This window comes from Dromiciops gliroides, chromosome 1, assembly GCF_019393635.1.
Source record: "Dromiciops gliroides isolate mDroGli1 chromosome 1, mDroGli1.pri, whole genome shotgun sequence".
NCBI classification, from domain to species: Eukaryota; Metazoa; Chordata; class Mammalia; order Microbiotheria; family Microbiotheriidae; genus Dromiciops; species Dromiciops gliroides.
The window spans coordinates 88380158-88452246 of record NC_057861.1 but is presented as its reverse complement, the minus strand read 5'-3'; positions in this window follow the sequence as shown (position 1 = coordinate 88452246).

Here is a 72089-nt window from a genome sequence, read left to right as displayed (position 1 = left end):
AACTTGAAATTTCAGGTATTCTCATCAGTTGGGAAATGTATGAACAAATCATGGTGTATGGTTATGATAGAACACTAATGTGCTATAAGAAATGATGACTTCAAAGATCTGAGAAAGGCACAGAAAGACTTGCATGAAATGATGAAGACCAAAGGGAGCAGAACCAAGAGAACATTGTATATCGTAACAGTAATACTATTTTTGGAACAATTTTGAATAACTGTCATTTTGACTATGATAAATACACTAACTAAAAAATGAAGGACATATGAAGAAGGATAATATCTATATCCAGAGAACTGATAAAAAGAAGTACATATAGAATAATTTACATACACACATGTGTGCATGTGTATTATATGCATGTATGCACCTATACATATATGCACTGCAAACATATGCACATATACATGTTTATTTGTGTCTAATGGTAGCCATCTCAGTGGGAAGAAAGGAAAAAACAAATTTACATAACTGTTATGTACTTAGAGGGAATAGAAATTTATACATGTTATATTTCACGTGAAATAATTTTTTATTGTACTGAGTTATGGAAATGTGTGTTTTATTCCATAAGTTAAATTTTTTTAATAAAAAAATAAAAGTTAGGATTTGGACTTTTAGCTCATTCTATTCTCCATCTGTAGCACGCTTGCTGCCTTTAACTCCTGAGAATAAAATGTCCCCATATCAAACAAGATTCCCCTATATCTTATACCCATTGGTGTCCCCTTTCCCTCCCTTTTTCCAGAATCCTTTTGTGGATTGTCTTTCTCCATTTGATTGTAAGCTCCTTGAAGGCAGGGACTTTCTTATCATTATTTTTATCCCCAGCACTTAGCACAGTACCTGGCACATAATAAGTACTTAATAAGTGTTTATTAATTGAAATGAAAAGAGAATATTGGTAAATCCTTGAAATATTACTGATGGCACAGTAAGTTTGCTGCAATTCACCAAGTAATTTAGTAAGAGTCAGGAGCATTAAAACTATTCATACCCATTGACTAGGTCAATCTCCTTGGGAAATAACCGAAGTAAAAAAAAAAAAAAAAGAATTGTATAAAGATATTTATGACAGTGCAAAATTGACATCAACCTATTTGCTCTTTCCTAGGGAATTGGCTAAGGAAAGGATAATAGATTGACAGGATGGAATCTTATAGAAATACAAATGTCAACAAGCCTGAGAACTATGCTGGTACATAGGGAATATTCACAATAGAGTCAAAATGGTAGGAGTAGAAAGAGTACTCGTCTTTGGTTAAGATGATCTGGGTTTGAGACTGACTCTATGTGTTATTAGCCATGTGACTTTGGGGCAAGTCACTCAACCTCTTAATGAACCTCTTAGAGTATCAGCTTCCACTTCTATAGAAATAGGGATGATAGTCAACTAGTCAGGAAACATACCTCATATATGTCATTCACTGTTATAGACACCAGAAAAATTCTTTTAACAAATGAAGCAGATCCTGCCCTCAAGGAGTTTCCATTTCATCAGAGACGTTGTACATGTTGTGATATATACATGCATGTGTTCATATACACATACAAATGTATGCATACAAATGTATGTATATATATGCACATAAATGTATATACAAAATAAATACATGGAAGGAATGGGGGGGTCAAGAAATTTTTCAAGGAGAAAGGGGAATACATCATTCTAAGAGGTAGAGGAGGTTCAGAAGGAGAACATTCTATACCTGGGAGACACCCAGTATTAAGAGAATTGATAAGGGAATTGGAGTGTTTTGTTCAAGAAAGTTAGTTCAGTAGTTCATGAAGAGGAATAATATATAATATGGTTCAAAAGGTGGATTGAACCACGTTTTGATGGCCTTTAAAAGGCAAACAAAGGAATTTATTTGATACTAGATGCATCAAGGAGCTATTGGAAGCAGGAGAACAATATGATCAAGTCTGATTCTACATGATATGAGCATCTGCTTCATAGGGTTATTAGGAGGCAAAAATTTTGAAAACAGCAAAGCACATTAGAAATGTTGATTACATTTATAGGAAGGAGGGAAAAAAGAACAGATTATTTATACAGTGGTTGTAGCTATGGAAAAATACATAGTTTGAAGCATAACAGACTTGGAGAAGAGTCAGTTTGATTCTCTTACCATATGAAGAAATTTAAAGAAACTAAAGATATTTAGCCTGACAGAAGACTTAATATAGTAGAGAAGGTTAGACATGATACCAGTCTTCAAATAATTGAATGTCTGCCATGATAAAGAAAGAATAGTTTCATTTTGCATGGTTCAAGAGAGTCTAACTTTGAATAATTAGTGGAAATTAAAAGGAGAAAGATTTCAATTAAAAGTAAAGTAAGACCTTCCTAACAATGAGAGTTATCAAAAATTGGAATGGACTGTCTTCTTAGGGAGTGAGTTCTGTGTTATTAGACATTTCCAAGTAGAGATTAGAAGACCATTTGTGAAAGGTGACACTGAAGTGATATCTCCTAATACTGGAATATGAGGTTGAACCAGAGACCCCCTAAGGTCCCTTCTAACTAAAGGATTATATAACTATCTCTGATGTGTAAGTACATTAGAAGAGATACGGATTGAGCTCAATACCTTAAAGGTTGAGGTTCATCTGAGCTTCATTCCTCCCCTGGAAGGACATTTATGTTCATTTAAAAAAGAAAAAGTTCATTCATTCAGGAAACATTTACTAAGTACCTCCTTTGAAGAATGTCTAGTCCTGGATCCCGATAGGTATACATAGAAAAATAGGATAAGATTTCTTTCCTCTTTGGCAGTTCCCTTTGGCTAGGTGATTGGCAGACATAAATTCAATTTGTTGTTACAGTTGACCTTTTCTACAAACTAAAATCTTGATGTTTCACTTTTAAGAATGTTATCATGATGCTCCATGGGATCTTAGAATTTGAAAAGTGCTGCAGAGGTCATCTAGTCCAGTTTCCCCCTCAAATCAATAATCCCTCTCGTAGTACCCCTAATGGTCATCTCTGCTCTGTTTGAATACCTCCAGTGACAAGGAACTCACTACCTAATGTGTTATTCTATTCCATTTTGGGAGAGCTCATATTATTAGAAGACTATGTGCCGTGTGAAAAAGAAAATCCAACTTGATTTATTTTTATATAACCTTGATGATATTCTATCCCATCAGCACTTCATTTTTATTGAAATGGCCTGCTCTCAGCCAGGATCTATTTATATGAATTAGTTTTCCACACTGGGCTTGTGCTGGTGCTAATAATGTCCCCTTGTAAACTTATGTTTGCACCTCTCTGAGAACCTTTGGATAGAATTATAGCAGTGATACTTATCTGTATGGGAAGGAGCACAATGTACTGTTATTGGGAGAAGTGCTATAGTAGAATGCAGAGACTTAACTGCGAATCAGAAGAATTGTGTTTGAATCCCAGGTCTATCATTTTTTTTAACTGTATGACATTGGGCAAATTACTTTGTAGTAGCTTGGTAGCTAAGTAGTCCAGGGGATAGAGTACTAGGCCAGAAATCAAGTGGACCTGAGTTCAAATCTGACCTCAGACACCTAATATCTGTGTAACCCTGGACAAGTCACTTAACCTCTTCATGCCTCAGTTTCCTCAACTGTAAAATCGAAATAACAATAGCAACAACCTCCTAGGGTAGTTGTGAAGATTAAAGGAGAGACTATAAAGCATTTAGCACCAAGGTTTTCACATAGTAGGCACTTAATAAATGTGAATTCCCTTCCCTCTCTTGACCTCAGTTTTATCATCTGTCAAATGTTGATAATAATCTCTGTCAGTTTGCCTCCCCTCTGCTCCCAGTCAGGGTTATTGTGAAGATCAAATAAGATATTTCAGAGAGCACTTTGTAAAACATAAAGGACTATACAAATAGAAGGGATTATTATTTGTATTATTTCTGGTTTCAGCCTATGATTTATGATAGCTTCCAAATATAGCATTTTGTGTTTTATAGTCTAACACTTTATGTCTAAGGCCTCTTGCAGCTGTAACATTCTTTGTTCTTTATTATGATGTTCTATTTTCTAAGGCCTCTTTCACATCTAACATTTTATGCTCTCACATTCCATGTCATATGGTCTCTTTTAGAGTTAGCATTCAAGGTTTGGTTTTATTATTCTTTATTTAAAGCTACCTCCCAGTTCTAACAGTGAATTTGAAAGTCTCTTCTAAGCCTAAGTGATCTTTTACACTAATAAGTGAGATTCTTATCTTTTAGGCAGCTAGGTGACACAATGGATAGAATGCGAGAAGGCATGAATTTGATTGTGCCTCAGACACCTAATAGCTTTGTGATCCTTAACTCAGCCTCAATTTTCTCAACTGTAAAATGGGGATAAATATAGTACCCTACCTTGCAAAAGTTGTTTGAGTACTCTTTCCACCTGTCAAGTCAATAAGCATGTATTAAGTGCCTATTTTGTGCCAGATTGGAGACACAAAGACAAAAAAACCAGTCCCTGCTCTCAAAGAGCTCATAATCTAATTACTGTCATTTCTCTTCCTAACTATTGATCAGGTATAATAGTGTTTTGTTTTTATCCAGAAGGTAATGGTGATATAGACACAATAATATTCCATGCCCTCAAAAAATACATGCAATTCAAGCAAGGTAATACATTTATGAAACTAAAGAAATACAAGATAACTTGAAGAGGAAGAGAACACATAACCAGGGGATTCAGAAAGGCTTCCCATAGGATGTGGCATGTAAACTGAAATTTGAAGGAAGCTAAGGATTCTGGGAAGAAGAAAGTGAAAAGGGCATGCATTGTAGGAATGGGGAGTAGTCTGTTCACAATGGTGGAGGGAAGAGATGGAATGGTGAGGTTGGAGGAAGCAAGAAGAATAACTTGGTTAATATGAAGAACTTGTCCTTGAAAGGAAATAAGGTAGGTAGGCAGGTTGCATTCTGACTGTGAATAGGGTTTTTCAAAATTTCTATTTTTAAAATTAGTTTAGATTGAGGTCTTGCATTTTAATCAGCATAGTTAACCCAATTATCACTTGCCCCCTCCAGGAGATCCAGAAAAAGAAGAAAAAACAGCCCAACTGATCAATACGTTGAAAAAGTCTGAAAATATGTGCAGTGAACAACACTTGGGGATCATCCACCCCTTCAAAAGGGCAATGTGGGGATATCTTCTCACATCTTCATTTGAATCATGCTCGGTATTTACCATTTTGAAGTATGTACTTTTTAATGGCCGTTCTCTCTATTATATTGTTGTAGTCGTTGTGTATGTTTTCTTTGCTCTTCATACTTTACTCTGCATCAGTTCATATATATCTTTCCACACTTCTCTCATTCATCACACACATAGTTTCTTATAACACACTTCAATTTACTTAACCATTTTCAAAATAATGAATAGCTATATTGTTTTGAATTCTGGGCCATAAAAAAAAGTCACTGCTATAAATATTTTGTATTTGTGTGAATATGGGGCCTTTTTTTCTTATCTTTGGCCATTACTTTCTTACCTACTAGAGGAATCTCTGCATCAAAGGGTAGGGACATTTTAGTTGCTTCATTTGTATAATCTCAAAATGCCTTCCATAATGCCTGTACCAATTTGCAGCTTCACCAACAGTACATCAGTGTGCCTATTTTCTCACAATACTCCTGTATTGGCTGTTGACATCTTTCGTCATCTTTGACAAATTAGAGGATGAGAAGTGTAATCTCATATATGTTTTGAGTTATATATCTCTTAATAATAGGAATTAGGAGCATTCTTTAATGTAGTTATTAATATTTTGTAATTTATGGAAAGGGTTTCAAATGTGAAGTCAAGGAGTTTGTATTTTACTCTAGATACAATGGTACAACACTGAAGCTTCATGAGTAGATATCAATTGCTATGATCAACCCTGTGTTGTAGTAAGTTTATTTTGGTAGCTATGTGGAGTGTGAATTAAAGACAGAAGAGACTAAAAGCACCAAGACCAATTAGGAGGCTAATGTTCTATTCCAGGCAAGAGGTGAAAAGAGCCTAACCTTTGACGGTGGCCATGTAAGTGGAGTTAATTTTGTAGAAATAGAATTTACCTATTATGGATATTTATTAGACATAGAAGTGAGGAAGCAGAAGACTCTGTATTGCTGAACCTGAATCCCTGGAAGGCCAATGGTACCCTTGACAGAAATGGGCAAATTTGGAGGAAGAGTAGATAGAATAGAGTTAATGGGAGGGAGGAAGTTTTGTTTGGGATATTTTGGGTTTGTGATGCCTATGTGAAATCCGAGTAGAGATTGTTTCGTAAGTAGCTGGTGATGTGGAACTGAAGCACGGGAGAGAAATAAAGGTTTAATTTGGAGTTGTAGGAGTTAAATACATAGAAACTGATAGGAACTGATAACATCAATGAGAGAAATAGAGAAGGTCCAGGAGAAGCATAGTTAGGGGGAATGATATGGATGATGACCCAGCAAAGGATATTGAGAAGTCTAAAACAGCTGTGTGGCCTTCAGTGAATCCTGTCATTATTTAAGCCAGCAATCTATAAAGTGAAGGCTCGGGGGGGGGGGGGTCATCATGGAATGGAGGGGTGGTGTAGCCTGACACCTAGATGTGTGTAATCAGACAAATCACATTCTAGTCTCACCGTGGTGGGTAGCCAATCATGGTCTTGTCTCCAGCATAACCACGTCCCTTAACATTCTCCTACTCTTTTAACTTCCTTATGTAGTTCAAGCTTACAACCTGAAACCTTGTTATCTGGATTTTATCCCCACCTAGTAGCTGTAAACTAAACATACCACTACCTTTAACAGTTCAAAACTACCAAAGGCAGGCAATGGGGATGGAGGATCTCTCTCTCTCTCCTTCTCTCTCCTCATATACACATATATACACATTATAAATATATGCAAAATGTACATTTTACATATATATATATATATATATACATATGTGTGTGTGTGTGTAGACAAATAAATTACAATATATTTTCCCTCAAACCCACCTCTTATCCAAATTTCCCTATTACTTTTGGAGACAATCATTCTTTGGGTTCATGTGTGATTTCACAACTTTAATGTCATCTTTAGCTCTTCACTTTCACCCCTTTTGCACCTTTCCAGCTAACCAGCTGCCTAATATTGTTATTTCTTTTTTTCTTTCTTTTTTTTTTGCAGGGCAATGAGGTTAAGTGACTTGCCCATGGTCACACAGCTAGTAAGTACCCAGTGTCTGAAGACAGATTTGAACTCAGGTCCTCCTGAATCCAGGGCCAGTGCTTTTATCCACTGCACCACCTAGCTGCCCCCAATATTGTTATTTCTATCTCCACATCTCTCCAGCCAATTTTACTTTTATCAAATGAGATAATATTTGTGAATACTGGCACATAGTAGATTCTATATAAATACTCATTTCCTACTATTGTGATAAAAGAAATGAGCAGCAGGCAGATTTCAGAAAAACCGGGAAAGACTTTTATGAACTAATGCTGAGTGAAGAAAGCAAAACCAGGAGAACATTATAGCAGTAACAGCAATATTGTGTCATGATCAACAGTGAGAGACCATGCTCTTCTCACGAATACAATGATCCAAAGCAATTCCAAATGAAGAAGAGAAATACTATCCACATCCAGAGTAAGAACTATGGAGTCTGAATGCAGATTGATGAATACCATTTTCACTTGTTTTTTTTCTCTTTTTCTCTCATAGTTTTCCCTTTTTATTCTGATTTTTCTTTCTTGGGGGTGGGGGGAGAGGGAGAAAAATTTGGAACTCAAAATCTTGTGCAAAATGAATGTTGAAAGCTATCTTTACATGTAATTGGGAAAAAATAAAATACTATTAAGTGAAAAAAAATGCTTATTCCCTTCCACTTCCCTTCCCTATTCCAGTAGCCACCACTCGGGTTCTCATTCCTTCTTACCTAAAATAATGGAGTAGCCACTTAGCTGGCCTCTCTGCATCAGTCTCAAATCTCTCCCCTTTACACCCTCCACATATAGAATGATGTGATAATAGCTAACTGGAACCATCACTGTGAGGCCCTATGCTGATTGACATCTCTACAAGTGACATTGGTAGAAACAAGGACACAGATTTAGCCCTTTTTCCCTGTACATGCCATGATTTCATCAATAAGGGCAGCTAGGTGGTGCAGTGGATAAAGCACAAGCCCAATATTCAGGAGGACCCGAGTTCAAATCTGGCCTCAGATAGTTGGCACTTACTAACTGTGTGACCCTGGGCAAGTCACTTAACCCTCATTGCCACTCAAAAGAAAAAAAAAATTTCATCACTCTTTCTCCTTACACAGAATTCCTATAAATATCATTACCTACCTTAGTCCATGTCCCTGGCTCCATCCTATGTCTTCCTTCCCTTCTGTTTGTAGGCAGTACCCTCCCCTGAGTCACACCTAGCCTGGGGCCATTTTCCCAAGTCAAAACTGAAGAATTAAAATATATCACATCTCAGGGTACGGAAAGCACTTCCAGAGCTCTCTCAGTGGGTGTGTCAGCACCACAAGACCTTCCTTGGAACCAACAAAAGGAGCAATTAGACAGTCATTTGAAGACTAATTGGGGATCTTAAATAAACATGGGCCCAGGGCCAGAGACTCATTAAGTTCTTAGCATCCAAACTCTAGGGACAGAGACTCTCCTAAGTGAAGGGAAATGTTTCATAACACTCCAACACCAAGAATGAAATCCTCTTCCCTACCAACTGGCAGAGTGTAGGGTGGCTTACACACTGTGACATTAAGGACTTACTGCCTTAAACTACTCCATTGCCTACGTTAGCAGACATCTACTCCAGGTGATTTCTTTTAAAGATAGGGAAAGTTAGGTCTAGAGAAATGACAATAATCAACTAAGTCACACAGAATCCAGATCTCTTCTCTTTTAGAATAGTGTCCCTCTCCAGCTCCATCTCACTAATGCTGGGAATAAAAACATCATTGGAATTTATTAGAGTAATTTATGTACCTGCCAGAGCAGATAGGTGGTGCAGTGGATAAAGCACTGGGCCTAAAGTCAAGAAAACTCATCTTTATGAGTTTAAATCTGGCCTCAGGTACTAGCTGTGTGACTCTAGACAAATCACTTAACCTTGTTTGCCTCAGTTTCCTCAGCCGTCAATTGAGCTGGTGAAGGAAAAGGAAACCACTCTAATCTCTTTGCCACGAAAATCCCAAATGGGGTCATGAAGAGTCAGACATGAGTGAAACAATTCTTCAGACAAAGAACTAGAGAGGCAGCAGGTGTGATGGGAAAAGGATTTAACTAAGAGTTAGGAGACCAGAATTTGCCATTATCCTGATATATATTAAATTGGGTAAGTAATTTTTTCTCTCTGAGCATCTGTTTTCTCATCTATAAAATAAAGGTGGTTCTTAAACTGTCTTCCACATATAACATTTTGGAATCTATCACTTGTGTTGTAGCGTTCCTTCTAGTATCATCATTTGCTGTTTTAGGGTCAATTCCGGCTGTGACATTATAAATTCTAGTATTCTATGTTCTAAGGTTCTCTTCAGCTTTAATTGTCTAAGTGATTTGGGGAAATCTCTCTCTCTCTCTCTCTCTCTCTCTCTCTCTCTCTCTCTCTCTCTCTCTCTCTCTCTCTCTCTCTCTTTCTCTTTCTCTGCCTTGGGAAAGAGCCCAGGGAGAATCTTATTCACCAATAGATCCACAAACTGGAGATTAAGTAAACTGAATCTCCAAATTGAAAAGAAGAGAAATAGATGAGTGTCCTAATAAAGTCTGCTCCCAGTAGTAGTTTTAGCCACCTAGAATGCAGCTGTACTTTTCCAGTTTTCAAGACTCATTTCAAGTACACAAGGAATAAGGTGCATTCTTTGGCATTTAACTGGACCAGTGGGGTATTGTTCTGTCCTACAAAGAAAACTGATTACAGGATTTGCCTTTAGTCTCTCCACTTTGTTGTATCACCTGCTTATTCAACCAGGCTGTTAGCACTCCTATTCTGGCTTGTGGTTCTTGCAGATAGTCTCCTGGAAAGCCTCAACCCAGAGGAAAGAACAAAGTTGGCATTTTAGTGACACATTGTTTCTAAAACAGTATGGCTTTTGTCTCTGTACCATTCACACACTTTGTGCTATAATGTTCCCTTCAGCTCTAACATTTTAGGATTCTATAAGGTGTGAAAAAATGATTAATAATAGGGTCACCTTCTTTTGAACATGGTGCAGTGGAGAGAGCTATGGACTTAGAGTTAGGAAGAGCTCAGTTTGAAATCTACCTCAGGAGCTGCATGACCATTAATAAGTTCCTTAACTGTGCTCAGTCTCAGTTCTCTCACACGTTAAATGGGGATAATCATAGCATTCTACCTTACAGGATCAAATGAGATGATATATGTAAAGCACCTTGCAAACCTTAAAGTGCTGTATAAAGGCTTGTTGTTATTGTTGTTATTATTGTTATTATTATTAATTGTTGCTGTTATTAATCAAAAGCATCTGTCACCCCTCTTTCCATCCTGGTTTCCCCCTTTGGTAACAAAGCAAGCCTTTGATGACTTAGGAAAAAGCATCACATATTCTGTAGGTAGTACTAACTCACCTGAAGAGCTGACAGCCCTTGCTTGGATCTCCGGGCAATCATTCCTGGTGATGAGGGCCTCCCGAGTATGAGCTGGTGACAGAGGGGATGACTGTGTAAACCAGAGAATTGCTTTGGCTCTGGGGTCTGTTGGGTGCAGGAAGGTTGCTCGTTGTATAAATAATGGGAGGATTAGGGTCAGGGTTTAGCAAAGCTTAGAGAGATGGAAGGCTCAATGCCAAGAAGGCAAGGCCCTAAATCAGCTTTACTTTCAGTGTCCTTAAGTTCTCTCTTTCTCTCTCTCCCTCCCTCTCTCTCTCTCTCTCTCTCTCTCTCTCTCTCTCTCTCTCTCTCTCTCTCTCTCTCTCTCTCTCTCTCTCTCTCTCTCTCTCTCTCTCTCTCTCTCTCTCTCTCTCTTTCCATCTTTGCCTCTTTTTCTCTGGTTCTCTCTGATTATTACTAATTCCTTCACAACATCCACTCATCTAATTCACATGTATTGAATACCTTATTAAATTAAGAGCCCTAAACTATGCACTGGGTGACTTAACTACAGGAGAGCTTGGGCACCAGAGGTGCTGAGCTCAAATCTTGACTATGCTTCTTACCACTTCTGTGACATTAGGCAGATCATTGTTTACCTCACATCATCTCAATTCTCAAAATGAAGGGTGGGAGTGAGAGCACTAAGTATCTTGGAAGTATCTTCCATTTCTTAATCCTTTGATCCTAGGATTTTGCAATCTTTCAAAACAAACTATCAACTACAAAAACTTCTGGAATAAACTTTAGGATTTCAACTTTATTTTTTTTTTGTGAGGCAAATGGGGTTAAGTGACTTGTCCAGGGTCACACAGCTAGTAAGTGTCAAGTGTCTGAGGCGGGATTTGAACTCAGATCCTCCTGAATCCAGGGCCAGTGCTCTATCCACTGCGCCACCTGGCTGTCCCAATTTCAACCCTTTTTAAAAATGGAGAATAGGCTTGTTGCCCTATTTGGTATAAGCTTAATTCATTATTTATTTAACATACATTCTTCCCTATATCTCTCCTCTTCCTCCTTGCCTTATAACAAGGGATTTTTAAAGAAAAAAAGGGGAGGGGACGATAGGGGGGCAATCAGTAAAATTGATCAAGACAATAAAAAACTTTGAGAATGTATGTGTGCCCTACTCCACAGATATGCAATGCTTCTCTTTGTTACTGAGTTGTGGGAAATATCCTTCAATATCTCTCCTTTGGAGCCAAGCTTGTTCTTTATAATTTTGCAATATTCATTTCTATGTGCAAAGTACCCTACCCTCAAAAACCTCACATTCCAATGGGAGAAGTCAATACATAAAATATAAATTGCAAGTCAGATGGAAGTGTCCCATGGTTTAAAGGGTGTGGTGGCAAAGCAGGTGGAAATGTATCTTCTTTCATATAATTTCTATGGATTAAATAATTTAAGATTTTGATGTTAAACCATTTGAAACTGCCATGGACTTTGCTGTTGAGAACTTATTTCTCTGGTTTTCAGTAGCTATGGCTCCTGAGGAGGATGAGGCTATAGCTGGTTTATTTATTTTTGTTTTGATCTTTTTTAATTTTAATTTTCTCAATTACATGTAAAGATATTTTTTGAGCTCCAAATTTTTCTCCTACCCTCCCTTCCCTCCCCACTCCCAAAGCCAGTAACCAATTTGATATAGGTTATACATTACAATCATGTTAAACATATTTCCATATTAATCAGAAGAAAAGAAAAGAAAAAATGCAAGAAAAACCAAACAAGAACAATAACAAAAAAGCACCAACAAAAGTGAATACTATGCTTCAATCTGCATTCAGACTCCATAGATTTTTTTCTGAATGTGGAGAGCATTTTCTACCATAAGTCTTTTTGGCATTGCTGAGAAGAAACAAGTCCATCAGAGTTGATCATTACAAAATGTTGTTGATATTGTATACAATGTTCGCTTGGTTTTGCTGATTTCACTCAGGATCAATTCATGTAAGTCTTTCCACGTTTTTCTGAAATCCATCTGTTTATCAATTCTTATAGCACAATAGTATTCCATTACATTCATATACCACAACTTGTTCCCTAGTTGATGGGCATCCCCTCAATTTCCAATTCCTTGCTAAACCAAATAGAACAGCTATGAATATTTTTGAAAGTGTGGATCCTTTTCCCTTTTTCATTATCTCTTTGGGATACAGACCTCATAGTGGTATTGTTGGGTCAAAGGGTATGCACAGTTTTAAAGTTGTGCATGATTCCAAATGGCTCTCCACAATGGTTTGATCAATTCACAGCTCCACCAACAGTACATTAGTGTTCCAATTTTCCCACATCTTCTCCAACATTTATCATTCTCCTTTTTTATCATATTAGCCAATTGGATAGGTGTGAGGTGGTACCTCAGAGTAGTATTAATTTTCATTTCTCTTATCAGTAGTGATTGAGAACATTTTTTCATATGGCTGTAGATAGTTTTAATTTCATCATCTAAAAACTTCATGTTCATATCCTTTGACCATTTCTCAATTGGGGAATGACTTGTTTTCTTTTATATTTGATTCAGTTCTGTATATATTTTGGATATGAGGCCTCTGTCTGAAACACTGTCTGTAAAAATTCTCAGTTTTCTGTTTTCCTTCTAATCTTGTTTGCATTGGGCTTGTTTGTGCAAAAAAATTAATTTAATGTAGTAAAAATTATCCACTCTGCATTTCATAGTGATCTCTAGCTCTTCTTTGGTCATAAATTTTTTCCCTCTTCAGAGTTCTGCCAAGTATTCCTTCCTTTTCTAATTTACCTATGGTATCACCCTTTATGTCTAGATCTTGTATCCATTTTTACTTTACTTTGGTATATGGTATAAGATATTGGTCTATGCCTAGTTTCTGCCATCCTATTTTCCAGTTTTCCCAGCAGTTTTTGTCAAATACTGAGTTTTTATCCTAGAGGCTAGGGTCTTTGGGCTTATCAAAAAGGAAATTGCTATATTCATTTACTGTACAGCCAGTTTAGAAGTAGTTGCTAGGTCCTCTGTCCACAACTTTTGCTTCCCTGGCTGAGGGAGAGGGGCTAGAAGCAGGACCACTGGTCTGGACTGCACTTCAGGTCCCAGGGCTTTGAAGTTCTGAGTATTGGGCTATTTCCACTAGGGTTAAAGAGCTAGTAATCAAAATAGTTGGGATTGTATTACCTGCCTGGATCATGCCATTTCCTTTCTCCCTGTCTGTATGCCTTATTGGTTAAGGTAAGTAGCCTTTCCTCTCCTGTCAGTGATATTTGGTAGGAATGATGTGCCCTTCTCCACAAGGTTTACATTCTTGAATGATAACTAGAAGCAGGACTAGTGGTCTGGAAATCAAAGAAAAGGAATTTGAGAAATATTTACAAATATTTTTGAAATAAAAATATAGAATTTTGATGAAAGTAAACCATCACAAATAATACGATCAACATTTCTATAACACTTTAAGATTTATTTATAAAGCATTTTTCTCACAAAACCTCTGCAAGTAGTTAGTCAGTTCTGTCACAAGAGTCACAACCTTTCAATAATTTGTCTCAGCCTTGCCACAGGTGTAGAGAGTTAAGCAAACACCCCCATGCTTATATGTTTTACACAAAGGATGAGCACCCTGGCCTTCTTTATCTCAACTCCAGTTTTTAGATACTATAGAAGTATTGTTATTTACTTATTCAAACTCACAAAACAATTAATTGTCAGGACCTAAGCACCCCCCCCCCGCCCCCAAACTCCCCCTGCCCTGCCCTCAAGACTTGAACCTAAGTCTTTTAAGTTCAAAATACAGATTTTTTTTCATTATACTAAAACATACCTTCTATGCCATGTTGTCCTTTCTCATCAGTAAATAAATCAACAAGCATATATTAAGCACCTACTAAGGGCTGAGGATTGTAGAAACAAAGACAAAAGTGGAACAGTCTTTGTCCCCAAAGCTATCTAACCAATGGGTTACATATATAGGTATTGATAAAGTAAATGCAAGATAATTTTGGGGCAAAAGAAAGGTACTAGAAGCTGAGGGGTTGGTAAGATCAAGAAGTGCTTTGTGGAGAAGGTAAAACATGAGTTAAACCTTGAATAAAAAGGCTCACTTGATGGGACTAGGACTGAGACAGCAATATTATTATAGAGATTAGTGTATAGCCTGAATATGGTGCCTGTTAAAATAGAATCAGGTTCAAATTTCATGGTGGCCCCATGAGACGACAGAGATCTTGGTTTACTGGAGGTGCCTTCTACTTGAAGTTTATCCTTCACCTATAGAGCCTAGGATGATTTAGGGCCTACCAGCCAGAGTTCCCTTGGAAGGGTTCCCACAGTAGAAGAGTGATGCATAGAGAGGATTAGGTAGCAGGGGTAAATGATTTGATTCCTGTGTAATGGAGCAAGGATTCCAACTATAGAAATCAGCATGGTGTCTATTATTTTCCAACGGAACTCCTAGGCATAGACCTACTTTGCCTGTTGGGTATCATAGTCTAATGACCAATCTGGCATTAGAAAAGAGTGTTGTATTTAGAGTCAGAAGTCCTGGTTTTTGTCTCAAAACTGGCTTTATGATGTTACCAGGTACATAAGTTCTGTGCCCTTCCCTTTCCTCATTTATCAAAAAGGAATGTGCAGGTCCTGCTCTCTCTATCTTACAAGGTTGTGAGAATCAGTGAGATGAGATAGATAAGGCTTTTTGTAGTCAGAAAGTAAAAAGGGAAGGATTATGTAAAAAGGGTATCTAGGTGGTAAGGTAGATAGAGCACAAGTCCTAACATCAGGAAGACTCATCTGCCTGAGTTCAAATCTGACTTCATACACTTCCTAGCTGTGTGACCCAGGGCAAATCACTTAACCCTGTTTACCTCAGTCACCTCATCTGTAAAATTAGCTGGATAAAGAAATGGCAAACCATTCCAGTATCTTTGCCAAGAAATCCTAAAATGGGGTCACAATAAGTGAAACAAAACTGAAATTAATGAACAACAAACCTTAAAACAGCAATAATGATATTTGAAGTAAATACAGACTATTTTAAGGAAAGCACAATGTAAACTTTAAAGTACTCAAAAAAGGTAAATTATTTTTGTGTGTGGAGACCACCCCTGCCCTGCCTTCACATAAGGTCAGAATAATTTTCGTAGACCTGGGTTACTGTCCAAGATCATTGTGGGTGTTGAAAAAAAATGTACTCATCCCAAGTCAAGCAACAGACTGAATTTAGGGAGTGGAAGCTTAAGGCAGAAGTTATGGAGTCCAAAAGATAGACCTATCCTAAGCCAGAAGACTTCTGCTGTCTGGGAACATCTGTGAGTGAGATTCACAAAAGAACTGAAATAATCCCTAGGGTTACAGAGTTTTCTGATAGACCCGTCCCCTTCAGGGAAGAGACTATATAGCTGATGGTAGCAGCAGAGCTCTGTAGAGGAGCATCGAAAAGTGTACTGACGGGAAATGCTTGCAGATAATGGCTCAAGGGAGGATTGACATGAGGTAATACAGTGGAAAAAAAAATAGCCCAGTAGAGAGCACCAGCAACTTGCCATGAAGTGAAGAAAACTCTAAGCACTGAGAGAAGCAGAGTAGGATTTCTGCTGAGATACTGTTCCAGGAGAATGTCTTGCCCTTGCTATACATGCTTTCTCTCACTAATGATATATGAATCTGTGGGAATCTATAATCCTGGGTGTTTGAGGTGATTTTATTATTTATCTTACTGAGCTATTTAATTAAGTGTCTTTTGCTTTGAACTGTGGAGAATCTGGTAATGTTAATATTGAACTACCAGTGGGGGCTTATAAGTTGTGGTTTTGAATAGATGCTGGCCCAAAGCATGACATTGAATTGGGGTTAGGTTTCAGAAGGTTGATGTTTGAAGGGGAGTCTGGGCTGTGATTATATATGCAATTAGGACAAAACCCCATCTTCCCTTACCAAGAAGGATTGCCTATATCTTACATTTTTTGAATTTTTTTTCTCTTTCAAGGCAGCCTCTTATGAATATTTTAATTTGATTTGACTTGGATAACAATGAAGGGGCAAATCAAAATGAAGGTTTCTTAGAAGTAGGCAGTTCAAATTAAGCTGGGTGGTTGAAGGTGGGGGAAGGAGGGGGAGAAAAAGAACCCTAGGCAATATAGAACAACTTGCAGGCAACGGTGAGCTCTGAGAGTCTATAAGTACAGACGTTTAGGGCAGAGCCAAGATGGCAGAGGAAATGCAGTAAACTCCCAAACTCATGACATGATCGCTCCAAAAACATCCAAATAATGCCATAGGAAAATCCCCGGAGCAGCAAAACTCACAGAAGAATGTGCTGAAATCATCTTCTAACCAAGAATGACTTGGAAGGTCGGAAGGAGGAAGCTGCTGTGCTGATACAGGAGTTGAGCCCAACCCCAAAGTCACCCTGACAGAGATCCAGTCCCAGGAAGGCCTCACCAGAAAAGCAGACCCCCAGAGCCTCTGAATCAGCTGAAGCACCAATGTTGTCTGGAACTAAGCTCACAGTCTGGTGAGTGGGCTGAGCCCTGGGCAGGGGAGAGACTACAGGGGCCTATGCTGGTGCTAAGGCAGAACTTGGATTTTACACCCTTGCTGAGAACCAGGAGGTAGGCTGGAGTAGCAGTGGCCCAGGTGGGGGAGGGGCACAGGCTTGTCAGAGCTAACAACCACAACACACAAAGCTGGTTGATTGGCAAGTTGGTCTGGGGTCATCTAGGACCAGGAAACAGGCCAGGAGAGGGAAGAACCTGATTCTCCTTAAATCATACCACCTGGGACTTCTGAAGCTTGGGATACTGCAGCCTGGAAACAGTGCCCTACTTTAAGAAGCTAAAAGTCTAGTAAAAGAAAGGCAAGATGAGCCAACAGAGAAAGGTGAGGACCATAGAAAGTTTCTTCAGTAACAAGGAAGACCAAGGGGCACCCTCAGAGGAAGATGTCAACATCAGGGCTCCTATATCTAAAGCTTCCAAGAAAAATATGAATGGGTCTCAGGCCATAGAGGTGCTCAAAAAGGACTTTGAAGATAAAGTTAGAGAGGTAAAGGAAAACATGGAAAGAGAAATGAGGGTGATGCAGGAAAGACATGAGAAAAAAGTCAACAGCTTGAAAAGTCAAATGGAAAAGGGGATAAAAAAGCTGTCTGAAGAAAATAATTGCCTAAGAATTAGGATAGAACAAATGGAAGCTAGTGACTTTATGAGAAACCAAGACACAATAAAGCAAATCCAAATGAATAAAAAATAGAGGGCAATGTGAAATATCTTCTGGGAAAAACTGCTGACCTGGAAAATAGTTCCAGGAGAGATAATTTGAAAATTATTTATCTACCTGAAAACCATGATCAAGGAAAGAGCTTAGACAACAGCTTCAAAGATATTCTCAGGAAAAATTGCTCCGAAATTCTAGAAGAAGAAGCTAAAATAGAAATTGAAAGAGTCCACCAATCACCTCCAGAAAGAGATCCCAAAAGGAAAACTCCTAGGAATATTATAGCCAAATTCCAGACCTCTCAGGTCAAGGAGAAAATATTGCAAGCTGGCAAAAAGAAAGAATTCAAGTACTGTGGAGCCCTAGTCAGGATAGCACAAGATCTAGCAGCTTCTTCATTAAAGGACTGGAGGGCATGGAATAGGATATTCTAAAGGGCAAAGGAAATGGGATTACAACCAAGAATCACGTACCCAGCAAAACTCATCATTATTTTTCAGCAGAAAAAAATGGGACTTTAATGAAAAAGAAGACTTTCAGATATTTGTGATGAAAAGACCTGAACTGAATGGCAAATTTGACTTTCAAATACAAGACCCTAGAGAACCATACAAAATTGGAGCTGGGGGACATACCTGGGGTTGTACAGTGGGTGACTGAGGATGGGTTTTGGCTGGGATCCCCCTGGGTCCACGTGGGGTGCTTTGTCCATTGTGTCACTTAGCTAGGTGATGACATCTTTAGGGTTAAATTGAGGGGTGAAGGGAATGCACTGGGGGAGGGGGAAGGGCAGAAGTGAAATCCTACATGAAAGTAACAGGAAAAGGCTTATGGAGTAGGGGAAGAGATGGGAGAGAAGCAGGGCAGTAAATGAATTTTACACTCATCAGAAAAAGCTCAATGACCTTAAACTCATCAGAGCTGTCTCGAGGAGGGACTAACAGACACACCCATCTGGGTGTAGTAATCTGTTTTATCTGGGCAGTAAATGAGCCTAACACTCATTAGAATTGGCTAAAAGAACTCAATCTCATTCGAATTGGCTCAAGGAGGGAATGATGTACACACTCAATTGGGTGGAGTAATCTGTTTAATCTGGGCAGTAAATGAGCCTAATACTCATCAAAATTGGCCCAAAGACCTCAATCTAATTAGAATTGTCTTAAGGAGGGAATGATGTGCACACTCAATTGGGTGGAGGTAATCTCTCTAACCCTGCAGGAAAATAGGAGGGGAAAGGGATAAAGAGAGAGGGGCAAAAGAAGGAAGGGCAGAGTGGGGGAGGGGACAGACAGAAGCAAATCCCTTTTGAAGAGTGATAGGATGAAAGAAGATGGATAATAGAATAAATTATCATGGGGAAGGGAATAGGATGGAATAGTAATCATGAAAAAAAGAAAAGGGGGAAAAATTGTATAAAAATATTTATAGCAACTCTTGGTGGAGGTTAAGAATTGAGAATCAAGGGAATAATAATAATAAAAAAGAAGTAAGCAGTTGAGGCTCAAGAGATGAGGGGTTCTTTAGTATCAAATATAACATCCTCCATTTGGTATTTAAAGTTCTTTGTAAGTTTACTCCTTCCTACTTTTTCAGTTTTTTTTGTTCTTTACTCCTCAGCTCTTATCCAGTTACAGTGGTCTTGCTGTTGTTGAAACACAATACTCCATCTACTATATGTCTTTTTCCTGACCATCTCCTATGCCTGAAATGCTCTCCTTTTTCTTAGGTTCCCTGGCTTCCTTGAAGATTTAGGATGTCTTGGATGGTCCCAAGGGCTGCTAGAACCTTCCTCTTTCAGATCGCTTTCCATTTAATCTATATATATTTTATATGTACCTAGTTATTTCTATTTTGTGCCCCCAATTAGAATGTGAGCTCTTTCAAACAAGGGACTATATTTATTGCCTTTCATTGCATCTGCAGTACTGAGTACAATGACTGGCACATAATAAGCACTTAACAGATGTTTGTGACTTACTATGGTTCTGAACAAAGTAGGTACTTAAATGTGTTTTGTTTTTTTAATTTCAATCCTTTAACTCTAGATCTCTATAAATGTCCAAGGAGAAGACTTGGACCTTTTTGATAGAGCTGTTTGACCTTAGCCAAATGGTTTTAATCTCTCTCAGCCTCAGTTTTTTCATCTATAGAATGGGGATACTGATCCCTGTCCTGTACATGACTATCAAAGTGATCAAATGAAATATTAGATATGATGCCTTGGTGAGTACTACATGAACAAACTATGTGTTTTATTCATAGATGCAAAGAGGCCCTTGTCTATCTGTATGTATTAATTAAGACTCTCCTTCCGAAGTACAAATTTGGCTTCATACAGTTGTATGACCTTGGGCATGTCATTTAACCCTTTATGCCTCAGTTTCCTCATCTATAAAATGAGCAGGAGAAGGAAATGGCAAAACTACCCTAGGATCTCTGCCAAGAAAATCCCAAATGGGGTCATAATGAGTTGGATATGACTGACCAACTTAAACAAAATTATGCACAAGGCACTGTCCTAAGCACTAGGAATATAAAAAAGGTAAAAACAGTCCCTACCTTTAAGGAGCTCACATTTCTTTCTTTCTTTTTAGTGTAAATAAGAATTTTATTTTTTAAATTTATGTATATCATTTTTTCAAAGGCTGCTAAGTTAAAAATATTTAGTATTTTAATTTTATGCAATTACATGTAAAAAACAATTTTCACATTCATTATTAAAGCTGAGTTCCAAATTCTTTCCCTCCCCCCCAACATTGAGAAGGCCAGAAATTTGATATAGGTTATACATATGTAGTCATGCAAAACATTGCTGTATTAGTCATGTTGTGAAAGAAAAATTATGCTTCAATCTCTTTCAGACATCATCAGTTCTTTCTTTTTTTTTTTTTTTTTTTTAGTGAGGCAATTGGGGTTAAGTGACTTGCCCAGGGTCACACAGCTAGTAAGTGTTAAGTGTCTGAGGCCGCATTTGAACTCAGGTCCTCCTGACTCCAGGGCTGGTGCTCTATCCACTGCGCCACCTAGCTGCCCCTAGACATCATCAGTTCTAACTCTGGGGATGGTTAACATCTTTCATCATAAGTCTTTAAGAGTTGTCTTGGATCATTGTATTGCTGAGAATAGCTAAGTCATTCACAGATGATCATCTTACATATTGTTGTTAGTTTACACACAGTACATTTCACTTTGTATCAGCTCATGTAAGTCTTTCCAGGTCTTTTTGACATCATCCTTCTCATAATTTCTTATAGCACAATAGTATTCCATAACAGTCACATGCCACAGTTTGTTTAGCCATTCCCCAATTGATGGGTACCCTTTCAAAGTCTAATTCTTTGCCATCAGAAAAGACCTGATATAAACATTTTTGAACATATATGTCCTTTTACTTTTTGTGTTTGTTTGTTAAAATCTCTTTTTGGATACAGACCTTGTAGTGATATTTCTAGGTCACAGGGTATGCATAATTTTATAGCCCTTTAGGCATAGTTCCCGAATAGGTTTACAGAATAGTTGAATCAGTTCACAACTCTACCAAGAGTGCATTAATGTCTTATTTTTCCCACATCCCCAAGGAGCTTATATTCTAATGGAGGATAGTACATGGAAACAATTATGTGCATATAAAATATACAGAGTGTAAATGCCTACCCCAAATTTTTAATTAAGTGCCTACTGGATACAGAGCTTGAAGTTTATATAAGAAGAAAATTTCTGTCATTGTAGAATCTCAGATGAATATAATACATTTTTCCATATCACAGTCCTAGTCAAATACTTGAAAACAAATATTATTACTTACTTTAGTCTTTTCTACCTCATGTTCCATTAATGCTATCAACTAACACTTGCAAGATTCTCATTTTGGTTATCCTCCTCTGGACATGTGCTGGACTACTTTTTCATTGTCTTTCATAAAATATGATGCCTAGAACTAATTACAATGTTCCAAATGTGTTTTTACTTGGACAGAAGAAAGCAGGATTATCATGTCTTTAATTCTGAAAGAATTGTCATGTGGCAGTGGGGGGAAAGCATGTAAGAATACACCTCTATCAAAGCAAACTAAGGATGCATTAGCTTACTAAAAAACCCAGATCATTTTTATTTGAAATATTATCTGGCTGGATTTCTGGGGCAGAGGTAAGATGACAGAGGAAAGGCAGTAAGCTCTTGGAATTTTGTCTGGCTCTAACTTTCCTTTATCTACTTTTGCTGGTGCTATTTTGCACCCTAAAATGGGAATTTGCATTTAAAACATTTTCAATTCCACTTTATTTCTTCTCTTTTTCTTTCCTATCTTTCCTTCCCTTCTTTTCCCCTTCCCTTCCCTCTCCTTTTTCCCTCTCTTCCATATCCTGACCTCCCCTCCCCTCTCCTCTTCTCCCCTCTCCTCTCCTCTCTTCTCCTCTCCTCTCCTCTCCTCTCCTCTCCTCTCCTCTCCTCTCCTCTCCTCTCCTCTCCTCTCCTCTCCTCTCCTCTCCTCTCCTCTCCTCTCCTCTCCTCTCCTCTCCTCTCCTCTCCTCTCCTCTCCTCTCCTCTCCTCTCCTCTCCTCTCCTCCCCTCTCCCCTCTCATATTTCCCCTATGTTGTTTTTGTAGCTGTCTTACCAGTCACTATAGCATTTGTTCTTTGTCACAAATCACAGTGTTAGAGTTATAGGGAACCACTGTCTTTATTTCTCCTATTCCTCAAGCCAAAGGTATAGATGATGGTTCACAGAAAAGGAAAATAGAACTTAAGAGCTGGAAAGGAACTTGGAGACTACTTAGTCAAATTTCCTCATTTTGCAAAGGAAGAAGTAAGCCCAGAGAGTTTGAGTGACTTACCCAAGGTCACAGAGTTAATTAATGGATCCAGGAATAGGAGACAAAATTGCCTTTCTTCTAGCCTAGTGCTGATTCTCAGATAGTTAGGAAAACCAGTTTGCACAAATTAATTCACCATCTTGTATCTATAATGGGAATGATGGAATCATTGTCAAATTTACAAAAAAACCATGAAGCTTCAAGAGGGGAAGAGGAGACAGGAAACACATAGAATGAGAGAATTGACATATCAGAAGATCTCTGAGAGAGTTTAAAAAGATAAATTTTAGCTTGGATAAAAAAGAAAGTCCAAAGTTTTAAATAATCATAAGCATGGATACAGAAGGGAGGCAGTATGACTAAACAAGCGTTTATGTGAAAAGGACCTGGGGGAATGAAGTGGCCTGCCAGCTCACTGTGAGTCAACAGTGTAATGTGGCAGCTGAAATGCTCTTGAGATCTCAGGCTGCTTTCATATAACCCTGGTGTCCAGAGAATGGGAATTGTTGGCCTCAGGATACGCTCCCCTGACCAACCCACATCTGTAGCATTTTGTTCACTCCTAAGCTTTGCCTATTGGCCAGGGCTTTATTGAACTGGGCATGGCAGCCAATAATTCAATCAAGAAGAAATTATTAAGCACCTACCAAGTGCCAGGGACAATGCTAGAGTGCTAGGGATATAAAGACAGAAAAAAAAATGGTTCCTTCCCTAGAAGAGTCTCTATTTTATCAGGGAAGACAACATATACATCTATGCATATCAAATATTTACAAAATAAATACAAGGACTTTTTTTTTCTTTTGGAGGAGCACTAGAAACTATAGGGATGAGAAAAATCTTTACGTAGAAGGTGATGCTATAGCTGAAGTTTTGAAGGAAGATAGGGATTTGGAGAAGGGAAGGGAAGGAGGGAGTGTGTTCTGGAGACTAGGGCTAGCTAATACAGAGGTATAGACTGTGTATTAGGAATGACACGTAAGGAGTCAGGAATACCTGAGTTCAAATCCAGCCTCAGACACTTAACATTTACTAGTTGTGTGACCCCACACAGCTTAACCCCAATTGCCTCACTAAAAATAAATAAATAAATATTTTTTTTAAAAAAAGGAATGAAATGAAGACTGATTTAGAGATAGAGATAGATCGATTGATAGATAAGATAGATCATAGATAGATAAACATATAGATAGATACATAAATAGATAAAAATAGATTAGATAGATGATAGATATATTGATAAGATAGATGATAGATAAGATAGGTAGATAGACAGATAATAGATATATGAGAGAGAGAGAGAGAAAGAGAGAGAGAGAGAGAGGTAGATAGAGCATTTAGTAAGCATATACTATGTGTCAGGTACTGTGCTAGATATTGTGGATACATATACCAAAATTGACAGTTTCCTTAGTTACATGAAATGGAGTAAGAAGATGTTTTAGAAGAGGGTTTGGATTTTAGGCCATGACCTAAAATTATTTATAGGGTTTTAAATGGAAAAGGAAGGGGAAGAAAGGAAACTGCCTACATTCAACTACCAACTTTGATAACTTAGCAACTATAAACCAACTACAAAATAGGAGGGAAGAAACTATAACAGAAAGTGAACTAAATGTGGAGTCAGAGTAACAGAGTTCAAACTCTTAATTTTTACCTATGTGACCTTGGTCAAGGCATTTAATGTCACTGGACCTCAGTTTCCTCATTTATAAAATGACAGGGCTGTACCAGAAGGCCACTGAATCTCCTTCCATGGCTCTCTGTCTTGGATCTCATGACCCCAAGTAGTGAAGCTTTAGAGTGTCAGAATCATTCAAGGGAAACAAAATCCAAGAAAAGAGCCATGAGAAAAACTCATGACCTTAGAAAAACTCATGAGCTCACTAAAAAAAAAAAATTGTGTTTTAGTCGGTGCTGAGAGTTCATCAGTTTTCTCTTTCTAGAGGCAGATAATATTATTCCTCATGGATCTTTTAGAATTGTCTTGGATCATTATATTGACCAGAGTAGCTAAGTCTTTTACAATTGATCATCATCCCAATATTGATATTACTTTGTACAGTGTTCTCCTGGTTCTGTTCATTTTACTTTGTATCAGTTCATATAATCTTTGTCATGTTTTTTTTTCTTTTCCCAGGGCAATGAGGGTTAATGACTTGCCCAAGGTCACACAGCTAGTAAGTGTCAAGTGTCTGATATTGGATTTTAACTCAGGTCCTCCTGAATTCAGGGTGAGTGTTTTATCTACTGTGCCACCTAGTTGTCTCCAATCTTTATCACATTTGAAGAGGTCACAGAATGAGGAGAAAAGCCAATCATAATGCAGAGGAGTGAAGCTCTCCAAAGACCTCAATACTAGGGTGAATATAAAAAAGAGAAAATTAAACAGTATTAAGTGCCACATCACAAACAGGTTTAAAAAGAATGGGTGTCACAGGTATAAAATGAAGGAGATATTGCTAGATAGCCATTTGTATGAAAAAAGATCTGATAATTTTAAGGACTGAAATCTCAGTATGATTGTTCCACAGAAGCTCATCTTCTCCCCCCCCCCCCCCCGCCCAAGGTAGCATTATTTTAAATTAATTTAAGGTATTTAATCAAGAAAGAATGAGATGATAGTTCTATGTGGGCCTAGTCAGACCATATCTAGGAGGGTGTGTTTAATTCTTGGCAATATATTTTAAGACTATTAATAAGATGTAGTATCTACAGTGGAACGTGACCAGTAGAATGTTGAGCATGGAGATCACACCATATAAGAAAAGATTGAAGGAATTAGGAATGTGTGTCTTGGAAAAGAAAAGACTTTGGGCAGTATGCTATAGTTGTTTGTAAACATCAGGAAGATGTTCATATAGAAGAGGAATTAGATGTATTTTGATAGAAAGTAAAAATGTGGACTTAATTTTGATATATTGTAAAATGTTTGGGGACAAGACCCTTGGTACCCATAGTTAATCTGTTCTTTCTTTAGAATTTCTGAATCTTAAAAATTCAAACAGTTCCATCAGCAAAAATACTTTATATTCAGACAATGTATGAGTTTCTATATCTTGAAAATTTTAAATGATCTGTGTCCATTAATTAGCATAGATCTTCTCTTGAAAAAGGATGATTTACCTTTTCCCCCCCTATAGAAGAGAAATCAATACTTGGAGATCTATCACTCAGTATGTACTTGGAGACTTTCCCATTTGGTAGAATTTGCCTGATCTTCTGGTCCCCTCTGACCCTCAGCTTCTTTTTCTATAAAATGCCGGCATTGGACTAATTATTGTCTCAGGGCACCTATAATTCTAAAATTCTGGGATTCTAAGTTATACCCTCTCTCTGGGACTCCATTTTCTCATCTATAAAATGAAGTACTATCCCAGCTGGGAGTGTGGGATTCAGGAACTGAAGGTTATAAAATCAGGCCATTGTAAGTGATCAAATTCCTACTTCCTCTCCTCAAACATACATTGTTTTCCTGCTGGAAGAAATCATGTTAAACTGAACCTCTCAGGGTGATGTTAGAGGAAAATTCATATATAGAATTTCAGAATGAAAAGGTATTTCAAAGAGCATAGAGTCTAATCCATACTAAACTCTAGATCATCCTTGTCAAAGAATCACTCAGTCTTCACTTGGAAGACTTCTAGGGATGGAGAATCTACTAATTCCTAAGGTAGAACAGTTACTTTTTTAGAGAATACTGTGACTGATTATTAGGAAGTTTTCCCCTTTTATTGACCTTAAATTTTGTTCTTTGAAATGCTTGCTACTACTCTCAGTTCTTTCCTCTAGGGGTGAGTGCAAGTTTTCTCCATGATATTCCTTCAAATAAAGACAGCTATCATGTCTGCCAATTATCTTCTTTTACATTGATGAAATATTCTCAATTCCTTAATTTGAGTTTCCCATTATATAGTGTTAAATTCTTATATTGTCTTAAACTAATCAGTTCTGAATTCAACTAACTAAACTCAAAACAGTCCCTATCTTTTGATCTTGCCTTTAAAAATAGCATGAATGAATTTGTCAAACTGCCTCATTGAAATTTGGGTATACCATATTTATAGAATTCCCTTGATCTAACAACCTAGGTAAGGTTGTCAAAAAGGAAATTAGTTTAGTCTGATCAGAATTACTCTTGCTGAATACATTCTGATTTTAAAAAGTTGTTTTCCTTTCAAAATGCTCACAAATAATCCCTTTAACCAAGTTTTAGAAAAAATTTCTGGTAATAAATATTGGCCTTACTAGTCTACATGTTGAGGAGTATACCTTTTCCCTCATTTTGAATATTAGGATAACTTTTGTTTGTCTTTAATCCTGAGTAGTATCCCAGAGATATAGAATGTTAGGGCTCAAAGGTATTGTATATTTATCTAGTGGCTTCACTTTTCAGAGAAGGGAACTTAGGCCCTGAGACAGAAATTCAGAGAGTTAGATGTCAGAAGGTTATAGATTAAAAACTGGGAGGTACCTCAGAGATCAGCTAATTCAACCCTCTCATTTTACACATGAAGAAATGGGTTAAGAGATATGAAGTGGCTTGCCCAAGATTAGACAGGGAAAGCTAGGATTATCACTCAGATCCTCTGACTCAACATAACAATGCTCTTTCTACTGCATTGTACTAATGTGGATTCTATACATGGATTATTCATTTCCTAACTCTTTTGACTTGGGCAAATCACTTGATCTCTCCATGCCTCTCAAATTGAGATAAAGATATAGTAAAATATAGATTAAATATATATGGGTGTGTATATACACACACATGCACAAACACACATATATTTGTAAAGATATAGTGGCTGTAAAAGTGTTTTGAAAACTATGAGGTGCTTTACAAATGTAAGAGATGATTTTATAAGCCATTATTATTCTCTTCTCTAACTCTCCCCTTTACCCCTCTGAAATCAGTCTTGAAATGTTATCCCGGGTGAGGGATATGGTGATAAACACACCACATATGAGAATTGTGCAGAAGCTAATCTAATCACAGTATAATTGATTTGACAGCTTTCCCCCAACTAAGTTGATGCTCTCATTCCTTTCCTCTCCAGAAACAGTCAGCTCCTCAGAAATAAAATCTCCCAGGAGAGACAAGGGAGAAACAAATACCATCGTTAGAAATGAGTATTTGCTCAACCTAAATTCTGAGGAGTCCTGGGACCACTTTTCATTTCTGGTGGTAAAAGCAATGTTATAATTTACACTTTCAGGCCACTATGGGAGGATTTAGAGAATATACACTCAGATAATTAGGTAAAACTCAAGGAGGAGTTTGCCCACTGCAGGAAGAAACAATGAAGAAATCCATGAACCAAGGCTCTGTTCATACTTTTGTTGTGAATAATCATTTGTTAATTTAACTAAGATCCTCAACCTTTAAATAATACTTTAATTAGCAATTTTGCATTTCATTGAAAGGTATAACCTGTGGCTATACTGAATGTACCTGCTAGGAATTGCAAGACATGGGAAAGCCAAATTTACTTGTTGAAATTCAAACATTGTCATGGAATCATGTGTTCTCAGAGCAAGATAGGAACCCAGAGTTCATCTAGTTCAATCTCTCGATCCTATATAGGAATTCCCTACCACCTTGATGCTAGTCTCTGTTTGATGACCTTGAGGTACCAGAAACATCATCTCATGCAGCAGTCCATCTCATTTCCTTTGTATTGAACTGAAATCTCTTCCCCTGGACCTTTGACTTGATGGTCTTCTGAATAAATATAGGATAGTTTTATTCTGTCTTTTGTGAGAGAGTCCTTCAAATTTTTGAGAGAGATCATGGGCCTGGGTGTTTCTTCACATTCAACACTCCCTCGATTTCTCAAACTACTATGATTTTCCTAGTTACTGTGCTCTGAATGGGTCTCATTTTCTTAATGGAGTGTCCAGCACTAGCAAGGTAACCATTCAGATGTAGTCTGATCAGTACAGAGCAAGGGGAGACTACTTAACAGTATGAATAACCCATAAGCTTTTAGTTCAAACAAATAGCTGAGAAGATTGATGAATGAATTTGGTAGTTATTATTTCCTGTTACATATGATAGCAATATGATATGCAACAGATATGACAATCTGTGTAAATTGTCTTCCTATGGAGAGGACATGGCTATCCTGGAAAGAGATAGATAGCCCCTTACAAGTAAGAACTATGAGGTCCTAGGCCACTTCTCAGTCACCGAGGAGGCCCAACACCATTATCATCTATAAAACGGGAATATTCATAATGCTTTCTCTATCTACTTCACAGAGTGCTTATGTGGAAAGAAATTTGTAAATATTTGTTCTAGGGAGAATAGTAGACAGTATAGAATTGTCAGTATAAGAATTAAGAGCAATGTTTAGAAGAATCATGGGACAAACCAGAAAATTAAGTTTGTAACATTAAGAAAATTAAGTTTGTAACATGTAAAGGTGTCCCAAAGTAGAATGGGCTGTCTCATTAAAAGCAGGATAGATGACTTATTCACTATATTGTAAAAGGGATGGTTGTTTAATGGAGTATGTGTTGGATTAGATGGGCTCTGAGATCCCTTCTAACACTTTCTTTGATTCTGTGCTGAATTTTAAAGAGATATAAAATGTATATTAATGCTATTTTTATTATCATTATCACCACTATGGTCAACAACACCACCATAATCATTGGATTTATTGGTCCTGAGACCATTTCTGTTTTCTACCAAACGTTTTCCTCTGTCTGTAGATTCTGCATGTTACCTACTTACTTCAGTTTTTCACTGGAAGGATAAGGTAAATATTAGTTCTAAATTTTTCTATATTCTGTGGTTTTGGAGAATTAAAGAAAATAAACAATGCTTTTCTTGGAACTCCTGAGTTTTAAAGAGAATGTGTACCCTTTGGAAGTTGCTTGGGTCTAGGAAGAGCTAGACACACAATCCAAATACACAATCCAAAATTAGATAGTTTATTTTTTTTTCCTTTCCTTTTTTTTTTTTTTGCAGGGCAATGAGCATTAAGTGACTTGCCCAGGGTCACACAGCTAGTTAAGTGTCAAATGTCTGAGGCTGGATTTGAACTCAGGTCCTCCTGAATCCAAGGCCAGTGCTTTATCGACTGAACCATCTAGCTTCCCCAATAGTTTATTAGACATTGTGTTATTTCTATTGTTGTTTCTATGAAAAGAGTAAAACACTAGGTACAATGAAGCAGATGTTATCTGTTCTTCTGGGGAGGCAATGCCATCATGTTAATGACCACAGCCTAGTACAATATGGCAAAGACAGGAAGGAGGTAAGGTTTTGTCAATAGATGGGGACTCCCAACTGATTTTGATTGGGTAAATTAGTGCTAGTCATTATACCTAGACTGAAGAGCCAATATAGTTATCCAAGGAGATATAGAACTAGGACTTAGAAGGCAGTCTGCTTTCTGAGAATCATAGATAACTGGGCATCTCTCTATCATTTCCACTTAGTGGGATACAGCACATCAACTACCGCGCTGATTGTGTGATTTTCTTGTTCCCTGATCTTCCTATTGAACAGGATCAGGTTCATGGCAAGCACTACTACCTGATAGTTAAATAAACAATGTGTTTTGGATTGAATAGGAAAAGAGCAGGCTGAATTGCCTTTGGGAAAATGAATGATGCTTTTAATGACCCCAGACTTCTTCCTGAAACAAAGGCCCATCAATATTCTCCCAGTAATGCTCTCTGGTTGTGAGTCATAGAAGATTAAAGTGGTGGCTCACTCCAAGGGCAATGGAGAGGTCATGATGAGCAGTAATAGGCTGCAAAATCAAGAATCATGCAAGAGAAGCAACATCAATGATATTGTAGCAAGAAAAAGAGATAAGCAATAGTTGCCTTTGAGCTCTAGATGTATACAATCCACCTAGTGTCAAGAGAGCTAGAGAAATGTGCCTACTGCACTGAGAGGACCCCAGGGGAAGGACTTATAGAACAAGGACAATATTTATATAGATAATATATACAAGTCATATGATTGGTGACATATAGCAAGGTCAGGAAGGAGGTGGGATTTTGCCAATAGATATAGGCTCTAAATTGATTTTGCCTGGGAAAATCCAATCAATCAGTCAACATTTTTCAAGTACCTACTATGTTCCAAACAGCACACTAATCATATAACATAGGCTGAAGAGACAGTATAGCTATCTGAGGAGATGCAGAGCTGGGAATTTATTATATATATACTTTGTGCTGAGCACTGTGTTAAGTGGTGGGAATCCTACAAACAAACTTGCCTTGAAGGAGCTTTCGTTTAAAGGGGAAAGGACAAATTATACAGAGAAATGGGAAAATAGAGGGAGTAAGGAAGTTGGGTACACAAAGGGGTCAAGGTGGCTGTAGAGGAAAAGAAGTCAAGAGATCCAGAGAGTGATTTGAGGAGTAAGTTCAGCAGTCAGTCATTAAACATTTAGTAGGTCCCTATACTGTGTATACTGTGCCAGACACTGTGTTGAGCTCTTGGCATACAAAGAAAAACAAAAACCAGTATCTATTCTTAAGGAGCTCACAATCTTATGGGAGAGATAGCATGCAAATAATTATGAACATACAAGCCATAGACAGGAGCAATACACATTTTGAATGATATTACTTTTTTGGGGCGCGGCTATAGGGGTTAAGTGACTTGCTCAAGGTTACATAGCTAGTACATATCAAGTGTCTGAGGCTGGATTTGAACTCAGGTCCTCCTGACTCTAGGGCTGGTGCTCTATCCACTGTGCCACCTAGCTGTCCCTAGAGTAGGCTCTTAATAAAGGCTTGTTAAATTGAATTGAATTGTCCATTTACTATAGCCACAGTGACACTGTGAGGGAGGTAGTACCAAGATTATCATTCCCATTGGATAAAGAAATTTAAATTCAGAAAGGGTAAATTCCTTGCCCAAGGTCACAAAGATGGTACAAAGCTCGAGCAATAATAACCACATTAATAGTGATGGTGATAGTAGGCATTTATTTAACATTTTAAGGTTGGTAAAATGTTGTGTATGCATGACCTCATTTGGTTCTCTCACCCAACCTATGGGAACATCACTTGAGGTAGTTTTAGCAACAGGTCTTCTGACACTTGGGTGAGTGTCTTTGCCAAAGCATCCCCAGGCTTCCTTTTCATGTCCCAAACAGGGGTCCTACTGTTAATCATCTCTGCAGCTCATGGTGTGAATGTTCTCAACACCCCAGAAAACAGGCAGCTCAGTTGCCAATGTGACCCATCAAGCTGACATCTGTGCTTGCAGTATCCACATTGAAAACATTTTGAAGAAAAAATAAAAAGTTTTCAAATTGGATTTTAGACAACAGTCCACTCTGTGACCATCCATGGACCCGAGGGCCGGCTCTCAGCTTTCTCTGCAGTTTCCTGGACCCATTAGCTGCCTGGCATCTCCAATTTTCCTCCCTGTTCTGTTCCTTTCCCTCCCAAGAACGCTCAAGCCCTACAGAGCTTGCCAAGCCCTGGAGGGTGGTGAGCACTCAGGTGGTAGCTAATTATTCCACACCTTGCCTTCTGCATTTAGATGATGCATTATTCAAATTAGCATCCCTCCAAAGAGCCTCCTCATCTTCTTTCCAGCTCCAGGACCCTGCATAGATGGCCCTTTGGTACATGCTGGGCAGACTAGCCCTAGGCAGAACTGTCAAGGAGATAAAGGAATAAGAGACTTGGATTATTACCAGTTTATGACCTGACTTTTTCAAGTTTGTTTTGTGTGACCCTCCCACAGGATGAAGAGCAGCACTCACTGGCTTTGCATTTGGAGGATGTGACTTCAGATCCTGACTTTGTCACCTGCTAGCGCCGTGATTCATCTTGGGTGAATCACTTAAACAAGAGACCTCAGGCTCTTGTAGGTAAAATAAAGGGATTGATTGGACTGATGGCTTTTAAAGGGGTCCTTCTGCCTTCAAGTCAATGATCCTATGATCCCTCCACCTCACTTGCTGTTAATAATATATCAGTAAAAGTAAACACTAATTAAGCACCCATTGTGTATAGAGCATTGCTTTAAGAAGTGAAGAAGATTTAAAAATTTTTACAAGGTCATAGTATTTTAGCGTTGGAATGAGAAAATTAAGTGTTCATCTAGTCCAATCCCTTCATTTAAGGCTGAGGTGAGAACTGGAAGGATCCATAGAATATCATAGCTGGAGGAATCTTGGAGACCCATCTAATCAATCCTCCTCATTTTACAAGTGACTACACTTGGGCTCAGAAGGAACAGTGAATTAAGGAGAGTTAGGGTCAGAGGCCAAGGCTAGCCACTATAGTGTACTACTGTTGTCATGTTTCTAAAAGGCAATGCAGGCAGGGATTTTGTCCATAAACAGTGATGGAAGTGACAGAATTAAAATCCAAGCCTCTAGCTTTGATCACGGGGCTCATTTTCCAGGCCCTGTTCTTAGCCATCTTGAACCAGATGGCTAGTTTTAAATATTTCCCCTGATATTTGAGACCTGTGCAACTGTGGGTAAGTCAAAACAAACAGACAAACAAACAAAAAAACTTCCTGGACCTCCATGTCCCGATTTGTAAAATTGAGGGAACTGGAACAGATGAACTTTGAGTTCCCTTTCAGATCGTGGGTATAGGAACTTTGAGTTGGACTTTTGACTTGAATGAAGCTACCCCTGCTCTATAACATGTCAATGGAGTGGGCACTCTCTTGTAATGCTCCCCGGCTTCCCCATCCCCATGATCTCCCTATGCCCAAAGGATCTCCCAATTCAACCTTACCTAATTTTCCCTAAATTGTCACTTCTCCTGCTTCCAGAGTCTCCTTCCTTGTCCCCTACCTAAATTAATTTACTTATTCACTGCCATACCAGCAAAGCTACCAAGGGGTTACTTTATAGAGCTAGAAAAAAATAAGAATTGAATTTATCTTAAAGAAAAAAACAGGTCAAGAATCTCAATGAATACAAGGAGAAAAAACTAGGAAGGAAGGGGGTCTAGCAATACCAGATTTCAAAATCTACTTTAAAGAGGTAATTATCAAAATTATTTACTAGTTTAAAATAGAGGTTAGTCAATAGAATAGATTAGATATAGAAGCAAAGGGACCTAGTAACCTAGTGTTGGATAGATCCCAAACTCACAGCTCCTAGAATAAGGACTCGCTATTTTACAAAAACTGATGAGGAAACTGGAAAGTAGCCTGGTAGAAATGAAGCAAGATAATCCATCAATATATACTTATTAGTGACCTACTGTTTGCCAGGCACTAATCTAGGATCTTTGAATATGAAGACAAAAATGAGACAGTTCTTGCCTACAAGTTTATATTCTACTGGGGGGATACAACATACTCACAGAGAAGTAAAAACAGAATCTTAACAAATAGCAGCAGCAACAGCAACAGTAGTAATACGTGGCATGTATATAGTGCTTTAAGTTTCGCGAATGTTTTCTTAACATATGTTAATTCATTTGATTCTCCAAACAACCTTGTGAGCCAGGTATTATTATTACCCATCTTACAGAGGACGAGAAAAACACCTGAACAATATTTATAAAATATCTTCTCTTTATTTTTTATTTTGTCTTTATGGGGCAGGTGGAGGTGGTCACTACCAACTCAAGAAGTCAGGAAAGATCTATTGCAAAAGGGAGGCAAGAAGAGACTCAGAGAACTGAGAATTAAATTTTAAGAGGAGGCAGTCACAGGTGAAGAGAGAACACTCCAAGCCCAAGGGATAGCAAGTAGAAGGGTGTGAGGGAGTGAGATGGAATGCCCCATGCAAAAAACAGCAGAAGGGACTATTTGGCTGGAAGGCAGAGCTTCTTTGCTTCTCAGCCTCAGTTTCCCCATCAGTAAACTGAAAAGATTGAATTATGTCTCTCCTTAAGCCTCTATGATCCATGGTCTTAATTCTTCCCCTCCAAGCCAAACAGAACTATTATAATCTCTCCTTTACATGGTAGCCCTGCAGAAGTTTAAAGACCAGCATGATGTCCTCACTAAACCTTCTTTTGTCCAGACTAAACATATTCAGTGTTTTTTTTCTTCAAAAGATCCTCATATAAAATGATTCCTATTCCTGTCTCCTCCCTCATCCCTTTTGGATGCCACATTACATTACTGACTCACAGTGCTTGCAGCCCACTCAAACCCCTGAATCTTTTTGCTACATGTGCCCTGTCCAGCTGATTTTTTAAAAAATCTTTTTGTTTCATCTCCTTAGATTCTTTCTCTTGGACTTTGTGTTATTAGTCTCAGAAACCCAATCTGTCAAGATGCTTTTGTACTGTAATTCTCTAATTTAACAAAGATTTTTAAAGTGTTTACTTTGTGAAAAGCCACTGTGTTAAGTACTGGGGACACAAAACCCCAAACAGAATTGTCTCTGACATAAAAAAAGTTTATACTCTAATAGGGGTGGAGGTGCTTGCATCATATGCACAAATGTATATGTTGCTGTTCAGTTGTTTCATTTGTATCTAACTCTTCATGACCCTATTTGAGGTTTTCCTAACAAAGATACTGGAACAAGTTGCCATTTTTTTCCAGCTCAATTGACAGCTGAGGAAACTGAGGTAAATGGGGTTAAGTGACTTGCTCCCGATCACACAGCTAATAAGTATCTCAGGTCAGATTGGAATTAAAATATTCCTGATTCCAGGCCAGGTGCTCTATCCACTATGTCACATAGCAGCTCTGCACATGTATATAAGTTAAATAGAAACAGGGAAATCAGGGAAGAATTCTTGAATAGGTAGCATCTGACCTGAGCCTTAAGTTCTTCTCCCCAAGTATATACCATACACACATTTGGTTAACCATCTATTCCATGCATCTAAAGTCTGATAAAAATGTGGAACAGAATAGGACTGAAGACAAAGATTAGTGGACCTCCATTAGAGACCTATCTTCAGTGAGATGGTATAAATGGGCTTTGCCTTTCATCTGTAGTCTTGGGAATCATTGAATCATAGAATCTTAGAGTTGAAGATCATCTGGTTCAACTTTTTATCTGGCACAATGATGTTCTCCAGATCCCTGACAAGAAGTTATTTAGTGTTTGCTAGAACACATCTAGTTATAAGGAACTCACAACTTTGTGATGGGTTGGAATCAGGAAGACATCTTCAATAGTTCAAATCTAACCTTAGACACTTAATACCTGTATGACCCATGGCAAGTAACTTAATTCTGTTTGCCTCACTTTCCTCATTTGTAAAATTAGCTGGAGAAGAAAATGGCAAACCACTCCAGTATCTTTGCCAAGAAAATTCCGAATGAAGTCCTGAAGAGTTGGGTATGACTGAAATAACTGGACAATCTCTTTATTTTTTTCATTTGAGGAAACCAAGGCCCAGAGAAGTGAAGTTATTTTCCCAGAAAGCCAAAGGGCCAGTTAAGTGCAGAAAAGGTCAATCCAGGTCATATGACACTGAAATCAACATTCCACTATTCCATGCTGCATTTCTCTCCTTAGATCTCCACTTCCTCCCAACAGGCTGCCACCCAAGTCAATCATCAGATGCTGCTGCTCTTTTGCTGTAGATTAATTCTTGGGAATGACAAGCTAGTGGAAAAAAAGTGTACAAAATTAAAGAATTAAATTTTCTCTACCAGACACACAAACACAATGTTGAAAGAGGCAAGGCAAATTTTGATTTCCTCTGTTTCTGAGATATTCAGCTAGGTTACATATGCAATTTGGGTCTTCATCCTTTCCTCCAGGACCTATGTTTTCAGTGTTCTGAATCCCTCCTCATGTCACCCCTATTGTTTTCCTCAGCTCCCATAACTGTCATCTCTAGTCACTATGGGTAACAATTAGAAGGCAATTCACCTTCTAACAGATTCTGGGAGTCCCTACTCTGGCCTTTAGCCATTAAAAGTCTCCTTACTTTACGTCAAACTTTCCATGTACATTTCCTCCAGGCTTCATATTTCCAGAACTCATGAGTTTCTAGAAATTCATGTTTCTACCATTTTCTGGAGTGGTTACAATTTCCCTTCTCCCTGTACAAGTCCTACTTGTCCTGCAAAGTCCATATCAAGTCCTAGGAAACCTTTTTAAATCCACCTACTTTGTCCTCCTTGCAGATCCTACTCTGTGTAGGCTTCTGTGGACTTCTATGCTCCGCTGCTTGGTGTAGTAGTCAGGTACTTTTCTGTAAAATTCTAGAGTTGGAAAGGACCTCACAGGTCATCTTGTCCAATCCAGATTGGAACAGTAACCTCTCCCCACCCCCAGCAACCCGAAGAAGTAGTCATGCAGCCTCTATTGGAAGAGTTATAATGAACCAGCCTCTTCCTGAATTAGGCCATCCATTCCATGATTAGTTAGCACTCCTTGCTAGGAAGATTTTCTTTATATCAAAGCAAAATCTGACTCTACAACTTTTACTCATCACTCCTTGTTCTGACCACTGAGGTTAAGCAGAATAAATCAAATTCCTATTCCTTGATAGGGCTATTCTTTTATATACCACAATAGCTCTTCAAATACTTAGAGATGGCTATCATATCCCTTAGTAGGTCTTTTATTCTCCAGGCTACACATCCCCAGTTTCCTCCATTGGTCCCTCTGTGGCATGACGTTGAGAGTTTTCAACATTCTCTTCTCCTTCTTCTGAATGCTCTTCCAGCTAGTCAACATTCTTTATAAAATGGGGTGCCCAGAACTGAACAGAGTATTCCAGATGTGAGTCCCCTGACTGGGGCAAAAAACAGTGAAACTCCTCCCCCTCCTGCCTTAATCCATCTTAAAATGCCATGAGCTTTTTTGACTACCAGTGTCACATGGTTAGCTTGTTGAGTCTGTAGGAAAGGAGGAAAGGAAAAGAAAATTCATTAAGCACCTTCAATGTTCCAGGTGCTGTGCTAAGTGCTTTATAATTTTATCTCATTTGATCCTCATAACAACCCTAGGAGGTAAGTGCTATTATTATCCACATTTTACAGTGGAAGAAGCTGAGGAAGGCAGAAGTTAAATAATTATCTCAGGGTCACACACCAGTGTAAGGGGCTCAAATTCTAGCTATGATGTCTAAAATCTAATGAGTGGTCACCTTAAATTAGAAGCTTTAGCAAGAGTTTAGACTTTTAAGTATTTATTAAAGTGCATAAGAAGTTGGTGAGGAGCGAGAGAGAGGTAAAAATCCAACTATCTCTAACTATCTAATAGTCCCCAGAATTTGATCCCCCAAGCTGAGGCCAGGAACCCAAAAGACGAACACTTCAGCAGCATCTCCCTGAAGCTTCCTCAGAAATCAGAAACAGGGCCATCCACACACACAGAGCTCCAAGCTAATTCTGGGGTAGCTCTGATTGACAGGTCCCATGGGTGGTTTTATAGATGTAACTTCCAGACGCTAAAGTCACATGGTTTCTCCTCATGGCGGAGCTTCCCTGCAATATCTCTCACAGCAGGGAGTGTCATTCCAATTCTCACACCAGTAAGTGTCTAAGGTCAAATTTGAACCCAGGTCTTCCTGACACCAGACCCATTGCTCTATCCATTGCACCACCTAGTTGAATCTGTATCCTATTAACTTTTAAGTCATGAATAGACCATAATTATTGCCCCCAACAAAACAATATCTTACACTTCTTTTATTATAATGGTTATATCCCTTATCACACTTTAACTGGGGCACCTGGTGGCACGGTGAATAAAGTGCTGTGTCTGGAATCAGGAAGACTCATCTTCATGAATTCCAATCTGGTCTCCAATACTTACTAGTTGTATGACCCTGGGCAAGTCACTTAACCCCACTTTCCTCAGTTCCTTATCTGTAAAATGACCTGGAGAAGGAAATGGCAAACCACTCCAGTATCTTTACAAAGAAGCCTCCAAATGGGACCATGAATAGCTGGACATGACTGAAAAATGACTTAACAACAAAAATCACACTTTAAAGTGTCATCGATCGTTATTCACCAGTATGTGTTTTCATGTTTGTATATATGTGTAGAAATGTATGTTTTGTCTGGATTCATGCTTTTATGTTTATGTGTTGGTATCCTTGCCTGTGAAGCAATCATGTAGCAGAGCTGATAAAATGCCAGTCTTGTAGTCAGAAAGAGCTGAGTTGAAATCCAGCCTTAAAAACATTTTGACTGTATGACTGCTGGGCACATTATTTATTCTCTCTTTGTCTCATCTTCCTTATTTGTAAAACAGTGATATGGTATTTCACAGGATTGTTATTAGGATTAAATGAGATTTTATATATATATATATAGAGAGAGAGAGAGAGAGAGAGAGAGCGAGAGAGAGAGAGAGAGAGAGAGAGAGGAGAGATATAGCTTTATAAACCTTAGAGTGCTATACAATGCAACTTGTTAATATTTATTTTTATTATTATCATATAGTTCCCTACTCAAAAATCTACTCACTAGTTTTTGGTTTGATGTAATTTTGGATAATCATCTATTCAGGTCTACAACTCACAATCCCCAACCCAATGGTCACTCTATTGCTTGAAATTAAATTAGAGACACACAGATCCAATAAAATGCACAAATGTACAAATAACAAAGGAAATAAGACCTCATTCTCTCTGTGTATTGACTACGACTTCTCTGATTTCTGTTTGCTATCTGGCTAGATAAACGGGTTTATTCACTTTCCAATATTTGTGATAAGTTTTGTATAACTACCATTTGATAGAAAGAAAATCAAACCTGCAGAATGAACTTGGGGCTCTCTTTCCCAATTAAGGAATAGTGATCAAAAAAGCAGCTTGAATTAAAAAATCATTTCTTCCAGACTAACAATATTTAGGGGGAATATATATATATATATATATATATATATGTAAAAATTATTTGTGATAAAATTATTATTGCAGTTTTTAGCTGACTCATTTGGGAGGGGCCACACCTGGCCCACCCTGATGTTACATATACTACTGAGGTCAGAAGGAGAGCTCTCCATAGGCAGTTTTTTAAAGGACCTCCCCTTTTGGGGGAGGAAAGATTGAATGCTCCCTGAAGGGAAGCAGAGAGTTCTTCCAGAACTTGGCCTTTTTACTTGGGCCTTTGTGGTGGTGGTGTGCAGCACATGTTTGTGCTCTGTCTCAAGTGACTGCTGTCTCTGGTCAGTGTGTAATTTAAAATTCTAAATGTGGGTCCTAATCTGTTCCCCCAGTTTTGGGGGAAACTGACTAAAATCACTGATAAAACAAGTTTAGGTTTTTAAGGGTTTATTGAAAGATAGTAAAAGAAGAGAAAGATTGAGAATAGAATTCCTATAATCTGGCAATCCTATCTTTCCTCAACTCCTCTATCTCGTCCTCTGCCACCACTACCACTACTGTGAAGTCAGGAACCCAAAGAGACAGCGCTCTCTGCACAGGCTCTCCTTCCTCCTTCCTGTCCCCTCCCAGAAATGGGAGGTTCTTCAAGCTGATTGGTTGACTGGGATGGAAGTTCAAAGTTTTTTTAGATTCTGAGAACCATGCTTTCTTAAGTACTGTCAAGTACCAGGCAGATGTGCTTAGAATTTAGTCAACTACTAATCCTGTCAAATCAGCCAGTAATCCACTCAGGTGGGCTTCTGAGTATCTGCCAAATCTCATCTATCACATTCCATTATCTTGACATCAGCAACTGTAAACTTTCAGGTTCCAAGAGTTACTTATGGAAAACCCTAAATTCCTTTGAACTACCTAAATTGGAAAGGGTTTGGGTTAAGCTTAGAGTTTCTATTTTCCTATTTCCTTATCTTTGATTTTTATTAGTTTTACCTTTGTTGTTTAATTAATTCCCAAGTAATAAAATCTTATCCTTTTGTGAACTAAAGCTTAGAGGCTCCTTCCTTATTGGCCTGGGAGAAATATCTAAAAAGGGCAGTTCAGAGGGGAGGTTAAATCTAAAAGGTAATATTTCCAGGAATCCAATATTAATGCAAGTCACCCAAATAATGCTCCATATATCAAATTTTGGCCCTCACACCATACTCTCTCTTGGTACTCTAATTTTATAGTAACAATGATGTCAATGATGGCTTATATTTATGTAGCTTTCCAGACATCATTTTAATGTATGTAATTCATTTCAACCTTGAAATAGTCTTATGAAAAAGGAACCAAAGGCATTATTCTCCCCCTTATGCAGATGAGGAAACTGAGGCCCCAGAAAAATTAAGTGATTTAACTAATATTTTGAGAACATAAATAAAAATAGATAGGTAATTAGATAAATGATAGATATTTAATAATAAGTATAGCTAATATCATTACCATAGATGATAGAGATAAATATATAACTAGAGAGATGATAGAAAGTTAATAATAATAATATCTAGCATTATAACTATAGATGATAGGAGGATAGACAAATGGTTGGATCGATAATAGGTAGATCATACAGACAAAGAGAGAGAGAGAGAGAGAGAGAGAGAGAGAGAGAGAGAGAGAGAGAGAGAGAGAGAGAGAGGGGTGGGGGGAGAGAAGCATTTATCAGGCACCAGAAACTGCGTCAGATCTAGGGATCCCTAGAAGCACAAAAGAGAAAGTCCCTGACCTTAAGGACCTTATATCCTAATTGGAGAGACAAGGCATAAAAGGTTACAGGGAAAGACAGGGGAGAGAGAAAAAGGCAGGGAATGGTATCTAATTATGGAATTGAGAAGGCAGAAAATGTTACAGTTGCCTGATTCCTAACTTGTTCAGTCCAGAGACTTAACCTATAGGGGGGTAACAGTGGGGAGGAGTTAGTCTTAGAGTTTGGTTTCTATGGGGTAGAGAGTTGGATAGGACTGTCCTTCATTTTATAGTTGAGAAAACCAAGGCACAGAGAGGTATAGAGACCTAGAAAAGGTCATACAACAGTCCTAAATATCTGAGAGGGACATGACCTCAAGTTTTGTGATTCTAAGTCTAAGGTAAAAGTAATTGATAGTAATAACAATAAACAACTGACATGTATGTAGTAGGGCTTTCCCCATGCAAACCCTTGTTAGTTAAATACCTTCAACATTTCAAGGATCTGGTTCTTGTCAGTACAGCTATTCTCTCCAAGGACACCCAACATAACTTCTTATGCCTTTAGTTTTTAATGAGGAGTTATGGGGGGAAATCATCTGATTGTTGTCCCCTGTCTGTCTCTGTGCTGATACTTATACAGTAAACTAACATACTTTTGCCAGACCCACATGTGAAATTTTTTGTTTCCTCTTCTCCTCCAGCTTTGAGACAAGTCACTAGCATTTATTAAGCGTTTAGTATGTGGCAGTTAGTTAATAATCAATCAAGTGGGGGTAGCTAGGTGGTGCAGTGGATAGAGCACTGGCCCTGGAGTCAGGAGTACCTGAGTTCAAATCTGGCCTCAGACACTTAACACTTACTAGCTGTGTGACCCTGGGCTAGTCACTTAACCCAAATTGCCTCACTAAAAAAAAAATCAATCAGGCACTATGCTAAGTTCTGGGGACACAGAAAAAGGCAAAAAATAGGGTCTCTGCCCTCCAGGAGCAAAATACATCATAGCGAAGTGGTGGCATTATGTAAACAACTAAGTAAGTCTACATAGATATATACATATAGATACATGGATACAGATGTAATTCATATACATACATACATACATACATATAGTAAATGGGAGTTAATCTTTCAGGAAAGATCTTAGTGTTGGGATGTAGAAGTAGGAAATAAGAAAATATTTCTTGCAGAAGTTAAGATTTTAGCTGGGACTCAAAGGAAGCCAAGAATACCAGGAGGCAGAGATGAGGATGGAGAATAATCCATGCATGAGAAATAGGCAGCAAAAATCCCCAGAACTGTGTCCTGTGTGAGGAGTGGCAAGATGGCCAGCCATAGGGCCTGATACTTTGCACTCAGTTGGCATAGCCTTGGAGAACCCAGCATCACCTCCCACATCACACAGAAGCATCAGAGAATTGCTTAGAAGAGAGGGGCATAGCTGTTAGAAATAATAGCCCCAGCGGGCTAGGTGACTCAGTGGATAAAGCACCAGCCCTGGATTCAGGAGGACATGAGTTCAAATCTGACTTCAGACACTTGACACTTACTACCTGTGTGACCCTGGGCAGGTCACTTAACCCCCATTGCCCTGCAAAAATAAAAAAAGAAAAAAGAAAAGAAATAATAGCCCCATCTTGGTGAGAAGGAAACAGAGAAGCTGTGATTTTGCCCAAGGTCACACAATAAGTGTGGGACCAGGACAAGAATTGAATTCTTCTGAGTCCAAGTCTAGTGGTGTTTGGTTTTTTGTTTGTTTTTTTTTGCCTCCAACTATGCAGGCTGCAGGTTTTAGCACTGGGATCAGTGTTTGTGCTGGGTTCTCTTTCTCCTTGGCTTTTGTAGTCTCTAAACAGGAGGGAGGCTCATATAATATTCTCCTCTTGTATTACTGCAGGAAACGAAGACCTGGACATACTGCATAGCACGATGGAAATTCCACCCCCGGTGAAAAGATAGCATGAGCTCCTGGTTTCCCAGTGAACTTGGCTGCTTTAGCATTTCAAATGAGGAGATGAAATCATTCCATCAGATGCCATGAAGGCTGAATGAAAAAATACTCCAACCTTCCTCTAGAATAGGACTCAGGCCCTTTGGCAGTATGGTGAAGCCTATGAACCCCTTATCAGAATACATTTTTTAAAAATAATGAATCAAATACAATGCATACCATTTCAAAGGACAACCAAATATTTTTTGAATACAGCCATCAACCTATTAAAAAAAGTTCAGGGACCCTAGGTGAAGATTTCCTGCTTAGAGCAAATTTCAATTAATATCCTCTTCTAAAGCTATTTGTATACAGTTTTATTTCCTCATAACATACTTATGAGGGTGTTAGGAAAGGAATCTTTATTCCCATTTTATAGCTGAAAATACTGAAGCTTAGGAGGATGAAGTGACTAGAAATAGTGTCTTAGCTAGAGTTTTAGCAAAGCATTTGAAATTTCTCATGCTATTAAAAAAAAGATGTAGAGATGTGGGCTAGATGACAGTAAAATTCAGGTAGGTAGAGTCAAAATAGACTGAATCACTGGGCCCAGAGAGTTAATAGTAGTTTGATGGCAATTTTGGAAAGAGGTAGCCAGTAGAAGGCTTCAGGTTTCTGTGCTGGTCCCTGTGGTGTTAAGCATTTTCATAAGTGATTCAGAAAAAGTCATTAGTAGTTTGCTTTCCCATCTGTAGATGACACAAAGATGAGGATACCTATATACTAAACAGTTAGGATTCAAAGATGTTGATAAACTAGTATATTGCCCTGAATCCAATAACCCAAATGTAAAATCATTTACTTCTTACCTCTTACCTTCCTCTGATATTGCCTGCCATTTACCCTGGGTTAAAAAGGATGCCCATCTATGTCTTGTATGTACATAGCTGTTTAAATGCTGTCTCCTGTGTTAGTATGTGAGCTCCCTGCGGGAAGGAACTGTGTTTTTTGCCTTTCTTTGTATTCCCAGAGTAAAACACAGAAACTGGCAAATAGTAAACATTTAGGGGCAGCTAGGTGGCACAGTGGATAGAACACTGGTCCTGGATTCAGGGCTACCTGAGTTCAAATCCAGTCTCAGACACTTGACACTTACTAGCTGTGTGACCCTGGGCAAGTCACTTAACCACAATTGCCTCACCAAAAAAAATAAATAAATAAAATTGGAAACATTTAAATGTTTGCTGACTGACTTCATTGTTGGTGGGATTATCCTACATGGATGATATTATTAATCCATTTTAGTAATACATCCATTCTTTACCATATAGAATGATTGAGAAAAGCATTTTTATCAGTTTTAAAGCACTATGGAAATGTGAGCTTTTTTTGTAAAATATAAGCTCCGAAGTTGAATTGGAGTATTAATCATGGCAAGCTGAATTTGGCCTAAGGCTGTAGAACAGAAGCTGGAAAGGCGGTTTTTTTACAGACCATTGTGCAGTAGAGAGTTCAGAACTATGTCCTAGGCAATAAGATCTCCGAAATGGAGGAGGAAGGAGATAGTAGAGGTGGAAAAAACCTAAGAAGAGCGGGTATCCAGCAGTATGGGAAGGGACTTAATTACCTACTTTGATTAAGTGAGTTTGCCTTTGGTGTGCCTGTTAGTCCTGTCCTGCTGATTATAAGCAGAGTACAACATAAGCAAATTCTATTTAAATACCAATAACACAGTAAACATTTATGACAGACCTATTGTGTGCACAACATAATTCTAGGTGATAGGGGAGATAAAATGTTAAGACAAGTCCTTGTGCTAATGATGTTTAATAGAACAATGCTTAAATGTAGATGGTTTTACTCCCCCATTACTCTGTGATAAGTGCATTATGTAATTATAAAACAAAATTATAGGGAATGTCTTTACTAACCAGAAGGAAAAGGCAAGTCTTCAAAGGCGATGTAGTATCCATCTGGGATTTTAGAGGATGAGTGGAAAATTATTAGGGAAAAAAAAATTGGTTAGGCTTTGGGAATAGCATGAGCAAAGACATAGAAGTAGGAAAATATGGAGATTAGGAGATATGTATGGGATTAATATAAGAAACCAATAATGTGTTAGCTGTGCACATCCCTGCAGTCCTTTTCCTGGTTCTAATTAAAAATCCCTTTGTATTTACCATGAATTGGTTCTTCCCTTGGGAATAATCACTCAATAATGTGTTACAGAGGATAAAAATAATAATGTAACCAAAAAAGTTTTATCTCCTGAGAGAAATAGGTAATATTTTATAATGGAATCACAACGTCCTGCATGGATGATATTCACAAGAACTTAGTCAATATCAATATCAAGAAATATTTCATGAATGGCTGAACCATTCAGATTTTTGTCCCTATAGAAACAAAGGGTCTTATGTTGGTGAATTTAGGGCCAGGTCATTGCCACTAGAAATTATACATGGGTTATACTGAAAGAGTTTGGATTTAGTGATTATGCAAGGAGATAAGAGAGCCTTTGCAACTTCTCACTGTAGGCTCTAAAAATTTAGTACTTAATGAATATCTAAATATAATCTGGTTGCTAGCATTATAGAAGAGAAATTGCTATCATTTATGAAATGATAGACAAGAAAACCCCATATTAGAAATACAGACCTCAAAATAACCTTACCAAATAAAGTATCTTGAAAACAGACCATTTTCATAGAACTGAACTGTTGCCTATAATTACCTATGTATAACATTCAGCCATGTTTTAAATAGGTTTTACCATAGCAAATCCACATTTTCTCTAAGCTACATGTAACAAAAAAAACTTTCAAAATATAGCGACCTAGCAGAAAAAAGGCAAAATTATGTGGGAGTAGGATGAGATAGATGCATATCATCCATGTTGTCCTGTGTGCTGAATTTTTTTGTGGTTATTCTCTTCATTTACATTCTTGTATTCATTGTGTATATTGTTTCCCTAACTGCTTACTTCACTCTGCATCAGTTCATGGAGATTTTTTTCATGCTTCTCTGTATGGAACATATTTGTCATTTCTCATAGTACAGTAATATTATAGTACATTCATGTACCATAATTTGTTTAGCCATTCTCTAATAATGGGTATCGATTCTTTGCTACACAAAAAGTACTGCTATAAATATTTTGGTAAGTATGGGGATGTTCTTATCAATGGACTCCTTGAGATATAAGCCTAGTAATGGAATCACTGGGGAAAAAGTTATTGGAATTTTAACCATTTTATTTGCATAATTCCAAATTATTTTTAAAAATATTAATACTGATTGAAAATTTCACCATTAATGTACTAGTGTCCCTATCTTCCTATAAATGTTCCAACAATGCCTATTCTCATCTTTCATCATTTTTGTCAATTTGCAGGAGGTGAGGTATAACTTGAAGTTGTTTTGATTTCCATTTCTTTTATCATTAAAGATTTGCATCATTCTTTCACATGGTTTTAATACTCTGAAATTCTTTTGAGAATTGCTTTTTTATATCATTTGAACACTTATCTTTTGAAGAATTTTTTAGTCATATACACACTTACTAATTATTTCTATATTACATGTACCAAACCCTTATCAGAGAAATTTGATACAAAGATATTTTCCCATTGAATGCTACCCTTTTTATCTCAGGCATGTTAATTTTGCTTGTGCAGAATCTTTACAATTTCATTTGGTCAGGCATGTATCTCCTACTTATAGCTGTCAAATGTATGATGTACTTCTCTTATAATTAAAATATATGCATATGTAATATTTATTTTATAAAAACAAATATTATCTCTCTCTCTCTATATATATATCTTTGGAATGTTTTATGGAATATGGTATAAGGTGTTGATTATAAACCTAATTTCCTTGATACTGTTTTCCCCACTAGAAGTTATTATTAAATAGGGAGTTCTTTCCTATGTATTTCATTTTTTCTAGTTTATTGAATACTAGGTTATCAAGTGTCATTGTTTCTGATTCTTCCCTGCCCAGTCTTTTCCATTGATCTACCTATTTTTAAACCAATACCAGAAGATTTTGATAATTTCTTTATAATATATTTTGAGTTTCAGAAGTACTATTCCCTTTTCATTCCTGTTGTTCTTCAGTCATTTCACTTGTTTCTCTTTTGTGACCCCATTAGGGGTTTTCTATGGCAAAGATGCTGGAGTGGTTTTCCATTTCCTTCTCCAGATCATTTTACAGATGAGGAAACTAAAGCAAACAGGGTTAAAAGACTTGGCCAGGGTCACATAGCTAGTAAGTATCTGAGGCCAGATTTGAACTCTGATCTTCCTAACTGTGGGGACCAATTTTTAATTGGGGAGTGTTAGCTAAGCGGCTTGCCGCATTATTGGGGCAAGGAAGGAGACCAGCAGCCTCCCTCAAAACAGGATTTATTTTAACAAGAACGAACTTAAAAACAAACAAACAAACAAACAAACACAAACAGGATCAGTAGGATCAAGGAAAAGGAAATAAAACGGGGAAAGGGAAATTATACAACATGAAAAAAAACACCACTACCCAGGACTTAGCTGAGAATATACGCAACCTCTTTCAGTGCCTTCCAGCTTCCTGCTAGAATTCCTGAAAAAAAAAAAAATTTCCTTCCTCCCAGCACACTCCACACAGCCCCCAGCCAATTGGATGGCTGCTCTGACAGTCACATGACTGCCCTCACTAGGCTTCCAATTATTATAATTTTGCCAGGCCCATGTAGGCATTGGCGAGTGGTGATGATATGAGGTGCCAGCGCCATGGCAATGACTACAACCAGTGGGTGGAGCACCCTGCAGTTTGTGGAGCCCCAGGCCAGTGCACACAGAGGCATAAAAACCTCAAATAACAATTAATTCTTTACACTGACTATAGAACCAGTACTTTATACACTGTGCCATCTAGCTGTCTTGCCTTCATCACTACCTCTTTTCATTATTTCCTTTGACATTCTGGATCTTCTAATTATCCAAATGAATTGTGAGTATTTTGTTGCGCTATGTAAAATATCTCTTTGAAGATTTAATTTGTATTTAAAATGTAAATTAAAAGTATAAATTAATTTTGTTACTTTAATATTTATCATTTTAGCACAGCCCGTTTATAAGCACCAAATATTACTCCACCTTTTTAAGTTGTTCTTAGTTGTTTAATTCTTTAAGGAGTTGTTTGTAATGAATGCTTATGAGTATTTTATATGCTTTTTGGATTTTGGTATAATTATACATACTTTTGATTTTTGAGGTTTTATTTTGTAGCATGCAACTATTCTGAAGTGTTCAATTTTCTCAGTATCTTGATGATCCCCAATATTTTCTAAGTCATCTTATTATTTAGCTAATAGGAATACTTTATCTCTTTACCTATCTGTATAACTTTCATTTCTTTCTCATCTCTTATTGCTATTGCTAGCATTTCTAGAAAGTTGACATTTTATTTTGAGGAAAAGATTTGGGTGTATCCCCTTTGCAGTTGATTTTTTTGGGGACAGGGCAATGAGGGTTAAGTGACTTGCCCAGGGTCACACAACTAGTAAGTGTCAAATGTCTGAGGTTGGATTTGAACTCAGGTCCTCCTGAATCCAGGGCTTGTGCTTTATCCACTGAGCCACCTAACTGCCCCCTTGCATACCATCCTTGCTTTTGAATAGAGTTACTTTATTGCTATTTAGAAGTTCCCTTTGTACTTACATTTTGTAGAGTTTTTTTTTTCTACCATAAATGATGGCTCTATTTTGTCAGACTTTTCCCATATCTATTGAGATTATCATGTGGATTTTGACATTTTAGTTTATAAATATGATTAATTATGTTTGTTGTTTTTCTAATGTTGACTCATCCTTATATCCCTGATGTAAATCCAACCTGGTCATGATGACAGTCTTGGATGACTTGCTGGAATCTCTTTGAAAGGACTTCATTAAAAATTTTGAATAGATATTCATTAGTTTTACTGCTCTATAGTTCTCAGTCTGTGCTTTCTCTTTTCCTTGCCTAGGTATTAGGTATTATTAGGACTATATTTTTCTTATATAATCTAGTAGGATCTTTTTATATGTTTTTGAGAATAACTTATGTAGTATTTGTATTAATTATTCTTTAAAAGTTGAATAGAATTCTCCTCTGAATCCATCCAAAATTCCATCCAGGAATTTTGCCCTCCTCCATTTTTGGTAGTTCCTTTATAGTTACTAATTCCTTACTGAGGTTAGCTTTTTGAAGATCTATATTTGGCCTACTATTACCTTGGGTATTTTATACTCTTGATATTATTCTATTTATTTTGTGATGTCACATTCTTTAGCACATGACTATACATAGTATGTTTTGATTATTATTTTTATTCTGGGCTTGCAATGCTTTCACTTTGTTCATTTGCTATTTTATTGATTTGATTTTATTCTTTCTTAATCATATTGTTTAAAAATTTATAAATTCCCAGAGTTAAAGACTTATCTTTAGGTTTAATTAATCATTTCTATAGGTTTTTTAATTTCCATTTTATCTATTCCTTCTCTAACATGCAATATCTCTCCTCTTTGTGTTTATTATTTGTTTGGCTTTCTAAAATTTAAAAATACTCATTCAGTTCATTAATCCTCTCTTTTTTCTATTTTATTCATATGTTTGTAGGGACTTGGTTTCCCTCCCCCCTGCCCCAGGACTACTTTAACTACATCCCATAAATTTCAGTACGTTATTTCAACATCATCATTTTCTTTGACCTAATTATTGTTTCTATTTTTTTCCTTTAACATTAATTAATTAAGATTTCATTGTTGGGGCAGCTAGGTGGCACAGTGGATAAAGCACCAGCCCTGGATTCAGGAGTACCTGAGTTCAAATCCAGCCTCACACACTTGACACTTACTAGCTGTGTGACCCTGGGAAAGTCAGTTAACCCCCATTGTCCTGCAAAAAAAAAAAATTCATTGTTAAATATCTATATTTGGTATGTGCGTTTTGTGGTGCACTCAACTTATTACTATTTTTATTGCATTATTATCTATTAAATATATTTTTATTATTTCTGGTTTTTTACATCTATTTATATCTATGTACCCTAAAACATGGTTAGTCTTTTTTTATATAAAAAGTCCATGTGGTGCTGAGATATACATATATTCTATAGTATTCCTGTTTAGAAGACATCATAAGTCTTTTAGCAGCAATTTGTTTAATTCTGTATTTCCTTTTAAAATTTTTGTTTCTGTTATCCAAAGCTGAGAAAGAGAGAAATTGAAATCTCTTTCCAGTAAAGTATTACTGTTCATGTCTTCTAGTAGTTCACTTAATTTTTCACTTCTGAATTTAGATGGTAAGACAAATAAATTAATTAATTTAAATATTCAAATGATAAGATTGTGAATATAACATTAATATTGTCCTATTGTCTATGGATCCCTTCAGCATAATGTAGTTACCCTGTTTATCCCTTTTTATGTTTTCAGTATTTATTTTTGCTCTGTATGATAGCTTGATTGCAACGCCTGCTTTTTAAAATTTACCTGATGCATAGTAATTTTTTTCCAGCACTTTGTTTTTATTCTGTATATGTCTTCACTTTTAAAATATGTTTCCTGTAAACAGCAGATTGTGAGGGTCTTATTTTCTCAACTGGTTATTTTCTTAATTATAATTCCTCCATCTCTCTCTAATATGGTTCTCTTTTTCCAAATTAGGATTTTTTACCACACCCCCTTTTTCTTCTGTAAATTCAGTAAAAATTCTATCCAGTCATTTTAGCTTAATCTAATTTAAAGTAACCTTATTTCTACCATCTCGCTTCCCCTCACCTTTATCCCCTCCCCGATTCTTTCCTATGCTACTTCTTTCCCTAGATTTGATTTTTGCTTACGTACTATTTTCTTCTTTTTATTTAGTTATTTAACCCTCTCCATTTTTTCACCTCTCAGTTAAATATTCAAGTAAAATTTCCATTCTCATCCCTTTGATTTTCTTACCCCTCCAGTTTCTTAAATTTCATTTACTTTTTTTTCTGAAAAAGACTTTCCCCCCATCATTCTCTTCATTATTTATTTTCCTTTTCTGTCTATTTATTTTTTGATTCATATTCCATACATTTTAGTCCTTCTATAATTTCATATTTCTCATGGAGTTGTGCTCTCTGCTGTAGAGTTTGAATGCTTGCCAGTCCAGCTTGAGAGAGGACCTCAGCATCCTATACCTTATCTTTCCAGGTGATCTTCAGAATCTTCCAAAGGCAATTCAAATGGAAGCAATTCCATTTTTTGACATGGTACTAGTAGACTTCCAGGTTTAACAGGAAATCAGCCCAAGGGCCCTGTAGACCTTCATTTTGGTAGGCAGCTTAATGCTTCTTCTCTCCCACATTTTTTTCAGAGCCTCCCAAATGCTGAGCTAGTTCTGTCAATGCGTGTGTCAACCTCATCATCTATGTGTATATCCTTGAAAAGTATACTGCTATTATAAGTGTACTTATCCACAGAATTCAAAATTTCTTCATCTCCTGTAACCAATGATTCCATGTAGGGATGGTATGGTGCTGTCTGGTAGAGACCCTCTTTTTTCTTGGTGTTAATTATCAGGCCAAAGTTAATACAAGAAGCATAGTATTGATCCATACTCTGTTACATCACAGCCTCAGAGGCTGCACTGAGTGCAAAATTATCTATAAACAAAATTCATTCACTAATTCTCTCTCTACTTTAATCTTGGCTTGTATCCTTTTCAAGTTAAGTAGTTTATCATCAGTGTGGTAGCTGACCTTGATGCCACTGCTGTCCTTGTTGAAGGTATCTGACAACATCACAGGAAACAATATGCTAAAAACCATGGGAACAAGCACTTAACCCTGCTTCACTCTATTGGTGACTTGAAAAGCTTGAGCATTATCCTTTACCAGAATCCATGCAAGCATGTCATCACAAAACTTATGTATGATACTGATGAACTTGTCTAGACAACCAGGTATCCCCATAATCTCCCACAAGTCCTCATGAATGACAGTACCAAAGGCCTTAGTCAGGTCAGCCAAGGTTGTGTACAGACTTCTGTTCTGCTCCTGGTATTTCTGTCCACGTAGTCCTAATGCTCAGTGTATGTTGACCTAAAATACAATTTTATGGAGATTAGCACAAGGCAAATCCTTACATGGAGGCCAAAAGAATTGGTACAAAGACACTCTCAAGGTGTCTCTGAAGAACTTTCATATCAATTGTGAGGTATGGGAAATGCTGGCATAGTAATGCCCAGCATAGTGGCAGTATTGTTTTGTCATTTCGGTTATGTCTGACCCTTCATGACCCCATTTCGAGTTTTCCTGGCAAAGATACTGGAGAGATTTGTCATTTCCTTCTCTAGTGAGTCCAGTGGATCCATTTTGTCAGGCAATTACAGGTTAAGTGATCTGCCCAGGGTCTCACAGCAAGGAAGTGTCTGAGGCTGAATTTGAACTCTGTTCTTCCTTACTCTACTGCCAGTTCTCTAGCCACCAAGCCATGAACTGCCAGCATGGTATGCCCACACCAGAGAAGGCACTGTGTTCTATAAGCAAAACAGAATTATAGTAGTAGAAAGGAAACACCAGATGCACAAATCTAGAGACATCGCCATCTAGATATTCAACTGCCTGACCTGTGGTAGAGCCATCCCAATTCACAGTGGACTGATCAGCCATAGTTGAACACACTGTAACTCACCTCCAAAATCATGAAGTCATTTGTCCTCTTCAAGTACAGAGGATGAACAACAATTTCTCATGAACTGTAGCTTCTAAAGTACCTCTTTTTGATTTCCTCTTCTAAATGATATCCTTGACCCCTTCTTCTGGTATGCCTCAGAGCTTGGTAACACAGTGGACAGCTCCTCAGCCTAGATGAGTCAGAAAGACCTCAGTTTAAATCTGGGATATCCAAGTTAAATATTTACTAGCATTGTAACCCTAGATAAGTCACAACCTCTTTCTGGCTCAGTCTCCTCACTTGAAAAATTGGCATAATAATAGTCTCTGCCTTACAGGGTTATTGTAAGGATAAAATGAGGTCATATTTGTAAAGCACTCAGCACAGTGCCTAGCACAGAGTAGGCATCTAATAAATACTGTTTGCTTGCCCCTTCCCATCTGATTTAGAAATAACAATTCCCGCAGGTGATGGAGAGAATATTGCCCCAAGGTAGTAATTTTCGTTTCCTTAGTTACATAATCAAATATTAACTTTCACTTTCCTGTGTGTGTGTGTGTGTGTGTGTGTGTGTGTGTGTGTGTTTAACCTTTTGATATTAATTCTCTTCCCTAGGTCCAAGCCCTCTCCCTCTTCTGAAGGCCTGTAGCCCAGAGGAAATCTGATTTCCCTTATCCTAAGGCATGTTGAGCGATATGATCTCTCTAAGCACCAAATTCCTCTAGTTGATACCTATAACAAGGTCTCTGGCTCTCTTTTCCCATGGAAATGTTCATTAGTGCTACTGCTTCCTGGAAATGAAATAATATTCTCCTTTTTTCCCTTTCTTTTTTAATTCCTCCCTTTGCCTTTTTGCCAATTCTCCGATAGGCTCTCTTTTTCTTAAGAGACAAGAGTTGTTTTTCCTTCATTAACCTTTGACTTTATTAGATTAGATCACATATTCTCTACTATCTTCTCTTCCCTCCCTCACCTTTATACACTCTAACATTCCATAAACTAGTTCTATGAAAAAAAGCACCTTTAGGTGAGGTTTAGTTCAAGATATTTCAAACCTTTTTATCCACCATCATTTCAATTTAACTTCTGCTTTCATCCTTGTCTTGTATATTTTAGAAAGAAATTTCTTGATAGTTTCTCTTGTTATGTTCCTATAGTCTTTTGTATTTTACTGTATTTGTTCACTTTTTTCTACTTCTGTTGTCTATGGTATTTGAAAAATTAAATAAGCTGTTCATATCTGTCTTTCATTCTAGAGATGTTTCAATTGCCCCTTTTTATTGGATGTCCATCTTTTCTCCCTAATGATTACATTTAGACTTGCAGGATAGGTTACTTAAGGTTGTATTTTAAGCTTTGTTGCTCTTTGGAAAACATCATTCCATTCCCTCCTGAGCTTTCTAGTGAATACAGAATAGTCTTATGATATTTAAATTTCCTTGCATTTATATTTGAAAGCCTTTTTTCCTCACTGCTTATAGAATGTGCTATTTGTCAGTGGAACTGTTATATTTAGCCACTGTGTCTTGGAATTTGCAGAATAAACATTTTTCTTTGTTTTTCTGGAGGCAACCTGTATATTCTTTCAATTGTTATTTTGTTTTCTGTTTCCAGAACTTCTGGCAACTGTGTTGGAAAAGATAAATTTATGTCCCAATTCTAATTTTGCCTTTTGATTCCTCCAGCACAAATTTTCACATGATGTATTGTGCATATAGGTTAAATAAATAAGGTGACAATATGTAGCCCTTTTGTACTCCTTTTCAAATCTTAACCCAATTAGTTGTTCCATGTTTGGTTCTAACTGCTGCTTCTTTGTTTGCATACAGGTTCCTCAGGAGACAAGTAAGATGATCTAGTACTCCTGTCTTTTTGAGGACTTGCACATTTTGTTGTGATCCACACAATCAAAGGCTTTAGCATAGTCAAAGAAGCAGAAGTAGATTTTTTTTTTTTGCTTTCTTCATAATCTAGCAAATGTTTGCAATTTGGTCTCTAGTTCTTCTAACTCTTCAAAATACAGCCTACTGAAGCTTAGCTTGCAGAATGTTAAGCATAGCCTTTCTCTCAAGTAAAATGAGGGCAATCATTCAATAATTTGAACATTCTTTAGTATTGCCCTTCTTTAGGATTGGGAAATAAATTTATCTTTTCCAATACACTTGCTATGATTGAGTTTTCCATATTTGCTGGCATATTAAGTGCAGCAATTTAACAGCATCTTTTAGAATTTAAAATAACTCAGAATTTCTTCATCTCCACTAGCCTTATTGTTAGCAAAGCTTCCTAAGATCCACTTGATTGACAGAGAAGAGTTATTACACATATTATAAAAATTGTGTGAGTGGAACAAAGATGGCAGAGGAGAGACTGTAACTCTCACAAGCTCCTGATAAACTTGTCCCCTCCCTCCCAAATAATACCATAAAAAGAAAAACCCAGAGGATCATAACTCACATAAGAACAGAGTGAGACTATTTTCCAGTAAAAGATGGCAACTGGATCACCTGCTGATCGGGCTGAGAGAGGAGCTTGGTTCATGGTCTAGACCCAGCCAGGAACAAACTATGCCTCCAGCATCTCAGAGTCTTAAGCGCCTGTGGCTTTTTCTGAGGCTCAGCTCACAAGTTGGTGAGGGGGTTTGGTGGTTGGCTGGGGGGAAGTGGCTGCAGTCTAAAATGGAGTTGGGGCAATGTTCCCTGGTTCTGAACCAGTGGGCTGAATGAAGTGGTTGTGGCCTAGTGTGGGAGGGGCACAGACATGCCAATCTTCTGGCCAAAGAGAATCAGATTTCAATCAGACATCTGCTTCTGAGTTGAGATGAGTAGGCAAAAAATACAGTGGACAATAGACAGCTTTTGGGGGGGCTAAGTGTACCAGAACACACCCTCACAAGAAAATAATAACAAAGTCAAAGCTCCAACATCCAAAGCTTCCACAAAAAATATGAATTGGTCTCAGGACATGGAAGTGTGCAAAAGAGACTTTGAAGAGAAAGTAGGGGAGATAGAGGGAAGATTTAGAGAGATGGGAGAGGAAATGGAAAGAGAAATGAGAGTGATGCAGGAGTCATGAGAAAAAATCAACAGCTTGAAAAGCCAAATGGGAAAGGAGATACAAAAGCTCTCTGAAGAAAATAAGCCTAAGAATTAGGATTGAACAAATGGAAGCTAGTGACTTTATGAGAAACCAAGACACAGTAAAGTAAATCCAAAAGAATAAGAAATAAATAAATAAAGGGCACATGAAATATCTCCTTGGAAAAACAGGTGACCTATAAAATAGATCAAGGAGACATAATTTGAAAATCATTGGACTACCAGAAAACAATGACCAAGATAAAAGTTTAGACATCATCATCCAAGAAATTATCAGGGAAAATTGCCCTGATATTCGAGAAGCAGAAGGTAAAATAGAAATTGAAAGAATCCACCAATCAGTCCCTGAAAGAAATACCAAAAGGAAAACTTACAGGAATATTGTAGCCAAATTCCAGAGCACCCAGGTCAAGGAGAAAATTTTGCAAGCAGCTAGAAAAAAGGAATTAAAATACTGTGGAGTTATAGTCAGGATAACACAAAATCTAGCAGCATCTACATTAAAGGACCAGAGGGCATGGAATATGATATTACAGAGGTCAAAGGAACTGGGACTACAGCCCCAAATCACCTACCCAGCAAAACTGTGTACATTCTTTCTGGGGAAAAAATGGGACTTCAATGAAAAAGAGGACTTTCAGGCATTTGTGAACTGAACTGAAATAGAAAGAACTGAACTGAATAGAAAATTTGACTTTGAAATGCAAGACCCTAGAGAAGCATAAAAAGGCAAACAGGAAAAAGAAATCACAAGGGATATTAAAATATTAAACTATTACATTCCTACATGGGATGATAATACTTCAAACTCATAAAATCTTTCTCACTATTAGGGGAGCTGAAAGGAATACACTTAAGGAGCACAGGTGTGAATTAAATATGAAGGGATGATATCTATAAAGAATTATTTTTTTGTTTATCCTTGTTTTTTGTGAGGCAGGCAGGGTGGGGTGGCTTATGTTTGGGGCCAAATATTGGCCCAGGGCCTCTTGGGTCCAGGGCTGATGCTTTGTCCACAGTGTCACCTAGCTAACCCATGATGACATCTTCAAATAAAGTTCAGGGATAAGGGGAATGCACTGGAAGAAAGGTAAAGGGAGTGGTGGACTGGGGAAGAGTAGCTCACATAAAAGAAACAAGAGAAAAGCTTATGGAGGGGAGGGGAAGATGGGGAAGGAGCAGGGGAGTGAATGAACTTTACTGTCATCAGAATTGGCTTTATAAGGGAATAACATACACACTCAAGTGGTATAGTAATATATATTTGCCCTGAGGGGAAATGGGACAGGAAAGAAATGGTGGGAGGGGGGAAGGAAGGAAGGAAGGAGAGGTTGGGGGAGGGAACAGTAAAAATCAAAACACTTTTGAGGAGTGATAGGGTAAAGGAAGATAGAAAATAGAGTAAATATCAAGGGGAGGGAATAAGATGGAGAGTAATACAGTTAGAAATAGTAACTGTGAAATGATGAGCAGGATGATATCAGAAGGACATATGAAAAATGCAGACCATCAACTGAGAAAGAACTGATGGTATCTGAATATAGGTTGAAGTATAATTTTATTTGTTAGCTTCTCTTTCTAAAGGTATTTTGTCTATTTTCATTCAAAACCTGACTGATGAGAAGATGTTCTGCATGGATATGAACAGGCAGTTTTCTTATGAAGAAACCAAAGCTATCTATTCCCATATGAAAAAATGCTCTAAATCTCTAATGATTACAGAGATGCAAATTAAAACCACTCTGAGGTACCACCTGACACCTATCAGATTGGCTAAAATTACAAAAAAGGAAAATAATAAATGTTGCAGAAGCTGTGGGAAAATTGGAACATTAATTCATTGTTGGTGGAGCTGTGAACTGATCCAACCATTCTGGAGAGCAATTTGGAATTATGCCCAAAGGACAATAAAGCTGTGCATACCCTTTGACCCAGCAATACCACTTTTGGGTCTTTTTCCCAAAGAAATCATGGAAGGGGGAAAGGGACCCACATGTACAAAAATATTTATAGCTGCTCTTTATGTGGTGGCAAGGAATTGGAAGTTGAGGGGGTGCCCATCAATTGGGGAATGGCTGGACAAGTTGTGGTATATGAATACAATGGAATACTATTGTGCTATAAGAAATGATGAGCAGGAGGAGTTCAGAGAAACCTGGAGGGTCTTGCATAAGTTGATGATGAGTGAGATGAGCAGAACCAGAAGAACATTGTACACAGTATCATCAACATTGAGTGTTGATCTACTGTGATGGACTATATTCTTCTCACCAATGCAATGGTACAGAAGAGTCCCAGGGAACTCATGATGGAAGAGGATCTCCAAATCCAAGAAAAAAAAAAGAATATTTAAAACACAAACTTTTAAAAAATCAATCTGAAAAGTAATGATGAGCAGGAGGAGTTCAGAAAAACCTGGAAGGACTTACATGAACTGATGCTGACCGAGAGGACCAGAACCAGGAGAACATTGTACACAGTAACGGCAACATTGTGTGATGAACAATGGTGATAGACTTGGCTGTTTTTAGCAATGCGATGGTCCAAAACAATTTCAAAGAATTTCATGATAGAAAATTTTCTCAACATCCAGAAAAAAAGAATTGTGGTTTATGAATGCAGATTGAGCCATACTGTTTCTACTCTGGGGCTAATTTTTTTCTTATTTTTTGAGGTTTTTTCCTTGTGCTCTGACTCTTTTTTCACAATATGACTAATGTAGAAATGTTTAATGTGATTGCACATATATAACCTATATTAGCTTGCTTTCTGTCTTGGGGAGGTGGGAGGGAAGGGAGTGTGAGAAAAATTTGGAACTAAAACCCTATGAAAACAAATGTTGAAAACTATCCTTATATGTAACTGGAAAATAATAAAATACTGAACTATAATATTTCCTTAAAAATTAAATTAAATTAAATTATTAAAAAAATTGTGTTGGGGCAGCTAGGTGGTACAGTGGATAAAGCACTGGCCCTGGATTCAGAAGGACCTGAGTTCAAATCCGGCCTTCAGACACTCACACTTACTAGCTGAGTGACCCTGGGCAAGTCACTTAACCCCAATTGCCTCACCCAAAAAAAAGTGTCATGATTGGCCAATCTCCCCATTATGCTAACATTTCTATAAGTCTAAGTAGTTTGCTGACAATAAACCTTTGAGATAGGTAATGCAAATAAAATTATTTCCATTTTACATATTATAAAGTCATACTCATAATGATTATAGAGGTTAAGTGAGTTTCCCACAATCAAACAGTTAGCAAATCTGAAAGCTACCCTTGTCCCACTATCTGGCTTTCCTAATTATATTGGTGGAAGAGACTACAATCTGCCTCCACAGGTATCAGCTCTTTCTCCCCCTTCCCCTTTTTTCCTCTTGCAGGAACATCCCAGTGGATTCTCCCCTCTTCTGTAGAAGTTATTGCCAAGTGTCTTCATTGTCTCATGCATTTCACAATGTCCATACTCCACAGGATGCTGCCATGGTACTCTTTCTACCCTATCATGATTTTTTGGAATTTATATGCCTGCTGTCAATCAATAGGAAGATTTCCACCCAAGCATATCTAAAGCTAATCCCATTTTATGCTGTTTTATGAGACTAACTCCCATGCCTGGAATGACAAAAGGCCTACAGCTTAAGATATCCTGTATATCCATTTCAGTTCATTTGCTACCACTTAAAATGCTGTTACCTGATATGGAATCCTGCCTTTAGATTTCTGGGCTTTTTCCTTTCCTTGCTTTTTCTCTTTTTGGTCACACCCCAGTGTGCTGAAGCTGCTGCTGAATTACATAAGTGATCTAGGTCTTCTGCATTAACATACATCCTCCACTTCATTCATAACCTATGAGAAGGGGATTAGACTTATTCTGCTTGGCCTTGGAGATCAGAAGTAGGAGGAACAGGACAAAATTTCAGGAAGGCAGATTTAGACTCAGAAACTGTCTGCAAATTATAGCTGATCAAATATAGAGGGGGAAAAATGTTATCCAGAGGGAATGGATCCCCTTTCACTACAAGTCTTCAAGTGGAGGTGATAGAAGAGGGGATACCAATCCCTTTTTCAGTAAGGCATTGGACCAAGTGATCTCAGAGGCCTCTTCTAGTCATTCTGTGATTGGGCCCTATATTTATATACAGGAATCCCAGTGTGGAAAATGGACAACTGATTGTCACTTAGGAAATTAATTGGGATTTAAACAACAGAATAGGAGGGAAAAGAGTAGAATGAAGGAGAAATCCTACACAGCATGAATAGTTTAAACAGAACTCCATTACTTCTGTCCAATGGAAAGATCAACAATTCAGCTGTATATGTAGGAGGGGCAATAAAATCTACACAAACATCTATAATGCCAAACAGAATGGTACTGTGCATCATCAGAGAAAAATAAATGGCTTTATCAGGTCCTAGACAATAGGGATCTCCATGGATTTCATGAAAAATTAATATTTTAACCAGGGAAAGTCATTTAACCCCATTTGCCTCAATTTCCTTATTTGTAAAATGAGCTAGAGAAGGAGATGGTAAAACCAGTCCAATCTCTCTGAGAAGAAAATATCAAATGGGGTCACAGAGAGTTGGACAAGACTGAAAAACAATGGAAAAACAAGAAGGAACTTAATAAATTCTACTGATTTTGTTTCTACTGTGGGAGATAACATATATAGATAACTAGATATACACACGCACATATTCAAACTAAATACAAAGTAAAATACAGGACAATACAAAGTACAATACAAAGTAAATGCAAAGTAATTTGGTGTTTGGAAGAGAGACTAACAATTTGGTGGGGGGAGAATGAAGAAAACCCTTGTGTAGTAGAAAGCATGGCAAAATAACTAGAGCACTGAATTTAGGGTCAGAATGATTTGGATTGACAACCTCCCTCACACACCTACTAGCTGTTTGACCCAGGGGAAATAATTTAACCTCTCTATGCTTCTCTTTCTTCATTTGTGAAATGAGAGGATTGGACTCAATGGCTTCTAAGTTCCCTTCCATATCCAAATCTAAGTATCTGGTGTCACTGGAGCTGAGTTTTAAAAGGGGTGGGGATTTTGAGATACAGATGTGAGAAGAGAAAGCATTCTAGTCATTACGAATGCACAAAGATCTGAAGGAAAGAGATGAGTGAACCATTCTGTTCAGAGAATAGCAAGTAGGCTAGTTTGGATGGAATTGAGAGGGAGTAATGACTTAATAAACATCTGAGCCTTTGAGAATACTCTTGATGAAAGAGGCAAAAAGGGGTTGAGATAAACTAAGGCTTGAGTCCTTATCATTAGTACCTAAAAGAGTTAACAGAGAAATTAAGGTTTCTGTTTTTACAGTAACCAGGAGGATTTGTACCTATCAACCCTCACCATCAATAGAGACAATAACCAGGGACCATTAACCATTAATAGCCATTAATAATCCTAGATCGGGGGCAGCTAGGTGGCGAAGTGGTTAGAGCACTGGCCCTGGATTCAGGAGGACCTGAGTTCAAATCCGACCTCAGACACTTGATACTAGCTATGTGACCCTGGGCAAGTCACTTAACCCTCATTGCCCCACCTACCCCCAAAAAACCTCATAGAAATATTCCTAGATGACAGAACACCTAGAAACCAGGTCTTAAAGTAAAGAGATACCAAAAACACAGAGACCCTCTGGCTCTGACAAGCTAAAGCTTGTCTTTATGAATATGCACAGAAATGACCAAATGTGTCCTTAGGTTCACTTTATGATGTTTAAACCCCCAAAACACATCTCCAGGGTAAAAGGTACCTGACTCAGGGATTGTTTTAGGACCCCAGGAAGTCGAAATTAAAATAAGATCTCCCATGTGCATACTTAAGGAGGAGATTATGATAATGAGGAGATAAACTTTTTTTTTTCACTATAAATATAATAATTTTCATCCCCCTATTCGAACCATCTATCTCTTTTGGGTGATTCTCCCTATGGTCATCACAGTATTCCAATAAAATTTGAGAAACTGAGTCACTGAGTCTTGTAATTCTTTGGGATATCTCATGATCAATTTGGTCAATTAAACCCACACCCTCCATCACTCTCAGGCTGCATTCCATTGCAAAACTTCCCCTTTTTTACCTATCCAAAATCTACTTTTCCTTATACTCCTAAGTTTTGTTGTTCTTGTTCAGTTGTTTCAGTCAATTCTTACTCTTCTGTGACCCCATTTGGGATTTTCTTGGCAAAGATACTGGAGTGGTTTGTTGTTTCCTTCTCTAGCTCATTTTACAGATGAGGAAACTGAGGCAAACAGGGTTAAGTGACTTACCCAGGGTCACACAACTAGCAAGTATAATAAAATTCACTGTTCTTACAGCCAGAAAACAGAATGTCATGATGGTGATAGTGTTGAATTTGAAGTCAGAGGCCCTAGGTTTGAATCCAGGCTTCAACATTTACTTCCTATGGGACATGAACCAAATTAATGAACTTTTTATTTACCTTATCAATAAAATGAAGAAGTTGGACTTAATAATTTATAACATCTCTTCATGTTCTAAGTCTATGATCTTCCTGATTTAAAAGCTACCACTACTAGCTATATGACATTGGGCAAATTGCTTAAACTTTCCAAATTTTCTCATCATTAAGGGAAAGGAAGAGAGACAAGGAGAGGGTCGGAGGAGAGAAAATAGACATTCATTTAAGTTTAACAAATATTTGTTGAGGACCTACTATGTGTAAAGCCTAGTTCTAGGCTACATTGTTGGGGAGACAGAGATGAATCCTATGGTCCCTGCTCTTATAAAGCATAGACCAGATGTGAGTGTGAGACACTCTTGGATCCTTCCCAGTTTGCAGAAGAAAGGAAGTTTGGTTAGTAATAGCTTGTTATCCTACTTGAATCTCCCTACTGATACAGTTTGATTCATCATTTCTCGCTTTCCCTAACCCCCAGTTCCCCTCAATAATTAGTGCCAAGGATGGACAAGATGTGAGGGCTCCATGCCACTGAACCACCAGTGTCATTGGTTTTAATTAGCTATATAGGGATTTGTGTCAATATCAAACAGAAGAAACCCTTCAGGGCTGGTTACAGGGACCAAAAAGGAAATCAAGTAGGGGTGTGATCTACTCTGTGATCTGGTGTTCAGCTCACTGGTACAGAAATGTAAACAGTATTTATAATATTGGTAATAATTATCTTTCCAAGGGATGGAAATAATGAAGTAGAGGGGTCCTTCTAAAGACACCAGGGCAGGGCTTTCTCCTCCATTCTTCTGCCTCTTTGTATTGTACTCCAATAATATTCATAGGAAAGGTTCTGTCACAATTAGGGGGATAGATGGCCAACAGTTATCCATTATTCATGCATTGATTCTAGTTTCTAAACAAAGGCCCCTTCATATAATTAATTCATTCACTCAACTAGCATTATCAAGGACCTAATAAGTGTGAGTCAGTCAACAAGCATTATTAAGTACTTACCATATGCCACATACTGTACTAAGTGTTAAGGATACACAGAAAGGCAAAAAACCTCCCTGCCCTCAAGGAGCTTGAAATATAATGGAAGAGACAATAAGCAAACATCTACATACAAACAAACTATAAACAGGATAAATTGTAGATAATGAACAGAGAAATGTGAGGCACTATGCCAGCTGCTAGGGTTACCAAGACAAAATGAAAAAACATCTGTCTTCAAGGATCTTATAGTCTAATAGAAAAGAAAGGGATAGGAACTAAGTCTGTGATTTTCATTAGTATAGGGAATTAGGGGGCAGCTAGTTGGTGCAGTGGATAGAGGGCTGGCCCTGAATTCGGGAGGACCTGAGTTCAAATATCACCTCAGACACTTAGTAGCTCTGGGACCTTGGGCAAGTCACTTAACCTCAATTGCCTTAAACATCTGGGACCATCTCTAGTCATCCTGATGTATATCTTGTCACTGGACCCAGATGGCTCTGGAGGAAAGAGTGAGGTTGGTAACCTGGCACAGTCCTCCCTCACTTATATCCAATTCAGTGCAAGTCATGACATCACCTTCAGATATCAATGTCCTCTTCAAGAACAAAGGACAAACAACAACAGGTTTTTCCAGGTGCTGACACTCCTCCTACCAATGAAGGTAGTATCTTCTCTGCAACTTCTAATTTTAGAGAGCTGCTTTTTTGCTATTGTTAGTCATTTTTTTAGTCATGTCTGACTTTTTGTGACCCCTTTTTAGGGTTTTCTTGTCAAAAATACTGGAGTGGTTTGCCATTTCCTTCTCCAGCTAATTTTATAAATGAAGAAACTGAGTCAAACAGGGTTAAGTGACTTGTCTAGGGTTACAAAGCTAGTAAGTGTTGTGATGTTTAAAATCTCATGAGGGTCCTTACCTTCCCACCCACCCCCCCCCCAGTTTTCATGGGAAACTAGCTAAGATTTACTGATAAATTCAGCAACAGTTTAGGCTTTTAAGTATTTATTAAAGTGTATTAGAAGTTAGTGAAGAGAGAGAGAGTGAGAAGAGATCTCTTATAGAATTAAAAACCGTATCTTAGATCTAGGTGGAAGAGACAGAGGAAAACTTGCTTTTACCTAACACATGAAGTTCTGCCACCACAAATCAGTTCCTGAATGAAAAGGGCCAATCCAGGGAGACAGCCTCACCTTCCTATTTCCTGTCTGCCTCCCCAAAAAGGGGAGGTCCTTCAAGCTGATTGGTTGAGGGTGGTCCCCTGTTGATGTTGTATTCCTCAGCCTCTGAGAACAACACCCCACTTGGTGCCAGCCAGGTGTGGTCTCAATTTAAGCATCCTTAAGTAGATTCTCAGTCAGTTTCTCAGTCTCACACAATTCAATCAATTCCAAATCAATATTCAGGTGGGGGCCCTTGGGTGTCTACCAAATCCCATTATTTTATCACAGTGTCTGAGGCCAGATTTGAAGTCAGGTCTTCTTTATTCCAGGGCTGGTATTCTATCCACTGTGTTACTTAGTTCCAAAGATAGCTGCCTAGCCACTGAGAAATGTAGTGACTTACCTAGAGTCACATAGCCAGGATATATGAGAGGGAGGATTTGAATTCAAGTCTTCCTGGCTCCAAAGTCTGTTCTCTACTCACTTTATCCAGTGGAGCCAGCTCAGACCAACTTATAAGATCTTATAAAAGTTAAAATTTCAGTGTGAGCATTTACTCCTTGGAAATCTTCAAATTCTACAAATAAAGTCTTGATTTTTTTTTCATTGTCTAGACTTAAGAAAGGGATGGAAAATGTTAATAATTCACTTAAACATGAGTGTATTGAGCATATTATTTTTCCCAGAGAACTAGTTGGTAAAGATTTACCAACACACCCCTGATATAGCCTGTCATTAGGAGAGACGCAACACGGAAAATGAGGTTAAATAGAAGGTAATTTGAGGAGGTTTTCCAAGGAGGAAGAAGAGAATATAAGGCATGACAGTTGTCTTAGGAGAGGCATAGAGGCAGAAAGAAAGTAGCTCAATGAAATCTTCTTTCTGTCCTTGGCTTACTTGGGATTTATGTCTAGCATCTGTCTTTCATCTCTGGATCAAAGGATATAGATAGATAGATAGATAGATAGATAGATAGATAGATAGATAGATAGATAGATAGATATAGATATAGATATATATGGAGGAATATGAGAAATCAATCTAGAAAAATGCACTGAAGACATATCATAAAGGGCATTGAGAACTCTAAGCAGGAATTTGTATTTTATTCTCAAGATAAAATGAAGTCGCTTAAGTTTCTTTCATGACATAATGACATGGTCAAACATTCCTTTCAGGAATAGAAAACTAGCAGTTATGGGGATAGTGGGTTGGAGAAGGGAAAGACTTGAAGTGGAGTAACGAACTGGGAGAGTGGTCATGTTAATGGTGAGAAGACTTTTGTCTATGAAGCCCTAACTGCTCCCTACATATATGCTCTTTAGTACTAAAGATCTTCGCCAGTGATATCAGAAGTGTCAATATCTGTGCTTTATTTCATTGAATACAGAAGCCTCAGGAGGGAAATACTACCAATTTTTATTAGTTATAAACACCTTACTGATGACACAACACCTTATTGGTCAAAATACAATACCATTTATCTCCAAAGTAATAGTAAAACAGATTTAGGGCATTTGACAGATTCACTATTATTAGGTCATTGAATCATCACAACAACCTTATTTTAAAGACAAGGAAACTATATTCCTGAGGACATAAATTACTTGAAGAACTCTCCATCTGTTGAAGCTACTGGGAAAGAAATTTAGGAAAAATTATATTATATACTGCCCTATACCCAACATGGATACATGATTTGAATGTTAAAGGTCAAAGCATAAAAAAATCTTAAGAGAATGAGATTAGGTACCTTTCATGGTTATGGCCAGGGGGAGAATTCTGAATCAAACAATGGATTGAAGTAATCATGAAAGGTAAATTAGGTGATTTCAATTACATAAAATTTTAAATGTTTTGTTTTACTTTTTTAAATTTTTGCATGAACAAAACCTATGCTAATAGGCTATAAAGGAAAGTTGTTAAATGTAAAAGAAAATCTTTGCATCAGCCACTTTGATGAGGGTCTGATATTATAAAGAATATGTGCGTTTGTGTGTGTGTGTGTGTGTGTGTAACAAAGATATAAGACCAAGAACAATTCCTTCAGTGTTCAAGTGGTCAAAAGATGAAAAACCATAATCATAAGAACTCAAACTATTAATAAACATAGGAAACAATCATTACTCCCAACCAATAATAACAAAAGAAATGCAAATCAAACCAACTCTGAGTTTTCACCATATACCAATCAAATTGACAAATATGAACAATGTGAATAATAGTCTGTTTTGGAAGAGCTGCAGAAAGATAGACACACTAATGCACTGTTGGTGCAACTGTGAATTGCTCTAACTAATCTGGAAAGCAATTTAGAACTGTGTAGGGAAAAACTGACTATATATGTCTTTGTCTATCTCTATCTATCTATCTATCTATCTATCTATCTATCTATCTATCTATCTATCTATCTATATCCTTTGATCCAGAGATGAAAGACATATGCTAGACATAAATCCCAAGTAAGCCAAGGACAGAAAGAAGATTTCATAAACACCAAAATATTCATAGTAGTACCTTTATGGGGGTGAAAACTGGAAAAAATAAATGCCAATATTACATAGAAAACGATTAAATGGAGTTGGTTACTCGACTTAAGGTTTGATTGGAAGTGAGACGGACAACCTAAGGGCATTATTCATCATGTGAGGGAGGACTAATAGGACTGCTTATGATGTGCTTTGTGTCCAACTTTATTTTATATACAATGGTTTCCTCAGAGAAAATGTGAGGTAGGAAAATGTTTAGTCAGAGGGATTTAGAGTCAAAGGATGTAGGTTCAAAGTCCAGTTCTGCTCCCTTCTACCTACATAACTTTGGGCAGGTCATTTCTTGGTTTCCAAATATTTAAAATAGGGTGGGGAGAAATTGAGTGACACATAGAATCTAAGGTTGCTTTCAGCTCTAGCATTCTCTTATTCTGTGAGTAATAGGAGATTGTGGCTATTAAAGATAAAATGAGCTGCCTTGGGTCATCTGGGGTTGGCTAAGATGTGTGATTCCCCTTTATGAGGCTCTTTGGCAAATGATAGGATGAGAGAATTGAATTTACAAAGTTGCCCATTTTACTTCTGTTAAAGCTAATTTTTCCCCCTGAGATGTGGGTGACATTTTGCTAAAAGAAATGTGAAAAATTTGTATTCTGAGCTATGAATATATGAGTTGAGGAGAAGTAACAATGTCATTGCGCATCCAAAGTAATCTTTTTTTTTCCTTTTTCTTTAGCTTTGTGGGGAATCAGATTTAAATGATATGAGTGATTTTAAGTGTTAAATGTTGGCAAAATTATGGCATATTTTACGACATGTACTATGGAATCACAGTATTTGTGCCATGGAAGGTACCTTGGAGGGCACCCAGTCTTCATCTCTAACCAGGAATCCTTTCTGTAGGCATCCCTAACAACTGGTCATCCTACTTCCACTTGATCTCCATGGGGGCCAGGGGGCAATGTTCCCAAGTTCTCAAAACCTACCAAGGTAGGTTTTATGCATCAACTGGAATCCTGGGTAGGCTCAGATTGAGCTTAGGAGATCTGAACTGAATCAGAGTTGTTATTCAGGTCTCCTAAGTAGGTCTGGCACCAATATGGTGAGCTCAAGGGAGTTGGAGGACATTAGGATACTAAAGGAGGGAAAAAACAGCTCAACATGGAAGCAGAGCAGGTCAAAGCTTTGGTGTTGATCAGACATGGAAATAGGCCTATGATTAGCTGCTGCACTTTGAGCATGGGAAAGATGAAAAAAAAAATTCTCCAAAATGTTTTTTTAAAAAAAAGGTCAATTTATGTTCAGGCAATTGGGCAGCAGTTCTACTGTGGTGATGATCCAATTCCAGTATAATTTATTTGTCACTCAAAGATATTTAGGGGGAGTTGTATTTGGTGTATGAAGATTTTTTTGGTTTATGAAGTATGGTGTTTGGGGGCTTAATTTTTCAACCTGCAGTGATATTTTGCAAAATTTTCTAACATTTCCTTGCATAATTTACATTAATCAATAAGTCAGGGATGGTTATGTGACATTTCTGTAATTTCTGTTTGCAATGACCTGGTCTTATATCACTGTTGTGAAAGCCTCAGTTTCAATAGCCATTTTTTAACACTTCAGTGTAGACATTTGGTTGAGTTCTTGAAAATGTCGTCCATTAAGATTCTTTGGTCTCCATTCAGGTGTTTCATAGAATCCACAATAATAAAAATAACTAGTGCTCCCAAAGTGTTCTATCCTCACCCACATGCAAGGAGACATGGCCTCCGTGTTACCAGAATTGGGCATGCCCAGACCAGCCCAGGTTACATAAGCATTTATATATAGCACTTTAGAGTTTGCAAACATCTTTACAAATATTTTCTCATTTTATCCTCACAAGAAGCCTGGGAGGTAGATGGTCTTATGCCATTTTTCAAATGAGAAAATTGAGGCAGACAAAGGTTAAGTGACTTGCTCAGTGTCTCACAGATCGTAAGTGTCTGAGGCGAGTTTTGAACGTAGATCTTCCTGATTCCAAGTCAGATGCTTTATTTGCTGTAACAGCTGGCTGCCATCTAGAAATAAATCCACATCAGTTTTTTTTCATGAAGTGCAGCACTGAGTATCTATTGTCAATCTTTATTATCATTCTGCAGTGAGGTGCTTTGTTGTTCTAGAAGTTTGTTTTTTTAACCTGTTGATCTAGTGCTTTGATTCTTCCTCCTTTTGGATGAGAATGGGTTAATCTTTCTATAGAAGCTCTGGGGTGATGAACCATTTATTTTGTTAATACTGCATGGATGTAATTATTGTCCTCATATTTTAATCTTTTTCAATGGACTTCAGACAGAAAAAGTTCTGGGAAAAAGTCAACACCCTGCTATTATTCTTTTTTTATTTAATGTTCTGAAGAATATTACATGAGTGGAAAAAAATAACTGCTTTTTGAAATGAAATAAAAATATTAGAAAATGACCTCATCCTCTTTTAGGCTCACTGAACAGGGCAGACAGGAAGATGGGGATGAAATATACCTCAGCCTGTTCCCACAGGATCTTGATTTCTCTTGCTAGGGTTTTATTTTTCAAAAGATTTTTGTTCCATGTAGCTGGAACATCTATTAAAAACAGAAAACAAAACAAAAAACCCACATTATTCTCTAATTTGTTCCTCCTCCTACCAATTTAACTTCCCAGGAAATCTATCTTGAATCTTTTAGTCACTGCAAAGCTTTCTCTTGAGCAGGAGAACTCTGGGGCACCAAGTTCCAGTAACACAAGGATATCTGAACAGTAGAGGGAGACTGGGATGCACGTTTTAGGTCAGAATGGATTTCTTTAGCTATAACTTTAAGCAGCGCAAACTTCTGTGAAATCTCCAAGTACTCAAGAAATGACTTAAGCATATAGCAGAAAAATGATTCCCTTCTTCTTAAGTTCTCTGTTCTATGAAGAGGGTTGTTGGTTTTTGTTTTACATAATGGCATTAACTAAGACTCTGAGAACCATAGCTCTTCAAGCTAGGGCAAATATATACCAAGAACTTTTATTTCTTCACTTAGAATACTTATGTTATGAAGAGTCTATTTGGTTGTTGATTTTTTGGGGGGAGGGCATAATTACCTTCAACATTCAATATGCAGAGAATGGAGCAAAGAATACCTAAGCTGAGCCTAGGTATAGTCTTGACTATTTAGAGAATTATTGGCCTAAGGGGAAAAGCAAATCTGTTTTTTAACTGCCAACAACGTATAAAAACTTGGAAAGGGCTGCTAGATTTGGATTTGAGATTCCTGGGTTTAAACCTCAGTTCTGCAAATAACTTATGAGGCTGTGGGAACACCATCTAACCTACCTGGGACTCAGTTTCATATTTATATTATTTTTTTTTAAATGGACAATCTTTTTCTCTCTTCTGCCCTTCTTCATCTCCATTGGGGGAAGGGGAAGAGAAGAAAAAAATAAATCTCTCTTTTTTTTTTTGCAGGAAAGTAAGGGTTAAATGACTTGCCCAGGGTCACACAGCTAGTAATAGTCAGGTGTCTGAGGCTAGATTTGAACTCAGGTCCTCCTGAATCCAGGGTTTGTGCTTTATCTACTGTGAAACCTAGTTGGCCCCGAAAAAGAAATCTCTTGGGACAAACATGTATAGTTAAGCAATATAGAGTCTTGCATTGGCTATGACCCCAAAATAAAGCCCCCATTCTGTATTCTGAATCTGACACTTTTCCGTCAGGAGGTGTGTAGCATGCTTATCATTGATCAGACTTCAATTGTGGTTGGTCATTATACTGATCAAGTTCTTTTGTGTGTGCGTATGGGGAAACAGGGGTTAAGTGACTTGCCCAGGGTCACACAGGTAGCAATTGTCAGGTGGCTGAGGCTGGATTTGAACTCAGGTCCTCCTGAATCCAGAGCCAGTGCTTTATCGACTGTGCCACCTAGCTGCCCCCAGAGTTCTTTTATAAAAAATTATTATTATTATTATTATTATTATTATTATTATTATTATTATTGACCCTTATGTCCCAGGAGCAGAACTCAACTTTATTTTTTTTATATGTTTAGAATATTATTTTCCAAATTACATGTATAAACAACTTTTTGTTCCAGGGGGCAGCTAGGTAGTGCAGTGGATAATGCATCAACCTTAAATTCAGGAGGACCTGAGTTCAAATCTGGCCTCAGACATTTGACACTTACTAACTGCATGACCCTGGGAAAGTCACTTAACTCCAATTGCCTTACCAAAAACAAATAAAACAAACTCTGTGTTCCAAACTCTCTTTCTCCCTCCTTTCCCACCCCCCCACACCCAAAAACTCGAGAAATTCAATATAAGTTATATATAAGTAGTGTAAGGGCCAAATTTAGTGTGGGGAGAGTTAATTGGGTGGCTCACCATAATATTGGGGTAAGAAAGGAGATTAACAGCATCTTTTAAAAAAAACAAAACAGTTTTGGTTTTTTCGTGTGTGGGGCAATGGGGGTTAAGTGACTTGCCCAGGGTCACACAGCTAGTAAGTGTCAAGTGTCTGAGGCCAGATTTGAACTCAGGTTCTTCTGAATCTAGGGCTGGTGCATTATCCACTTTCCCAAGAGCTACCCAAACCAGATTTTATTAATGGGAACAAATCTACAACACAGGTGAAGTTAATTGAGTTAGGGACAATGAAAAACAGGATAGAAAAACTCACCACCACACCATCGTCTCTCTCCCTCTCTCCCATGTGCAGGAATTAGTCCTCTCCCTTCTCTCCCCCAGAAGCCCCTTCCCTCACAGGAAATAGGGCCATCCACACACACAGCCCCAACCTAATTGGCTGGCAGCCCTGATTGACAGGACTAACAGACAGCTCTACAAATGCAAGCTGGCCAGTTTCTAGATGATGAAGACCACCTGACTTGTCCTCACCAGGCTTCTCGTCATGGCGGGGCTTCCCTAAATTATAATTTGGCCACGCCCATATAGGCATGAGGTGTCCAGCATGAGTTCAGCACACATGGGTGCACACTGGGGTTTCTAATTTTAGCCAAAGATGGGGTCATAGAATCCCCACATCACAATTCCTTACAGTAGTCATGGAAAACATCTTCACATTAGCTAGGTTGTGAGAGAAAACAGATAAAAACAAACTTTCAGATTAAGGAACTGTCGAAAATTGTTTCAATCTATTTTCAGATACCATAAGTTCTTTTCAGATACCATAAGTTCTTTCTGTGTAAATGGATTACATTTTTTCTTAAGTCCTTCAGAGTTATATTGGATCATTGCATTGCT